The 72,089-nt window shown below is 36.1% G+C and overlaps 1 protein-coding gene across 1 annotated transcript; it reads right to left on the reverse strand.

Moving 5' to 3' along the window:
• Positions 1 to 15,322: 15,322 nt before the first annotated feature.
• Positions 15,323 to 47,320, reverse strand: LOC107795699 (MADS-box transcription factor 23-like). The gene is made up of 9 exons (XM_075231057.1): positions 47,180 to 47,320; positions 46,528 to 46,721; positions 28,330 to 28,408; positions 21,510 to 21,571; positions 16,119 to 16,218; positions 16,004 to 16,045; positions 15,837 to 15,920; positions 15,551 to 15,702; positions 15,323 to 15,461 (listed from the first exon to the last, which is right to left on the reverse strand). Exons 2-9 carry the CDS (start codon positions 46,701 to 46,703, stop codon positions 15,437 to 15,439), a joined length of 720 nt encoding a protein of 239 aa, XP_075087158.1. The 5' UTR covers positions 46,704 to 46,721; positions 47,180 to 47,320; the 3' UTR covers positions 15,323 to 15,436.
• Between the last annotated feature and the right edge of the window lie 24,769 nt (positions 47,321 to 72,089).

The following is a 72,089-nucleotide window of genomic DNA, read 5'->3' on the forward strand; positions in this document are numbered from 1 at the left end:
TTGGCCAAACGGAAGAGACAAAATTCGAATAGAATTGATTTCATATGAAAGGCATGTAGTTTTGGACCTGCGGTTCAAACACTTAAAAGTATAAAGTCAATGATGTATGCAATTAATTTTATCTATCTTATATGTCAAGAATGACATGAAAACTTGATATGCATCTAAAGTCTATTTATATGGCTTATACGACTTAACTTATATGACAATCCCTGAAAGATTTAAACCACTTAAAGTATATATAATTCTTAGTCCTGAAGTACCATATCATAAGTATAATTTGTGCACATATGTATCTTACTATAACTATAAGCATGATAATGTGATAACTGAAATTTTTACATCTATGGAGATATTGAAAAGACCACTCCACAACATTATATGAAGACATTACATATCTATCAAGAATAATGATTTCAAGGTGCAACATATTCATTCAAGTTAATATGGCTGATTTATTTATCAAATCTCTATCAATGATCTTTTGAAGATAGTATACAAGATTGGGATGCGAAAACTCAAAGATGTGAATTGATACTCTCGTCAGGGAGAGTGAATACGCGTTGTACTCTTTTTCCCTTACAAGATTTTGTCCCACTGGATTTTCCCTGCAAGGTTTTTAACGAGGCAACCAAAAGGGGTATTGTTAAATATGTGTACTCTTTTTCTTTCACTAGAATTTTTTCCCACTGGGTTGTATTTTAGTTAAGGTTTTAACGAGACACATTATCTGTTGAATAGACATTCAAGTGGGAGTGTTAGAAATGTATTTTACTTATGGTGAATGTCTATATTTTAAAAAGATTTTAGGGTTTGTTACTTGGTGGCTAAGTCACTTTTTCCCCTATAAATAGAGGGGTTCTATTCCATTGTAATTGATCCCAAAACAATAAGAATTCTCTCTCTACTTTTCTCTGCAATATTCTTCTTTATTGTTTAATTACATAATTACTAATGTTTCCATATTTTAGAAGTATATAGCTTTTGTTATTTTTTCCTGTTCTATAATCACTTGGCTTTATATAGAACTTCCGAAGTAGGCAACATGATGAACAGAAGTTGGAGAAATAATAGTACATGGAATTAGTTCTTTCTCGTTTATAAACCAGCATAATCAAATAAATTTTGTTAGTTAACAAAATCGTCAGTCAAAATCAATGTGAACCTTTTTCTATATAGTAATATTACAGGCAACAAATTTCAAGTTGGTAAAACTTTTGAGAAATATATATTATTAGCAGCTTCCAAAATTTTGTATTTTGCTCTAAAAGTTTTCATTATTGCTTCCTTAGGAACTTAAATAACTTATCAATAAGTTTTTAAATGGTCTAAGTTCTTCCATGTGAATGGATACAAATTGATTGTATTAGCATCAAACTAATATATGTAAGACGTGTATATTTTATACACATCTTTATTGCTTCTTCGGGGTAAAATGATATCTATTCTTACTTTATAATTGCTAAATATAAAATACCGTGAGTATGTGAGTCTTTAGCGAATGAATATCATTGTTCAGTTCGTCTTTTAAAATGTGTAAATGTGTGGAATTAACTATTTAAAGGATCCCTCACTGCCGCCTGTGGCAAACTTTTAGCAGCTCTTGAGGGATTATTTTGGTATTTTACTCCTTTAACTTCGGAAAAGATTCGTAAAAGAAAAAAATAATTAGATTTTTAAAATTTAATCTTCCTAAATTTGTCGGCAAGGTTTAGCAAGAGAAGACTGATAGCCTGTTTGGCTAAGCTTTTAAAATCAGCTTATTTTGAGAAGTGCTTTTTTCAAAGGTGTTTTTTTTTTAAAAAGTACTTTTGTGAGAAGTAGTTTGTGTTTGACTATTTAATTTGAAAAATACTTTTGAATAGCAATTAGTGTTTGGCCAAACTTTTAAAAAGTGCTTCTAAGTGTATTTTTTTCAAAAGTACTTTTTTAAAAAGTGCTTTTGGAGATAAGTTATTTTTTCTGTTTCTCAAAAACTACTTCTACTTCTCCTCAAAAGCACTTTTTTATCCTTTCAAAAACTTGGTCAAACATCTTAATTTTAGAAAAAGAACACTTTTGACCCAAAAAAAAAAAAAACTTTTGCCTCAAAAGAAGCTTGGCCAAACAGGCTATGAGTCATCATGTAACGACCCGACTTGTCGTTTTGAGAATTTACGTTCTGTTCAGTGACTTAAGGTCCCGAGCAGCTTTGTAATGTGCATTATGACTTGCGTGTGTGGTCGAGTTTGGTTTTCGGAAGATTCAGAATTTAATTGAAAGAGCAATTCTTATTTTTGAAGTTTAAATGAAAAGAGTTGACCGCAGTTTGACTTTTGAGCAAAATGACTTCGGAATGAAAATTTGATAATGTCAATAGTTTCGTATGGTGATTTAGGACTTAGGCGTATGTCCGGATTTGGATTTGGAAGTCAGTAGGACAATTCAACGTATTTTGGTGAAAGTTGGAAAATAGAAGATTTTTAGAAAGTTTGACCGGGGAGTTGACTTTTTGATATCGGGGTCGGAATCTAGTTTTAAAAATTTTGATAGGTCCGTTATGTCATTTATGACTTGTGTGAAAAATTTGAAGTCAATCGGACTCGATTTGATAGGTTTCAGCATCGAATGTAGAAGTTGGAATTTGTTAGTTTCATTAGGCTTGAATTGGGGGTATGGTTCGTGCTTTTAGCATTGTTTGATATGATTTGAGACCTCGACTAAGTCCGTAATAATTTTTGAGACTTGTTAGTATGTTCGGACAGGTTCCCGCGGGGCTCGGGTGAGTTCGAAGTGGTTTCGGACCATTATAGACCATTTTTAACTGCTGGTTTTTGGCTACAGCAGTGTACATCGCAGAAATTTTTGCTACACAGGACTGATTTTGGAATCTTATATCTCATAATCTGTAAGAAATTTGGAGATGATCCAAAAATAAAAGTTATAGCCCTTTGAATCTAGTTTTCAGAAATATAAACGACTAATTATTTGGACATTTATACAGAAAGTTATGATCGATTAACCGAAGCCTGGTACTGCAATTGTTTTGCCTGACAGTGTGCATCGCAGAAATTTCTGTTGCACATGGCTGACTTTGGAAGCTTATATCTCATAATCTATAAGGAATTTGACGATGATCTAAAAATAAAAGTTGTAGGGCTTTGTATCTAGTTTTCATAATATAAACCGTTTGACAGTTGGAGTTGGGTACAAAAAGTTATGGTTGATACACTATACGCTATCTGGAAAGAGTTTTTGGAAGAATTTGGTATTTTAAGCATAAGCATGTAATGATCCAAAGGTTCATTTTTTGTTCTAGAGATCGAAAATCGATTTCGAGACTTTCAGGAGTTTGCTAATGAACTATAGGAATGATCTGAAATGTTTGGTCTAATTTTATCAAGTCGCGATTGGGTTTTAGCGCGAAACGTGAGTTAATTATTTAACAAGCAAAATTGGTACATTGAGCAGATGAGCTCCGAATTGAGTTTCGATTGAACGAGTAAGTTCATATTATTATTATTATTGACTTATAGGAATAAGAATCTGTCATGCCCCAAACCTGAAGGGACGTGGCCGGTACCCGGTACCATACTCGACCCGAGCGTACCACTCTGTAATTGTGAACTCTAGAGGAATAACCCTCAACCTAGGCCGATGAGGCCATATTCTGAATCATCTGAAAATATCGTCTGTCTCATCTAAGGGGTAAATATCGTCTGCCGCCGTGAACATCTACTGTTATACAAACTATACAGGACTTGTCTACAAGCCTCTAGAGATAGTTGAACTGTATCATGGTCGGGACAAGGAGAGAGAGAGAGAGGCCGCCGTGAACATCTACTGTTATACAAACTATACAGGACTTGTCTACAAGCCTCTAGAGATAGTTGAATTGTATCATGGTCGGGACAGGGCCTCGACCTACCCATCAAACCTGTATATATAAAACAGACTCCAAGGTCTAGAAATGGTAACTCCGGGGAAGTGGAGCTTACCAACCAAGCTGATATTTGGATCTGTCTACTGGGAAGGTCTATCCAGCTGTCTATCAGGACCTGCAGGCATGAAATGCAGCATCCCCAGCAAAGGGACGTCAGTACAAATAATGTACTGAGTATGTAAGGCAACAAAATAACTGAAAGATGAAACTGAATTGATGATATAATAACGGAATGTAACTGGGAGTCAAAAATAATCTGAAGATATGCTTACCTGCTGTTACTGACTCAACTCTCTCCATATTGTATGTAAAATAGTTGTCCGGCCCTATAAGGCTCGGTATGTGTAACTGCCCTGCCGTAGTAGGCTCGCTCATAGGCGCTCGGCCATACTAGGCTCTCTATCTCGGCCATTCTGGGCTCGCTCATAGGCGCTCGGCCACAGTAGGCTTGGTATATAACTTACCATCTGATCAGAGGTTGCCCAATAGGGGCCTGCCCACCGATTATAGCTCGATGGTGGTAAAAAATACTGTAACAATGTATATATATACACTCTCTGCTCTCTTAGATGAAATAAGACAATACTAAACTGAATATGAAGTCCCGATAAGGGAGAATACTGTAACTTCTGAGACTAGGATAATGTGAATAAATTCAGGAATACGAACTTCTCTTTATGCCTCGTTATCAAACTCATGTAGTTACGGGATCATGCCAAAATGAAGAAAGGTTTAGCCTTAACATACCTTATCACAATCTTTCCAATCACCAACTTGAACTCGCCTCTTCTCACCTTAATCTACAACAACGATAATAATACTATCATTAAGTTACGAAAGGTACAACTAACGCACAACGAACGACAAGCTTATTTTGTATTAAAACGGACAGCATCTCCCCTATAATCCTTACTTCCTCCAAATTCAAGATAACACCACAACACCAAAAACAACAATAACAACATATGTACATTAGTTTCCAACCTTATGCATACCACACAATACTACAAAATAGCCCAACACACCCCAATCTCTTCATACACAAAACGACCACCGTAGTAGTATCAACAACCCGAAATTGTTACGATGAACGACCAGCCCAATATCCTGCATTTATGTGGTGTTTCTCCACACCCTTCCTCCTCCAAAACTCTCACACAACAGTAGTAAAACACGCTGCCCAACAGCAACACAAAATAGTCCATAAAACAGTCCACAAAACAGTCCGCTACAAGTGAATAACTCAAACTCACGGCTTCCGATCACCGTCCCGTGAGTTCTTACAAATATAGAACGACTTACTATGCATATACAGCAGAAAAAATGGATGAAAGAGAGCAGTAAACTTACCTTATTTGTTGGATAACTCAGCTCCTATCTTGGTTCTTCAAACTCTAGGCTTTACCTCCAATTAGAACTTGAAAGGGAGAAAAAATCAATTGGGGTTTGGGGGAAATTTTTGGGAGGAGTTTTGCAGAGATTAAGTATGGTTATTTTTCCATATTATCAACCTAATATATGAAGGGGATAAGACTTTAAAAATTCCTCTTTGAATGACCCGAACTGGCCTATTTTTGGACGACCCGAAGAGGCCCATTTTTGGATTTTCGTTTAAGCAAGTAGGTGACAGTCTGCGCAGTCTCGGAAAAACTCCCATATCTCTCTACTCCGATGTTGTATTGACAAACGGTTTAATGCGTTGGAAAATAGACTCATATATATTTAATTTGATGGGTGGAACACCCCATAACTCTACATATATTGGGAGAAAATGTCAGTTACATTGGACCCAAAGTTTCAGTAAAACTTATGAACGTAACTTGTGATGACTTTCATCGACTTTTGTTCCACCACTCGCTTGACTTCAAAATATAACACACGACTATCATACGACTAAAATAACTCATAACATAACCTACTTATCATGTTAAACACCCCAGTCTCACTCCAAAAGTACATGCTATAACATTCCCAATTTGTCGATTTTCGACGAAACATTATGTTTTTCAATTCCTTTAGCTTTTGAATCTTCCAACCATCTTTGTACTTGTTGTTCATGATCTTCAATATTTATAACCTCCGAGGTAATATGATTAACTTACTTTCTAAACTTTTCAAATATGATTTCATTTCTGAGCTTACATCAATAGACTTACGACGACTCGTACGTACGAAAACATGGGTTGTAACAGAATCATCGAATTTCGAGTTCGTATGAAGGAGTTAGAGCCTTTCTAGTAAAACATAAACTGATGGTGTAAACAGTTCTGGTGCGCACCTTTAGCGACCATATTTGGCACTTTTAGCGACGAGAATCGGACTTTTAGCCACCGAAATAGTGTTTTTATTGGGCAAAAACTTAAGGACAAAAAATGATCATTTTCTTCATTTCGTTTTCGATTTTTGGAGCACGGTTTTTGGGCGATTTTGAGGATTTTTCAAGACTTCAACTTGGGTAAGTGTGCTATATCTAAAAATTATTATATTTCATAAATCCATGGTTATATTCATCATTTAATTCGAATTTAAATGGAAGAAATTGGGATTTTTGCAAAATCTTTCAAAAATGGAAAATTTAGATTTGGAGGCCGAGTTATTATCGGAATTTGATAAAATTGGTATGGTTGAACTCGTATCGGAATGGGTGTTCGAATTTCGTAAAAATTCTATCGGGTTCCTAGATGCAAGCCTCGCGTTGACTTTGGTTGACTTTTTAAATGTGAAATTCTAAGTCGACATTTTAATATCCAGAATTATTTTCGATGAATTTTAATGAAGTTATAGAATTAATTTTTATAGATTTGAGTTGTCCGGAGGTCAATTCAAGCAAGAAGGCGATTTTGAAATATCGGCCTAACTTAAAAAAGGTAAGTATCTTGCCTAACCTTGAGTGGGGGAATTATCCCTTAGGCATTGAGTCTTATGTGGGTATTGTATGATTGGAAGCCGTGTACGCGAGGTGGCGAGTACGTACTTGGTTTATATGTATAAATTATATCGGTTGAAATTCGTAGACGCCCTTATGTATTAAATTGGAAAATTGTTGGAACTTAGTAAGTCCTTGAATTGTCATGCCCCATTCCTTGTTTGTCGAATTTGTATTTTATATGATAATTTGGTATTATTGTCACTTGAAGTTTTATGTGAATTTCGTGTGTTGTTGATTTGATATTTTTCTTGGAATTAAATTCATTATGGAATCCTTATCTGTAAATAATTATTAAATAAGTTTAAAATGAGGCATTAATTTATATTTATTAAAATTTGGATTAATGAAGGCGTTGTCCTATGCTGAGTTACTTTTCCATCTCTATTGTTGTTTTGAGGTTTTATATACGTTGTGTGGAGCCTTGGGCTATTTGTTGAGAAATTTATTGATTTGTTATATCTTTGGAATTGGTTGTGGTCATTGGACAAATTGTGATTTGAATTGATTGTGTTGTGTTGTCGTGATAATAGTTCATGTAAATTGTTGTGTGATTTGAGTTATTATTATGAGGATATAAGGGTGGCATTCCACTGTTAATATTATGTGGGTATAAGGGTGACATTTCACTGTGGTTATATGTGCTGGGATATTGTCTGGGCGGAGTGATAAGGCTGGCTATTATACAGAGCAATAAGGGCGACTATAGGAGAGATAAGGGTGACTATTGCCAGGGATGATATGTGATGATGTGAGATTATTGTGTTAGTGATTTTTATGTGATGTTGTGATTTTCCTTGTGTTTATCCTTATATCTTATGCAACTTGCCTTGTTGTTTCAGTGAACTTGATAATAGTCTGATCTATGTTGATCAAATCGTGAGCCTGTGGTTATGGCCGGGCAGATAATGTTATATGGGATTGGGTTGCACGCCGCAATAGATATGATTAATGTTATATGGGATCTGGTTGTACGCTACAATAAATATGAAATGTGGGCACGAGGTGTCAGGGGAAAATATGATGGTTTTTATTATTGGCACGTGAACTGTCCGTGCAGATGATGATTTAAATATGGGCACGAGGTGCCGTGGAAATATGAAAGTGGGATGAGACCCGTGTTACGAAAAATATGAAAGTGAGTTGAGGCCCGTATTTTATGATTATGAAATGAAGTGCCACATGGTAACTTTTATTTGAAAGAATGTTATATTCGAAAGATATTTATTTGAAAGAATTGTATTCGAAAGATATCTATTTGAAAGAATTATATTTGAAAGATATTTATTTGAAGGAAGTATATTCGAAATATATTTATTGGAAATGATTATATTCTAGAGATTTTTATTGAAAAACTTATAGATGAAAGGTGTATATTTTGAAGGGCTTGATTATTGGTTGTACTTATATTCATTATCTGTTTGAGCAATATTTATGGAGTTCTTGTTGCTTTGTTGTTTACATCACTAGTTGATTATTATTGCTATCACTGCTATTTGTTTTCTATTACTTTTATATACTATATTGCACAGGTTATTAGACTAGTGAGTGTCTTGATTGTACCTCGTCACTACTCCACCGAGGTTAGTCTTGATACTTACTGGGTACCGACTGTGGTGTACTCATACTACACTTTTGCACATTTTTGTGCAGAGCCAGATATTGAAGATATCGGACTCAGACAAAGTTAGAGTGTGATCGCAAGGACTTAAGGTAGAGCTACTTGTTCGTCGCAGTCCCTTAGAGTCTTTCCATTTTTATTGTACTGTTAATTTCTTATTAGAATAATATTGTATATTCGGTCCTCGAGATCATTCCATGTATTCAGTTAGAGTTCGTGACTCAGTATTACCAGTCTTGGGAGGTTGTTTGAATATTTTCGCTGTTGGTTTTGATACTTGTATTAAATTATATGTTTAAAAAAATGGCTTGAATTATTATTATAATCGGTTTATCTAATCTTAGAGATTAAGTGTGATCACGACACCTGTGGTGGGATTTTGACACATTAACCTCGAGCCGAGTAATAAAATGCTCAAAAACCTAACAAGCTAGCCAAGTTGTACAATTAGAATAAATCCCAAGTTGGCCAAGTTGCATGAAACAACAATCCTCAAGAAAATCAAAAGAAGCTGGTCTCCTCGAATCAAAGACCACAAGCATCCGAATATATAACCATCTTGGTACGTCCTAATCTCGTGGTTGTACTTGTGGCGGCAGTCCTAGCTAATTCTATGGAAAATTAGGTAGAACTGAGAACTAAATGCATGCATCAAACAAAATAAAATAAATAAATGGAGTATATATTAGTTAACAATAGATAAATAATGAAATTTATATAAAAGACAAATCATAATTCATACACTTAACGATGAATGCAGTGGGATGAAACTTTATGAAAGATCAGCATTTATATTTCAATGGAGATAGAAAGAATGGTAGGTGATAATTACTTCTAATCTTATTACATACTTATGTGTTAATAAAAATAATAAGTACTTATGAAATAATCGACCTCGAGGTACATATAAATTAATCCAAACATCAATTATAAAAAAGTAGAAAACAATATTAGAAAATACAGTTGACTCCATATTATAATCAAAAGTGGCCCATATTACCAAGCCTATATTGTACATACTTAGAAAATATTATCAAAAGCATACCAACAATCACTGTGAAAATTTAACTAAAATGGATTGCTTTTCTATTACTAGTAAGCCTAGAGGAATGAAATCTTTAAACAACCTACATTCATTTTAGACCTCGTGCTAATGACCATGTTAATTAAAGCTTGTGGCAGTTCATTACATCACTTAAAATAAATGCAAATGCTCCATATTTAGGATGAACTTTAATCTCTTGTTTCACATACGGAGATCGAAAGGCATTGTACAGAGTATCGTGATTGGGAGGTTAACAGATTCCCGTAAGATGACAATTGAAGTGAAAATTTGAACACTTGATTGTTGACGTTTTAAAAAGCTTGAAAACTCATAAATGGTTTGTGATTTGTTGAAATTTTTCACGAATTGATGATTGAGTTTCATTGAAATATTGTTTTTAAGTTGTGGTTAGAATTTAAAATTATTTGGTGATATTTTTTGTGAGTTGAAGTTTGTATCCATTTTCTGCGTTCAGACTTCAGCATTATACAACACAATACAAAATTTATGATATTATATAATAATATTATAATAAGTGTATAAATATTGTTACAAGAAAATAATGGACTATCGGCTATAAACTTAAAAAAAAAATATGACTAAATAGGTGCAAATGTGTTGGTATATGCACCAAACAATTTCCTGCATCCCCGACCCCACACCTACGCGCACTGGTACCCTCTCAGGTGTTCTTCCCTATATAAGCCCTTTCTCCAGATATTTATTAACGTCTCTCTCTCTCTATCTGCTCTGCTCTGATATAAGCCCGTTCAGTTGCGCTTCTCTGACCGCTCTCTCCATCTCTATCAAACCTCTTTTACTGTTAGGTATGAACTCAACTCTTCAAAATTCCTTTCAGAAGCAAAATGCAATCGAAATCCTTCTCTTTCTTCAAAATTCCGTACATCCTCTAATCAAATTGTTTGATTTTGGTACGCGATTGCAATTTTTGTTAAAAGTTTTTCTTTTTCCGTTCAATCGATCACTACATGAATCGTAATGCATGTTAATTGGCGTGATTCAATTCAGCTTTTGCTGTTTCTTTCCTGAGAAAGGCCGCAAGAGAACACTGACACGCGAAATTCAATATCTTTTTCTGTTTGATAACGGTCGGGTCCGGGCCAGCTAAATTCAATATCTTTATGCTTTTTACATTCTTTTGATAGTAACGTAATTTCTTTACCACTTGTTAGTTTGTATCCGTTTTAATTGTTTTAACGTTTTGCTTCTTTTTTGAACTTTTGAAGATCTTAAGTTGGCAATTATAATCATTTGTAATCACGATCTTAGCAATTATGGAAAAGCCATCGCTTCGTTTTTCAGGTCCGTTATGTCGCTTCTTTCATTGTATTGTAGTCGATCAAATAATTTTCTTTTGTAGCACGCATTACTTAGTTTTGTTACTTTTTGCTCGTATCTAGCTTAGTCGCATATGTTGGTTCAGGATTTAAAATCAATGAGTATACGGTCTAACATATACCCGAGGCAGTGTGTTTTCACTTCCCCTATGTTGGATCCACTTGTGCTCAGAGTTATTGGAATTTCATTTCTTTAAGGACGCTAAAAAGCATCCTTTTCGTATTTGATGTTAAGCTTTAGGAGTACTGGAGTACTAGTTTTGCTAGTGGTACTCCAGCTTGTTGAATATTTGGTGCCTGCGTATTTGTTGTCACATGTCAACTTTTCTTTTGTTTGTTTCTTTTCTGCTTTGTTTATTGCTATTGATTCATCATTCCAGTTCGAAGAACCATATCTTGATATTTAAAATGGTTATTGTACAGCTGGTGTACGTTAGACTAGGAGAGAATCATGCTTTATGCCTGTGTGGTATAATCTTAGTACTGTGTTATGGTTGTGCGCGTGGTGCGTTTTCCTTCCTTTAGACATTATCTGAAATAGTAATCCTTTGGAAATATGTGAACTCACGACCTCCATAAGTATGTATGAAAAAAAAGTAGAGGTGTATATAGGTCGGGTTGGTTCGGATTTTTCAATTATCAAACCAAACCAATGGTGTCGGGTTTTTAAATTTATAAACCAAACCAAACCAACAAAGTCAGGTTTTTCAATCTCGGGTTTCTTGGTTTTTTCGGGTTTTTGGATTTTTTTCCGGTAAAGTCTTCATAGCATAAAATATGTAACTTGTGCTCCAAATATTTCTTAAGTCTTAGTAAAATACAACTATATAATATATTTTCCAAGAAATTAACACAATAATATGAGATAAGTCATAGCATTATACTAAAATATTCAATAACAAAGATAAAATAATAAAATTACATAAAACAAATATTGTTAATTAATAAGTCATAATGAAAATTAACATAATCTAAAAATACTATATAGGTCATGCTAAAATAAGTATAGCTGATAAGTACTAATATTAATTACATAATTAAGTACTAAAGAAAAAGATAAACTAAGTTATGCATTTTCATTATAAACCAATGTAAAACTAAAATAATTATCCAACACTATCGTCATTCCTAGTATTGAATTGAATTTCTCTTGTTAGCATTATTATTGATTTGAACTTTGTTTGAATTACTACATTTATGGGCTATAAAATATTTTTACCATTCAAGAATGTTAAGTCTAAACTTGAAATAATACGTTAAAAGATAAAACTGTGAAAAAGTTTAAGAAATATTTAAAAATTATATTACAATAGATATTTAAATGTATAAAATATTTTTAAAAATTATATAAATGTACTATCGGGTTGGTTTGGTTTCGGTTTGATTTTTTTTAGTTAAAACCAAACCAAACCAATTATGGTCGGGTTTTATTTTCCAATACCAAACCACATCCCTTTTTTTTCCGGTTTGACTCGGATTATCGATTTGGTGGGGTTTATCGGTTTTCTTTGTACACCCCCTAAAAACAAGTATAGAGAGAAAATAAGTATAGATAGAGTTAGATATATATCTTTTAGAACTCACAACATGTACATCCAATCCACCGATGGTACGACCCCATGTAACTTCCAGCGGCTTCACATATTAAAAGAACATGGACGTCTTCACAACAATGGTCTGTACTAGACGATGGACTAGAATACCAACTCGCATCTAGTAAACTTGTCGACGCCAAGGTACCCTTGCTTAGGAGTCTTTGACATATTGCAAGGTTTTTCCCCTTCAAGTTAGTGATGTAGGATCTCATAATCCAATAGACTTTCCCTATTATTATATTAATTATATCATATCTTTGGTCTTTCTTTATTCTTGCGCTATAATGAAATAAGGCCTCTCTTGCTTCAAAGGGGAGTGGTCTTGCCGTCAAAGAGCTGCAGTGGCAAAATTGAGAACCAATGTATGACTCAAGCAAAGACGACTCTAGGTGAGTTCTTTGTGCGAATTATCTGATATCTATATTGGTGGGAGATAACAGAAACCCGGCGGACTAGTCAAGATAGCCTAAGTTGTTCCACAAACCACCATCATGAAAATAAATAAATAAATAAATTAGGCTTCTTCATTGCAAGTAAGAATTCATCTTGTTTAGTTAATTCATTTGTTTAAATACTTTCTTGCTCCACACAAAAAAGTCTAAAATTAAACCATGGAAAATTTTGGTTCTCAGCAACTAATTTGATGCCCAAAATTTGTGTTCTCATTCAATTTATGGGCCCATTTGTCATTTATTAGATAGAATTCCATAGAGACCAAACCTCGAATCAATCATTTTTCTTGAGTGGTATGAGGAGAAAACTTCTTATATGTTTCTAGAGAGGGGGGGGGGTTGTCATCTACATCATCCAAATAAGTCATCTATCAAATCGTTGCAATTAATGTTTGATTCACGAGAGAAGGATAAGATCTTCGGAAAGTGGGTTTAGTTTGGTTTTTCATTCAATTTGTGTTTCTCCCTATTCCAATCCATATTTAAGTTCTAGTTTACTATATGTTGTTAAAATTTTGATTTTGACCACACGATCACATGATCCTACTGTCTAAATTTGGGAAATTGATTCATATTGGTAGGTAGAAACAAAGAGGGCTGAGGTACCATTATTGTAGTAGATTTTGATGTTATCGGATCACATAAGATTGCAAAATCTTAGTGATCCTATTAGTATTACCTGTTTATGATTTCTCTCAGAAAATGTTGCTCCCATATTATTAAACTAAATGCATTTTACCTTATACTTAAGTATAAACCGCATGCACTAGGACAAGAAGCAACACCTAACCTTTGTGTTTGCTATACTTCCTTTTGGAAAGCTTTTTATAGATGTGGACTCTTGTGAAAAGGTGTGTGCATAGTTCATGATGCCATGAATTTTTTTGGACGTATTGTCATATTTTGACTAGATTATAAATTTAATTGCATCATACAATACTAATCGATAGTTATATCCTTTTAAAAAATTTGACTTTTTTTGTATTTAACATATTCTAACACCTTAAAGTTCAAACTTCTGTGAGCATATAATTCATTTTCACATAGTTTTAGAATATATTTGTCCTGTTTAAAATGTTTGAGATAACTGTTTTGTTTTTGCGTTTTTTTGCCTTAACCGAATATTCTTGATAAAAAAAAAAATTCATGTCGAATTATTTGAGGCAGAGGCAGTAACACATATTCAAGTCAATAAATAGTAGCTGTTTCATCAGTTTCTTGTAGTATCTTAGTACCCTTGAAACAATTCTTTGGTTTTTTCCTGAGATATGGATGTTAATCTTGTGTCCATCTCCATATCAACTTTCAGTTAATTTGTCACATGATGAAGTCACGCATCTTATGGGATTCCATTCTGGCCACTCATTATTTTGCATGGTTAAGTGATGAAACAATTAAAATGTAAAAAATGGCATGTGCTTCTCTATCCATGCCGCTTTTCATCCATCACTTTTGCTATCTCTCCCTGCCCCTGAAAGTTATTAGAAACGTGATTGTCTACTCTAGCTTTCCGGGAAAGTGGCTAGGGTAAAAATAGTTTTTGCGATATTGTTTAACTCTAGGTTGACATGCAATTTCACTTGAGTGGGGGATTATCTCAATAGACGGCATTTTGAACCAAAACTCAAAGTTGTGATACTAAACTGAAATTTCTATGATATCTTTGGCTTTTGTAGTACATTGAAATGGCATTTATTGTGCAAACTAGTCCGATAGTCTTTAGCATTGGGATCTTTGGAATCCAGAAATGACTTCATTTAAGCAAGATTTCAGCATATTTTTTAACTAGCTAAGAATGTGGTGATCACTTTACGGGGCATATCTCGTGTACTTTACTGAATTGATCTACTTCTCGCCGTGCATATTTCCCCATTATTTAGTCTTTCATGTTGTTCATTCTTTTTTCCTCTTTTTCAGTGACCTACCACTATAAGATTTCATTAACTGATGTTTTTTTATCATTGCTGGGTAAGACTTTACCAATATTACTGTTACATTTTCTTTTTTCTAGGTAGATGTTGAAAGTCGGCATGGATGTGAATATGAAGTTAGCATCTCATTGCTGATGCTTTTGCAATGCATATTGATACAGCTTTTAGGTATATCTTAGTGTACTCTTTGATCAGTTTTCTGGTCTGCTCTTATTCTGTTTGCTTCTGGTGCTTTTCTCGCGTAATTTATCTGAGATGCAACTGTTGTCTGCATAGTATTTCTATTTAGTTTTAATCTGTCAGATTAAGTGCATTCCTAACTAATAGGCATATGCATCACAAGCATGAAGTATCAAGACAGTTGAAGAACATTAGCTGTGCTAACATTTTCTTTATTCATAGTTAAACATGATTTGGGTGGCTGTTTTGTGGATACCTATTACATGCCAACTTGCTACATTTACCAGGTCAATTGGCCAATTTTCCCTGACATCTATGGGTTCTATACCAGTCTTTAATAATTTAAACATATATTCATGCGCATGGAGTACTTGATCGAGAAGAGAGCTTAATGGCACAGTCTGCATCAACTCCACTGCTGCAGTGATAGCCTGCAGCATTCCAGTAAGACAAGAATCAAGGATCCAGATAGTGGGGGAGTTTGTTTGGTGCTTTCAAATTATATGGACGTGAAAGTTACCCCAATTTTGTAGTTCCTGGTGTTTCATAGTGTTGTTGCTGAGGCTGGCTTAGCTGGAGATGAAGAGGTGCATGAGGGTCCTCATTGACGCGTAAACTGTTTGAATTCATGGCATTTCTGCTCACTGCATTTGCATCTCTAGTTCCATAAACCTGATTTCCGGCAGAACATGAAGAAAAATATTTGAAGCAGAATGACTAAAGTTTTTCGTCTTGATTTTTATTACACAAGGAAATTATTATCTACTAGCGTAAGTGAAATCTTTTCTAGTGATATACATCGATACCTTCTTATACAATTCTGTATTTTCTTGACGAACTAGGTCTAGCTTCTTATAAAGTTCCATGCTTTCTTGATGGCTGAGATTTCCCTGTAAATAAACAGATGGGAGTTTAGCTTCTCAGAGAAATTCATAGGATAATTACAAGAAGTGACTGCAGTTATGTGGTTGACCTTTTGGTTTAGTTCTTGCACCTCATCAATCAGAATTTGGTCCTACAGAAAGGAGTGGTTGTCAGTGCTATTTATACAAATAATATACGGCACATTTGGAGGTGAAAGTTCATACCTTTCTCATACGGATGCCACGAAGACTCATTTCGAGTTGCTTCTCCAAGTTTTGTAAATCTTTGACATTCAATCCAGATAGCTCTTCACCCTTCATTTTTCTGCAGGAGAAAAAATCTTTTAAGCCAATCTAGGCCTTTAACATAACATCCATGATTTAACTACAGACTAGTAGTGTTCGTTTCTCTTCTAGAAGTATCTATATTACTTATAAAAAAAGAACAAAAAAGCTATAGCTACACAATTCGTGGTGTTTTGGTATGACAATCTTGACAGTTTGAGCGCTCACAAAAATCCGCAATACCGTATGATATTACAAAAATCCAACTTTCACTGGTTTTGTAAGCTTATACTGGTGAGGCACATCATGTGCAGTCCTCCTAAATCTGCATCTGATTTACTATAGAGTAATTGTTATAATTAAGGTTACCGTGTACTATATTATATTAAGTATAAGGTAAGTCCATGCTAACAATTTATTAATATAAAGATTATGTGTTCATTGTGAGTTGTGCTTAATATAATTCTTGTCGAGGGAATATAGTGGCTAGTCATTTGAGTTTCCCTTGATCGGACTAATGGTAGTGAATGTATTTCAAGAAGTATATTTCCACGGGAATGCCTCATCCTTTTTTACTGTTATGCAACACTTGGTAGAATGTTAGTGTTAGTTTTATTGCACCATAGGTATGTGTATCCTCTTCTAAATATATCAATGCCTATTTAGAATATCTCTCATATTCTCGTATGTTATGAGAGCCTCCATGATCATAGTATAGACCTAAGTCACTTTCTCGTCCAGCTGTCTGTCCCTAACAACATCCACCTTACCAAAGTTTTTCCTTTAACTATTTTAAATTTTTCTCATCATCGTTCTTGGGGTAATCAGTGGCATGGCATCGCATCTCTTTCCTGCCACTATTTTGGGCTTGCATGCTACCAGAAATTTTCAGACATCTTCCTGCCAATATTCCGCAGGCACCATTTTGGTTACTGTTCAGCTGCCATTTAAGACTTGGTTGCCACACCGGTGATGTCTGGGAAAATTATCATAGCACCTTCCTTTCTTGTGTTTGAAGATAGGTTTCCTTCTGTGTGTGCTGCACATTAACCATAACTTTCTCTGGCTTTTGGTTTTGGGGGTGCAGTGGGGGTTATGGACTTATGGTGTCTCTTCCCATTCACTTTTTTGGCAATTATTCACCCACCACTCAGGAATCTATTCTTTGTTCAGGCAAATTTATTCTGTTCCAAGTTTTATTCAAAATAAGCGACTTAAGTTGGTTTTCCACCTTGAGTTTAAAGGGGCAGGCTAGAATGTTAAGCTATACTGTCCCATCACCCATGTTGGAGAAATATATTTCAACCCCATAAATAGGTGTTCCCAAAGTTAAAAAAGTTATTCTCCAGATCGCCTTTCATTTTCTAACACCACCTGCCTGGTGGGATCTTAAATGTCCTTTCTGTTAGCACTTATAGATTTGATACTTTCGGGAGAGTTTCGAGTGGACATTTGGGTTTTTGAGCCTTCTTATTTCAAAACTAAAATGTTTCAAGCTATCTATTCTGGTCGTTTCAGTGTTCAATATCCATGAAGATAATAGAGGGGCATCCCTACACATTGCACACCTACCTCTAGTAGAACCTTTGAAGTTTCCTTTCTTGGCACAAGTTTAGTTTGTGTGCTGTTATTTTTTCTCTCTTTGTGCTCGGAAATAAAATATCTTTAATTGCCTGAGCATGAGAGAAGTGCAGTATAGAGGAAAGAAATCCGTGTCTTAAGAAGTAACTAAACTAGGGTATACCTTAAGTTCAGAACTTCTTGTACTATAGTCAAGTAAAAGGGAAAAAGTTTTTTATCCCATGTTGATACTTTAAGGAAACAGGAAAGATTTCGTGACATAGTAGGTATTTTATTGATTCCAACACACCTATACTAGTAGATGAGTGTATATTACTTTCTGGCAACTGAGGAATTTTCTGGAAGCTGAGGTTTTCATCATATTTAGTTCCTGTAAATCCCCCCCCCCCCCCCCACACCCCCAAAAAAAAAGGACATAAAGAAAAAGATTCTCCCTTAAAGGTTATCGCAGGGTTCCTTCATTTTGCAGTGAACCCTATCTCAATGGTCATACACATGAATAATCTTTTATCTGTTCTGGCACCAGTGAATGCATTGAAGCGAACATTTATTATGTATGCATGTTCTCGAGCAGACAAGACAGATGTTGCACATCTTCTGTTGCTTCAATTTTGATGTGGAATTTTCTAATTATTCGTCTTTACATCTCCATTTGATATGATAGTGGTTTTCTCCATAATAATCTGGTATGAGCCCTAAGATTGTAATGATGGATTAAATATAACCACCAGTATCCCTATGTCCTTCTGGGATATATCTGTAGCAAAATGAGTGTATGAATCACCAAAATTGGTGCCTATTTTGGAGGTCCACTAGAACACAGGATTAGTAGGCCGCTCGATTGTAGGATAAGTGGAGATTACTTGGCTTTTTATGTGGCTGAAAGAGTGATAACGATGCCCCGGCTTGCAATAGCGAAGTTTGGAATAAATGGTATCTTTATTGATTCTGAAGGTGATGGGAGGAGAGTTATTAGATCTGGCTTCTAATGAAGAGGAGAATTTGATAGAAGATAGAGTGAGAGAATTACCACTTATAAATAACTGTAAGGCATGTAGTTTCCTTTAACTATCTAGTACTAGAACTTTCCCGAACATTACCTGCTCAACTTTTTACATGAGTTTTAGCCTTTTCTCATACAGTGAAGGAGACTTTTCCATTTTATATTCCTTCATGATAGTCTCTTTCTGGTTATTATCTTGGCTCATCTCTTCCCCGCTATTCTTCTCTTCTTCTTTTAACACTCTCCCGCTACCAGCAAACAATTCATCAAAGCTTTCCTTTTTCTTTTTCTTTATCTCTACATCTTTATTTGACACCAATATGTGAGGAAAATGAGAAGGAGAATAAGCTACGGACTGAGGGTGTTTGTTGGTGGTGCGGGAGGGGAGGAAGAAAGAAAAGAAAAAGGAGAGGAAAGGAGGCGATATTGATTGTGGAGGTTGGGAAATACAAGCAAAGGAAAACGAAAAACAAAGAAAACTTTTGCCCTTAGCCTACGGGATAATTCAATGGAATGGAGTTAGGGCCTGCATTTCATAGAAGGATGCTTAAAGTGCTCAAAAGATAGCTTAGGAGGTAAAGTACTTCAATATCTATCCTTAGGTGGGAGGCTCACTTTAATTAATGGTGTGCTGGATGTAATTCCTACATATTTGATGTCTCTTTTCCCCATCCCAGTCAGTGTGGAAAAGAAATTTAATCGTATGAGAAGTCAGTTTCTTTGGGAGGGGAAGGCTGAGAGGAAAAAGTATCATTTGGTAAAGTGGCAGGAACTTATTAAAGACAAGAAAGGTGGTGGTTTAGGAGTTAAAAATTTAAAGCCCCATAACAAGAGTCTGTCGTTCAAATGGTTGTGGAGATACAAGGAAGGCTGAGAGGAAAAAGTATCATTTGGTAAAGTGGCAGGAAGTTATTAAAGACAAGAAAGGTGGTGGTTTAGGAGTTAAAAATTTAAAGCCCCATAACAAGAGTCTGTCGTTCAAATGGTTGTGGAGATACAATGATGGTGGAGAGAAAATCTGGAAGCAGGTTATTGACATCATATATGGTAGAGAAGGCTTTTGGGCACCTCGTGCAGTATCTATACCATCAAAAACTGGAGTATGGAAGCAAATAAGTAGATTATGGCTCGAATTTCAGAAATTCATCTCATTCAAGCTCGGAAATGGAAGCAGAATCAGGTTCTGGACAGATGTCTGGCTAGGTGATGATAAACTGATGAACAAATTTCCTACATTGTATAGTTTAACCAGGAAATACACAGTGTACTACTTGATGCTAGTACATTGGACTCTCAGATTTGGCCAGCTGGGAAAGATGGCAAATTCTCAGTAAAGAGCTGTTATACTCTTTTGCAAAAACAAATAGGTCACTGGGATTTGACTTGGCCGTGGAAGATGTTGTGGAAATCACAAGCACCTCCTGAAGTAGCTTGCTTTGGCTGGACTGTAGTTAGAAATGCATGTTTAGCTCAAGATATGTTGCAGAGAAGGGGAACTCCTCCTTTGTGCAGTAGATGTTTTTTTTGTGAAAATTCCCAGGAATCTGCAGAACATCTTTTTTTGCACTGCAATTATACAAGCCAGATATGGAATCTGTTTCTCGCTCTGACTGTTGTGCAATGGGTGATGCCAAAGAAGGTGAAAGATCTATTGGTTTGTTGGCAGAATCAAAGAGTCGGGAAAAATCTAAAGCGAATCTGGAGGACCATACCTCTTTGCATCTTTGCACCATCTGGTTGGAAAGAAATAAGAGATGTTTTAAAAATCAGTAGAATCATTTAGCTAGTGTTAGAAATAGTTGTCTTCATAACTTATACTTTTGGTGTAGGGGAAGTTTGGCAGAAGACTTAGATCAGTACATGGATTTTATAGAAGTTTTGAGATTGTAATAGTTTTCGGCAGTGCTGAAATTTTGTATGCTTTCTGTACCTTCTTGGTACTTTTTTAATGAAATTTACATTACCTTATAAAAAAAAAGAACTTCAATAAAATTTTCAGATAAATTGCTAAGTGCTAAATAGCAAGTAGGTTTTCTTTGGATCGATTAAATAGCAAGTAGTTTAGTGAAGGAACAATTCATCTCTTCTGGAACAACAAAAGCTCTAATAGATAACTCAATGGAATAGAAGATTCTGAGGTGACATTTTGATTTGTTTTTGGTTTAATTCCTGGAAGTTAGGTTTTTGAGAAAGTTGTGTAATTTGGAGAAAGGTTATGTATTAGTATTACCTTTGAGCAATATGCTTTTAAGAATAGTTGTGCTAGTTTTGTGAAAAAACTACCTTAAATTGCTTTGTTTTTTGGAAACCATTTTTGTTTGATTTCAAGAAAACAATGTCTGTTTTGGGGACAGTTCTTTAAAAAACTTTCCATGTAAAATGGACTAGGTATTCAAACACTTCAAGAGTTCAAAGAAGGAAAGACTTCGGTTTGTTAAATGAGATGACTTCTGTGAGGAACACTATTCCAATATTAGATAATGGCTGCCTTCCAATTCCAATTCCAATCAAGAGGTTTGGAGATCGGGAGAGTGGAAAGTTCCATTGTTGGCCTCCGTGGAGGGTTTGGTTTGGGATTCACCAAATAAAATAAAACTACAACGAACATCAAGTTACCAAAATAAGTCCAACCTTATGGATTTAACAATATGGTCAACATGCCTTTGGATAAGTTTAGTCCAAAGGTAGTTGGATAAGTTATTCACTCACAACATGAAAAATTATGCTAATTAGAAAAAAGAGCTTACCGATGATTCTCTTGCAGGTTCTCTAGTTGTTGCCTCAGCAATGCAGCTTCCCTTTGCCAAAACTGCACAAAAAAGATATAAATTTGTAAATTTGTTCAATAAGAGAGAAATCAATAAATGTTTTTTTGTGTTATGACTACAGTAATGCAGAATTACTGGCAAACCAAGCTCAACTTTTGTTGCCACATTCAACTGGAAATGCTACTTAGGTTTGTTTTTCATGACCCATCTCTCTGGTGGCCCAAGTTTAGTGATAAGTTAATCTTCCAACACATATCTTTTACTCTTTTAATGATGGTACAGGACAAGGTTAATAAGATCGCTTCACATATCAAAAGCCATAACAAGCCTTTCAAAAATGGTTTAAAGAAAATAATGAGCTGTTGTTGCTTTCTAGAATTTGTATCATTAACCCAAATAAAAAACAAAATACCATTTCAAAAGCAAACAAAAATAAAATATGTCTATTTGTTTTTGTAAAAGTATTTAGTCCTTTTCACAGTCATTTTTGAATTTTATTTACTATATTATTTTAAATTTTTTATGACAATTGACGCTATTGGTTCGTCATCTAGTACTTTCATTCACCTCCCAATACAACTTAAGGTTGCAACCATATCTGTTGGTGCAAGATAGAACCCTTGTGGCTTGGAATGGATGACTATAAATTTCACTGCATTGGGATAGTATGACGAGGCAAAGGCCTCTTTTTGGTTTGTTAAATGAGTGTTTAGTTTATAAAATGTCCTAGTTCAAGTATACAAGGGCATCTATAGGTGTTTATAAAGGTTATGGGGTAATTCATATATTACTTTTAAGATTTTTGAGCTGGTACTCAAATTTTTTAACATAGTACCGAAGCGAATATTGAGAAATCCATTCTCTCACTAGTAAGTTCATATTAAAGTCCATGTGTGAATTCCAAAATCGGGTTATATGTGTGGGAAGGTGTTGAGTTATATAAAGCCTATGACATCCAAAATGGTTTATAAGGTCTCAAGTTACTCCACTCATTCCCTTGCTATTTTGGATTGGATGCTCAAATTCTTTTACGATGACTAGTTACAATTGTAGTATAGGTATTGCCGATGTGTTATTTTAAAAAGTTGTCCCTCATTGTGTGTAACTTAATTGGAAATGCACGTGTGCTTAGTTTTCTCACTAGGCTACGATTTCTTTATGGCTAGATACAGTTTAATAGGTCAGCAAATTTATAATGAATCTAAGGTTATAAATTGGACATCAGAGATAAGGAGGTAGACATGTAAAAATTGGACTAAGAATGGAGAATCTCGTCTGAACCCTCGATTTGATTGTTTTCCAAGAATGTTGAGCAGGTATGTAAGCCATGTACCTGGGAAGAGTACTAGAGTGATTCTTTGCATAATTTTTCTATTTTCTAATTACAGTAAAAACTTGTTCCTTCATATTCTGTTACACCTTGTAACTTTGAGGTTGTATTGAGAAGTTTTTATAAGTAGGTGGTTGCATTATATGTGATATCATGGTATCAAGGTGAAAAATGTACATAAAACCATTTATGTTCCAATCTCAGGCAGTTGAATTTTGAGGTGAAGATTTAATCTATGTCCAAATATGACTTGTGTTTGTCTTACTGTAGTTTACTAGCAAAATAAGATGAATTTTTCTCTCGACAGGAAAATATATTAGACTTATGGAGGACTGAAAGTAATTGGAAATGCAAGGGGTTGTTAAATTAGTTATTACCTGTTAAAGTGAATGAGATGGACGACTCTTGTGCATATGATAGTCCAAACCGGTCAACATTTATCATGCATGAAGATGTTGAGTTTGAGAAAAAGGGAATCTTTTAACTAATTGTGTATGCCTGTCTTTAGGGTTCTACACTAGCTCCTACCCATTACCCCTGTTTCTGAATGTGGGCGCTTCTATTCTATTCTTTGGTTTAAGCAAATAATTGTGGGAATTTAAGTGATTTGAGAATTTAAGTGATTTGAGTATAAGGTACATGATTAGCGTGCATCTAGGTGTGCAGCATGAGAGCTGGGATATCCATTGGCTAATTGTTTTTGCATCTCCGGAAGTTGTTGCATCTTCAGTGAGTTGACAGTACTTGACATTTGGTTCAAATGATGGTATGACTTATTATGGAAAAGGATATGCAGGATTATATCTCTTGGGTTCAGATGTAGCTCTAAATTGTGGCCAGTCAGTCTAGCCTCATCATTTTACTCAGGGTGTTTGCATTAGCTGAATCGCTTAGATTCCTATAATATAGTAAACCTTTTTTGCTTTTCTTCAAGTACAGGAAATTAGGACTTGGAATCCTGATTGGAACTTATGCTATAGTTCTAACGAGATGCTCGAGTATTTGTGTACTGTTTTAAGTAAGTGCCATAGACATGAGCAGTGGATGTCATGATGGTGGCATTAGCATCTGAGGACAAATCTCAGTATATGCTAAATCATGGCAGCACGGAGCAGTCATATTTGGGTTAAAAGGCACCTGATTAAGGGGGACCAAGAGCTGCTTTTGTGATCAATCTTACCAGAAAATACAGAACCACCATTTCCAGATCTCCTTGCTCTAACTGAACTATTATGGCACTCTGTCAGATAAAAATCCCCTGAACACAGGAAGAGTTTCTGTGCTATGCTGAGATCTAATGCAGCTATACAAGAGACTGGTACCTCACTTCAGTTTGGCAGTAGTATCAGGGCCATGTAACTTCTAAAAATGTGAAGGTCCAGAGTTTCTGTTATTTTCCCTTTAATCACATTTTCTTCACCTATGTTTTGACCTGCATCATTGAATACTAATCTGTAAAGCAGAACGAACTATATTTTGATGGAAATTTTTATTCTCTTGCAGCTTCTCATAGTCCAAAGAACACACACCTTCTGACTTCTGTTTCCCCTGCACCAATTGCAAAGAAGGATTAGATGATTAGTCTTGAAATAGTGGAAAGATGACATGACTAAGCTAAGATTCGTGACAGTCTTATAGAGCTGGATACTGTTGTTTGAACCAGAGACCTTCAACCAGTGCTATCCCAGAATGTCATTATGATAATGCAACGAGTGGCCAAGTTTGTAACAGCTCCATGTTTGTTGTCATCTTGGTATAAAGTTTAGCATCCTCAGTTTTACTATCTTCTGTTCTAGAAGATAATTCTTTAGAGACTTCAACTTGCAACATCAATAGTGCCACATTCAAAACTGATTAGCTGGGATATGATTAGAGGGTAAATATAAGAGTATAATTCCACTGTTAAGGAAATGGAGTGACCCTAATGGTCATAATCCAGGATAACTGCTGCGAAATATTGTCGGATGCCTTTTAGTTCCTAGAGGAAAAGTGCTAAGCGCCAGAATGACTTAAAAGCTCTTAAATTCTCGGACAGTCGTTTGATCCTTCGAACTATTAACTGTCAAGAACTTCCATGTTTCTAAAAGCAGTTTGAGCTTCTTTATCTTAGCATTTGTGTGTAGTCATCGCCAGGATTTGCAGTATGAAGACAGCAGATGGGTCTAAAAGAATAGACTTGTCAATATAAGAGTGTTGTTCCTCATTTGCTACTTTTTGTCGGGCACAGGTCATGAAATGATATTCCCATTGATTCCAAAATGCTATTGATAAATGCAGTCACTGCATAAGGTTCTTGATTGGCGCATCTAAAGTGTGTGTATCTCTTCTGTGGGAGGAAATTAATTTGTCCAGAGTCCTTGTTCCAATTGCTAGACCTGCATTAGTTCATCAAACTTCCTGCCCTGTGCTAGCATGAATATCTACTCCCTCTCTGAGGTGCCCTACAATGTATACCTAAATGACAAAGCCAAAGTCTTTCGCGCTAAAGATGAAATTATCTTGTTTTCAAACAGTTTAGAGCTTTTTTACAGGGAATGTCTTGACAACTCTTTTCACTTACCAGTTTATAGATGTCGCAAGCCTTTTTCATATGTGCTTTTTTGTTGTTGTTTCAGTTCCCATACCGAAATAAAGTGGAGTTGCAGAAGTAACCCTATAAAATATGCTTCCTTGATGAGCCATTAAGCCATTTGGGATGCTTTCTTCTTATTATTAAAAAGTCTTCCTACTTGGCACCACCTCTGTAGCTATGTTGTGCTTCCAGTAGTGGAAGATATGCATGTTCCCGCTCTTCTAGATCTTCTTCTGATTGCCACAACACTAATGGAATTATATTTGCCCTTTCCATTAATGGAATTCATCATAGGTTCCATCTTTAGTTCATTCCTCCATTTCTCCAAATAGCCGGGGTGGAATGGAGATGGTAGAACAGGTATCAGCTAATGAGGATCTCCATTCTCTCTGCCCATTTGGTTGTGGAATTGATTGACGCATCCTTTCATGCATGCATGTTCTTGTCCTCAATATTAGAATCATAATCCAATGATCCAGGGATCCAAGTTCATGGAATCAATCCAGATCACGGGTACAACTAAGAGAGGTTGAATTGGAATATTGTGTAGCTGCTGGCATCCAAGTTCTGTAGAATTGGGATCCAAGTTCATGGTATCATTCCATTTTTATTAATTTTGAAAGTATAAATTGTCCTTGAGAATTCTCTTGTCATGCTAGTGGTCTGCTGGCAGCATTACTATACTGCCTATAGATTCTAGACTTTCTGTGCTCCTGGGAGGGCTTCACACCGACGACCTATTATTTTGCTTAAGCTTGTTACTAACAATTCAAGTGTATTTTTCAAGTCTTGTTGAAGAACTTCTAATATTATTGTTATTACTATTATTATTTGTATTATTATTATTAGTGTTGTTCATATATATATATATATATATATATATATATATATATATATATATATATATATATATATATATATATATATATAACTTATTCAGGCTGTTTCCATGGCTTGAACCCGTGACTTCCTTGTTGACATGAGTTGTGCTTAAATGGAGAAGTGAGGATTCATATACTCGAGCTCAACTGCATTGGGATTGAGGCGTAGTTATTGCTTTTATTGTAAATTGCTAGAGTATCACTTAGAGTTCAGACGAACCTAGTAGCTTTTGGTTAGACCATGTATTTGTATTAGGAAATTCATTAAATGTGTATAAATATTTAATTGTGAATCCAGTAACTAAGACGAGTTATGGGCTCGATGGCAAGTGTAGAACCCATAAACTTCAAATTATGGTTGCGTCTCTGGTTGTAAGGTAAATGCAACTGTAATATGGCCAATATTTTGGCAAATGGAATCCATCTCACGTAAGCATAAGCATATTTGCAAAATGTAGACTTTGTTGGCAATATTCTTTGGGACCCAAAAATATTGCATTGTGTGGTGGATATCATTTGCACAAGTTGTATCTTTTCTTTTACAACTAAGAGGCCAAGACTTTTTTGCCTATAAAAGGAAAGGACATTAGTTCATTTTAATCACACCAACAAGACTTGAGTCTTCATTTCTTATTTCTCCTTTCCTCCTTTATTAAAAGTGTTTTGTATGAGAGTTGAGTGTTGGGAAGCACTTGTGTGAACCCTTTCTTTGAAGTGATCTTGTGAGGTTATTCTCTTAGAGTATTTGGGATTAATTAGAGTTTTTACTCTAATTTTGTACTCTCTTTTGTACTCTTATTGGTATAGTGAAATTGCTCCTCTCCGCTTGTAGACGTAGGTCACTTTGACCGAATCACGTTAAATTTGTGTCTTCTTTATATGCTTTAATTGCTGTATTGCATTGTCTTTGTTATTGTTATTATAACGTTGTTTGGCTAAATTCCGCACTACCCAGGTTCCCGATCCTAACAGTAACAGTAAGTATCTTAAACTTAGATGCTATAGAACGTCAAAATAAATTTAGATGTAGGTATATAGAAATATTTTGGCACTCAAGGAAGAAAAGGTTTCTATAGTAATAAGATGTATGCTTTAGTGCACAAAACAAATAAGTAAGCTGCAGATGCATGAAAGAATGTGCTGTAAAGTCCTGATTCTTTTACATTGTCAAAAAAGCTTGATACTAGTATAATATGCTGTGAAGGTTCAAATCCCAGTGAGGCAAAAACAGTTGGTGATTTTTCTCATCTGTACAAGCTTTGGTGGACAGAGTTACCCAGTAGCTGTGTTGGTAGGATATAGCATGTAGCTTGTGGAATTAGTCAAGGTACACGCAAGTTGGCCCAAACACTACGGATATAAAGTGCTGGAAAGTCATGTACTCTTTCCCTACAAGTCTGACGACTAGTAATCTTCTGAAAAGTCAAATGCCAAGTCTTATTCTTCTGCATTGCTGTCTGTATGTCTGTCTATTGTTTTCCCTAGCAGACCATATTATGACTGGTTTTGTTTCTGAGGTCATATCACTTCTTTCTTTTTAGAGTGTATCTAATTAAGATACTCCCTTCATTTTAATTTATGTGAACCTATTTGACTAGATACGGAATTTAAGAAAAAAGACAAGATTTTTGAACTTGTAGTGTAAAATAAGGCACATATATTTTGTGTGGCTATAAATCATTGCACAAAGATAAATTGTTTTCAAATATGGAAGTTTTTTTTTTTTTTAAACCCCTCCCAAATTACCAACTGAGCAAGCCTCACTTGTCGCTCTAAATATGGAAGATGGTCATTCTTTTTGACACGGACTAAAAAGGAAATAGGTTCACATAAATTGGAACGGAGGGAGTACTATACTTGGAGGAGAAGAGAACCCTAAGGATTTTAACATGAAAGGAAGTTCCTTTTGATATGTCATAAATTATAGACAGTTAATGGGAGAAAGTAAGTATGTAGGAAACTATTATGCATTTTGTCCTTTGACTAGTTGACCGCAAATTAGCTAGCAAAACCTACCTTGACCTCGGAACTTGGATCTCCCAATTTATGAGTCTCCTCCTTTGCTTTGTTGTATCTTTCAATCACTGATTTCATGCTGTCAAAATAGCAAACGGTTCAGATTCTGATTGATGTACTGACTTGAAAGGTATTCGTATACATTGATCATTGCAGTATCATAAAGTTTTTATGAACTACCCGTTGCTCTGTTTTCTTTATTATCTATCCTAGGCAGACACTCATCACATGAAAAAAGAGAGGGGGAAAATCTATTCTACATCTAGAAGTTTTACATCGCATCAGCTTCATCCATACTTGTCGTACTAATAATTATCTACTTTGTGAATTAGGACAGAAACAATTAAATCGGTCAATGTTCATGAAGCCTCTCACTAATGTATAATGGCTTAACTTGTAGTCTTTCTTCTTTTTTTCTCCTAGTTAATTGAGCTTGGAGTAATTGCATGAAAAAGCTTAACAAAGTGAATGGCTTCTGTTATTGAGTTCGCTCTGAAATTGGGACCTACATATAGGTTTTTTTCTTCCGCCGGTTATTCTAGCTTTCATTCATCAATCAGTATGGATCAAATTGGTGAGTCAATTTTGTTTAAAGAAAGCATGTTCTCATTGTTTATAAGAAAGCAAGTTATGTTAATATCATATTATTTTCTCTAGGAAAGTAGCCATTGTTCGTGCTTTTTTTCTAATCACTAGTAACAGGTGAATGGTCATGGAAGACATGGGAATACCTACTATCTGCCTTTCAAAAAGAGCAACAATGTTGCCATTGCAGAATGAAAACCACTAATGCATGGTATGCTTTAGAATGTTGTCCAAAGAATTTTTTCCCTCTAGAATTCCTTAAACTTTAACTGACGTAGCATCAACTGAATACTGAAGAGAAGACTGTTAAGAACACCCCCCCCCCTCCCCCCCTCCCAAACCAAATAGTATTATAAGATACCGGGTTGGGCTGTTTCGGGTACAATGTTTTCAAATCTTATTCATCAGTATAAGGAAATTAGAGTTGCTTTCGTCTTGAATTATTTTGTAGTAGCTATAATATCTAAAGGGAAAAGTCTTATACACACTTTCTATGTTGCTTTTTGACCTTTAGAAGAACAAATAGATGAAAGACTCAGGAAGACTAGACTAGTATTGCGTGTTGAAACAAATAAGGCATGGCATGGACCTCCTTGCAGAAGTAGGAAAAGAAATATCTTTATTTGATCTTGAGAGAGGATAGAACTTTTCAAACTCTCCCCTCTTTTGTGCCACAAACGTCTTATGTAGTTTCCTCTGCATTTCTAGCTTAGCGTAGTTATAGGCAGGTTCTAATAAATATAATGAGAACCAGAATGTGAAGAACATCAGAAAGGGTCCTTACTGTAAACTTTTATTTCTTTTTCTCTTATTTCACACTTCTTTTATAGTGTGTCTATTTCTTTTCACTTCTCTGTATGTCTCTGTGAAGAGATGTTTCTATAGACCCCATGCTTGCGAAAGCAATTACATTAGCAGTAGATTGGTACAAACTGTATAACTAGAAGTAGAACATGGGGTACACGTGTTTGTAACAGTACATGTATGTTATGAATTCTGTGACTAGATTTGTAATTGACCAAATGCACTATGCTTCATCTAATGTCAGAGAGAGGCGGAACGTTTATTCTGAACTACATACATCGCCAGCTAGGGACAAACAAAAGGTAGTAGCCAGATTGGAGAGCAAATAAGACAGAATCTGATATTACTGCACTTTATGTGGGATTTTTATTGTTGTAAATCTTAAATCTTTACAGTTCAAGTAATTGTTGAAGCAAGTGATGCTGAGAAATGGGTCTGGACGAGATCTAAAACTGTTCAAGAGGATTTGGGATTTGATTTTGAGTTACCAACCCTTCCATCCAATTGTAGTTATAGTGTCACGTCACAGTAACAGATTTGGTGACACAACCTACGCATGGCTTCAGATTACTGTTCAGTTCAGAACAAACTTTTGTTCTCTTATGCTGCCTGCAGTATAGGTGACATAGTGACTTTCTTCTGCTTTTGCATATAAGATGTTGTAAAAGTAACCCTTATGGTTACTGAGGACAACTAAGAAAGAATACTTGTCGCTGACTCTCTCCCCCTCTCTATCAAAGAGGTTCAGATAGAGAAACACATTAAGCATGATAGTAGCCTTATACGCAGGTGCAAATACATTCACTTAAAAATTGCATAACTACTGCCAATTTGGGAATATCATAGAAGTCAATAGCAAAATCTAGCAACATTTAGTAGAGTATATCATCTTCCTCCTTATAAATCATCCCATTATATTGTGGAGAATCCAATCTAATTTATACTCTTGAGAGATTGTTAAGGTCGTGGTTGAATTATTTGTTTGTTTAAGTTCTTCTAGCAATACTTTTTTGCAGACGAACTATGTTCATTCCTGTCTTAAACTATTCTTAATGGCTAGATGACAGGTCAAACTCTATAATCATTCAAGGAGAAACAGAAACCGATGAACAAGTATGTGATCCAATGTCATTTTTGGACATGCACAAATCATAATGTGGTGTAATAACAAGGAACAACATACAGTGCTAGGTATATATAATTCATATGTTGTTACAAAATGTAAAATCTGTAAATCGGCATGGAAATATATTCCTTACTTGTATAGCTAACAAAATCATATGAGTTTTGATTTGTTTACTTTGGTAGAGTCTCTTATATAGTTGTACAAATATCTGTTTTGATTTCTTTCATTTGCTAGAGTCTCTTACATAGTTGTATAAATATCTTGTATACGCACAGAAACACAGAAGACTGCATCAAGTCGGTACAAGAGTAGGACATATGACAATCCTAGACAACAAAAGACTCAAAACATATACAATGTTTCTAGCACGTTAGGTACAAACTTTTCTCCCAACCAGAGTACTAGATTCTGAATACATCTATATTTAGCACACGCAATGGAATTCCCTCTTCCTTTCACTGTACATGCAGTACAATTAGAAATAGTCTTCCATGTCTTCTTTAGCCTCTTTACATCTTGTGCTTTCCATTACATAATAAACCTCTTAAAGTTTGTGGAGTTGTCTAAGATACCCCAAATACATTTAAGATTAAACTCCACACCTTCCATGTATGATGGCTATGCAAGCGCAAATGGTCTACTGATTCTGATTCTGAGGACCTACAGAGAAAGAAACTGCTACACAAGTGCCTATCCTGAGTTAAACAACATTGTGAGGTGCTACCAACCAAAACATGTCATTTTAGGTGGTGCTTTGCTCTTCTAAATTATCTCCCATGATTCACCAGAATTTTCCTACAGCATTTTGTAACAAGAGCTGATAGGAAATTAGATCATTATTTTGCTTCTACACTAGAGAATCTTCCATAGATCCATATATCTCAATACTCTGCAGATTTTGTAGTAATGAATTAATTTCTTTAAATTCCCAATCAAAGAAAATTTCTCCTCAATCTTGTCAATCTGATTTACCACTTTATTAGGCATGAGAAACATGGACATTAGGTCTGTAAGGATGCCATCCAATACACTATTAATGAAAATTACTCTTTGTCCAAAGGAAAGATATTGGGGTTAAGTTAGCCACACCCATATATCCTTCTCTTTTGCATCCAAAGGAAGTCCCAAATGTTGTAGGAAAAGTTTCTATTTTACAGCCAACAATCCCATCTAATTCAGCAATAGAATCTTCTGCATTAACAGGAAAAAAAAAAAGAAAGAACTACTTCTTCACAGATTGATCTTCAGCCTGGAAAGAGCTTCAAAAGCCAGCGTAATCACCCTTACCAGGCTGAAGATCGTCAGCATGTAGTGCACGTGAAATCTCCGCCTTGTTGCCTCATTATAGTTAATGCATGCAAAACTCCTTTATCCACCCCAAACGAGTAGTTATTCTCAGCATCCAGCTTACTACTTAAAAACTACTAGAAATTCATCCAAAACCGGCTGCGGCCGGCCGACCGACTTCGGTCGGTCAAAACATCGGTTTCATGAAACACTATTGCGTCCCGCGAAATTTATTTTTCAAGAAATCGACCAACTTTGATCAATTTTTCATTTAAAATAAATTAAAATAAATATTCAAAAAATAGACCTAAATCGGTCGGTCATTTTAAAAGACCAACCGATTTCGGTCGGTACTTTTATTTTTTTAATAAAATCGACTGAAATTGGTCGATTATTTTTACACGAAAATATAATTAAAGAGTATAAATAAAATAAAATAAATTCTTAAATCAAAATGCATCAATGGTGTAGTGGTAGAATAGTATTCTGCCACGTTATAGACCCCGGTTCGATTTTCAGATGGTGCATTTTTTTATTACATAATTAAAAATACTGACCGACTTCAATCGGTTTTTGCGGCAGATTTTTTTTTCGTTTGTAAAAATTAATTCACACGATTACTGACCGCCACGAATCGGTTGGTTTTCAATCGATTTTTGACAGCCGATTTCCCCCCTTTTTTGGTAGTGCCATAACCAGTACAAATAAATAAGGGGATAGTGGGTCACCTTGCTATAAGCCCCTTCGAGCTTTAAAAAAGCCTATGGAAGTCTAGAAAATCTAACAACAGATATTCAAGCTTTAGAGCCTGTTTGGATTAGCTGATTTGAAGCAGCTGATAAGCATTAGGTGCTAAAAAGCACTTTTAAGTGCTGAAACTGATTTAATAAATAAGCAGTTACGTGTTTGGATACAAGTGCTGAAATTAATAATAAGTTATTGTAGTATTTGATAAAAAAATGCTGATAAGATCTTTTTTTGTTAAAATGACTTAAATAACCTTATAACTGTTTACACTAATAAGGGCGTAATGTCTTCAAAATTTTAGATTCCAAATCGATTCAAATACAAAATATTCTATTTGTCATTTTATTTTAAATACAAATGTGCTTAGATAAGATAGTTTTTATGATAAATATAATTTATTTTATGATAAGCATATAATTATAAGTTATAATAGTTAATACATTGACCAAAGTTTCTCAGTAAAAAAAAATCTAAATAGGACAAAATATTTGAAGAGAAACAAATATTGTCTTCATCACCACAACACTTAGAATGTAATACACCAAAATTTTTAATATGTCCTCATTTATTACATACAGTTCAAAGATTAATACATAATCACAAAGATACAAATATGCAAAGGAATAGAGAATTTGCTTATCTTAAATAGTCAATGAGAATTCAATACTTTAAGAGGCGGGGTTTAGGTTGAAACAATACTTGAGGCAGTGAGTATCGATACAAGTATTTTTTTTCTAAAGAAGAATATTTTAAGGATAAAATAGTAAAAAATCTTGGTCAAACTTAAATTGCTTATAAGCTAAAAATTCATAAGTTGGGGGTGACCAACTTATGGCTTTTGGCTTATTTTTGACTTATAAGTACGTGACTTATAAGCACTTTTAACTTTACCAAACGCGTAGATAAGCCGAAAAGTGCTTATAAGCTAGTTTGACCAGCTTATAAGCTTAGCCAAACACCCTCTTAGTCCATTGAATCCGCTTACTCTCAAGTTTCATTAGCTTGAAAATGTCTAGCAAGAAAAACCAATTCGCTTGAGCATACGCCTTCTCTAAATCCAATTGACATATCATCCCTTGTTTGCCTTTCTTTAGGTATTATTGATCTAAACATTCATTCGCCACCAATGCTGCATCACTAATCCGTTTTCCCATAATGAAAGCATTTTGACTAATTGATAAGAACTTGTTCATGACTTCCTTTAATCTCTTAGTATGACCTTAGCTATGATCTTATATATGTTTCCCAATAAGGTTATAGTCCTGAAATTTACTGCACCCTTTTTTTGGGGCGAGGGCAATGAATGAAGCATTAAAACTATTTCAAATAGGGGTGGCAAAACTAACCCAAATCCATTTGACCTACCCAACCCGCCCAAGCTTTAATGGGTTTGGGCTAGAATAATTTTGTAAATGGGCTATTTGGAGCTAGCCCAAGTTAACCCATAAAAAATTATCAGCCCAAATGGACCCAAGATGATGTCCAACCTTGACCCATGAAAATGTTCAATCTTAGAGTTCTACCTTGACCCATGTTCTGGAAAATATTTTCTTTTCATGTTGTAGAAAAAATATTTTCTTTCATTTGAATAAAATGAGTACTTTCTTTCTGAGGATATATATATATCAACGTAAAGAAAATATTTTTTTTACATCATGAAAAGAAATTACTCTTTTTGTTGAAACAAAAGAAAATACTTTTTTTACAACATGAAAAGAAAGTACTCATTTTATGAAAAAAATACTTTTTCTACATCATAAAAAGTTGTTGGAACAAAAAAAATATATTTTCTACATTATGAAAAGAAAATACTCTTTAGTTGAAACAAAAGAAAATACTTTTTCTAACATGAAAAGAAAATACGCATTTTATGAATTTTTGTTTTTCTATATCATGAAAAGAAAGTACTCTTTTTGTTGAAACAAAAAGAAAATAGTTTTTCTACAACATAAAAAGAAAGTACTCATTGTGAAAAATAAAATATATTTTCTACATCATAAAAATAAAGTACTTATTTTTTTGAAATGAAAGAACTTTCTACATCATAAAAAGAAAATATTCATTTTGTTGAAATGAAAAAGAAAATACTATCTCTACAAAATTAAAAGAAAGTATTCTAAATAATATTTCTATGTAGGGTGGGGTTGGGGGTGGGGGGTTGGGGTGGTGGGAGGTGGGTTGGGGGGAGGGGGCTGGGAAGGTCTAATTTTACTACTTTTTTTATTATTCTAATCTTTGTTAGTACTATAAGACGAATAATTATCAAATAAAATTCTAAATTCAAATTGAGGAAAGAAATCATTTAGCATGAATTGATATTTATTCCAAAACATAAGTTAATATTTATATATGCTTGTTTTAAAGATTGAGAATATTGCAAAGATTTGGGTCAATTTGGGCAAGTTGGGTTACAACCCATTTTTTAGCTCACCCAACACATCTTAACCCAAGTGAATTTTGGTCAGGGTTGGGCAATGACCCATTTAATGAGGCAGTCCATCTTGATCAGCCCAAATATAGGCCAAACAACCCATTTGCCACCCCTACAGTTTCAAATATACTTTCATGATGAAAGAATCCAGTCTCTTCTGGATATATCCCCTAATTATATAGAAGAATTAACCCAAATAGCCGTTCACCCTACCACTTAAACTAAAAATAGTCGATGTATGTATAATATATGTATAATTTATGTATTATATATGTATAATTGTGTATAATCAATGTATAATCTATATATATGGTTAGAAAAAGTAAACTATTAATATGGTCGACTATATGCGTAAAAATCCCAATTATATATGAACTTATTTGAGAAAAATGTGCCATCCAAACCTGGTGATGTGTCCCATCAAAGAGCCCCAAAGTTTCCTTCACTTTTTAATCAGTGGAAGGCCTCTACAATCTTTCATTTTCTTCATCCGCGATCACTGTTAGGTTATCCCCAAACTACTCTAGCCTCCAAATCTCCTAGTTAGCAAACAACCTTTGGTAGAAATTGAGACAGACTACATATTTTTATCTCTTTCTGATTTTCTGTAACTTCTCCATTTACTTCAAGTCCATCAATGTTATTAAATCTATTATGCACATTTGCAAGCTTATGCAAAAAGTTTGTAATCTTATCCCTTTTGTTAAATCACAAACATAGACTTTGTTGGACATTTTGAGTTTTTATTTGACAATGACTAGTAAAATTATCCGTGACTAAAGTAGTTGCAGCACTACACAAAGTAGTAGCAGCACTACTAATAAGTCCAATTATTTAGACTAGAAAAAAAAGTAGGGACTATTTGCATACCGTTGGAAAAGATCAAAACTTATTCAAGACCCCTTTACGTCTCGACAGATAAAACTAGACAAGCCTGAATGAGGGATGATGCTAGATTATATTACTCTTACGAACCATAAACTCCATTGATAATAAAGTTGTTGGTTTGGGTTATGAGTTTGAGTTTGTTAAGGAGTTAATGGATTATTTAGAGTTCATATATTTTGGAAAAGGCAATGTATCTCAAGTTTTATGTAGTGTATGAGGATTTCTGTCGTGCCGAGAAAGAAGTTAATTAGTCATCACAACATACTTTATGGAGCTCAAGAAAACAACTGACGTTTTCGTTGTTCAATATTGATATCAAGGTGCAACAGGCTTACAGATAAACATGGTAATAATTAGTCTTTTAACTAGACTCTCCTCTGAATTTGAGTGTGTTAAATCTTAGAGATCACCTCTCTCTAAGATGTTTTCAGTCGGGTGTTAGGCATAGAGGATACTCCATCCAATCAGCAGACGCCAGACAGTACGTGTTGTCAAAGGAAGGGAAATGGAGGAAGAACAATAATAAAGGAAGAAACAATGATCATGTTTGCTACTACTACTATTACTACAAGGAGCTTGGCACTAAAATCGATACTATAAGAAATTGCAGACTCGCAACAAAAGAAATCTGGTTGCCACTGTTGTTTTTGCGTCTAGTTCATCCTATGAGAATATTGTCACAATCTCAGCTGACGAGTATGCCAAACTCTCTTAGTACTAGGAATCAGTCAAAGAATCTGCTCTAGTTACTGTTCCTGTTGAGTCAGGTGACAAATGTCTCATTTCCTTCTCAAACAAATGGGTTATTATTCTGGTTTCACAGGCCACATAGACATGTAATCCAATATCTTTTCTGTTTTACGGTCATAGAAAGCATCACATCTGATGGGTCAAACTACATCTATTACATTGTCCTCTATGCTAAGCCTACCTAACCTTGCCTTATGTGATGACCCGATAGGTCATTTATAGTTTTAACCCTAAATTATGTGTTTCGAAATCTCGAATAGCTCCGTTTTAGCTTTTTTCGATTTGCGTGCGCAACCCTTGTCTTTCTCCGGAAGATTTTTATGTGAAAAATTGACGAAAATATGAAACCGTGCCTTAAAATTTATTTGAATTGACTTAGGTCAACGTTTTGAGCAAAGGGACCCGGATCAGTGTTTGACAGTCCCGATGGGTCCGTATCGTGATTTGGGACTTGGGCGTATGCCCGGAATCAAATTCGAAAGTCCATAGCTCGAATTATCACAATTTATTAAAAACTAGAAGCTTAAAGGTTTAAAGAATTAATAAGTTTGACCGAAGTTTGACTTTGTTGCTACTGGGTTCGGATTTTGGTTCCGTAACATGGTATAGTTTCATTACTATATTTATAACTTGTATGCAAATTTTGGTGCAAAACGGAGTTGATTTGACGTAATTCGAACGTTCGGTTGAAATATTGAAAGTTCTTAAGTTTCATTGAAAATTTCATCCATTTTGGTGTCCGATTCGTAGTTCTAGGTATTATTTTGGTATTTTGATCGCGCAAGCGAGTTCATATGATATTTTTGGACTTGTGTGCATGTTTGGTTTGGAGCCCCGAGGGCTCGGGTGAGTTTCGGATAGGCTTCAGAGTGGTTTTGGACTTAGAATCATAGCTGGTGCAAGTTTCATCTGGTGCTCAGCTGCAGACTTCGCAAATGCGAGCCTCGCTTTTGCGAAGGAAACTTAGCATTTGTGAGCATGGGCTGGGACTGTGGTTCTCGCATTTGCGAGATTTCTGTCGCTTTTGCGATAGTATCATGTTCGCAATTCCGAACTAATTGTTCACATTTGTAATGGCAACAGAGGTGTGAAAACTTCGCATTTGCGAAGATTTTTTCGCATTTGCGGAGTTCGCAACTGCGAACCCCAGGTCGCAATTGCGACATCTGCGCCTGGTCAAAAGCTGAGAAAGACGGAATTTTAGCTCATTCTTTCAAATTCTCAACCCTAAACACCTTAGAGACGATTTGCCCAAGAGTTTTTCTTCCTAAATTCATTGGTAAGTGACTCTAATCTACTTTCTTTCAATTACCCATTATATTTCACAAGATTTCAACATCAAATCTAGAATTTCCAAGGTAGGAATTTAGAGATTTGGCTAGAATTAGAGATTTTTGTAAAATTGGGATTTAGACCTTGAATTGAGGACGGATTTCGAATTGAATTACATAACCGGGCTCGGGGGTGAATGGGTGATCGAGTTTTGGTTTGAACCTCAGGTTTTGACCAAGCAAGCCCGGGGTTAACTTTTGTTGACTTGTTCAATAATGATCTAAATTGAACATCTTTCATTCGTGGGTAGTTTCTAATGCTTATTTTAAATCGTTTGGTTGATAATTTGCTAGATTTTGTTGGTTTGAAGGCTTGTTCGAAAGGCAAGTTCGTAGTTGAGCTTTGAATTGGTTGCGGAGTGAGGTAAGTATCATGGTTAACCTTTACTTGAGTGATTAGGACTTATTTGCCTATTTGCTACGTGTTTAAATATGTGGGTACAACGTATATGTGAAGTGACGAGTACTTATGCGTTGTTGTTGGGGTTAAAACATGCGGGTAGAACTTGTTTTCTTGCGATGTTTAACCACCATACTACCAACCATCTTCAAAGTAATGGAAACTTGAAAGGTTTAATAAGTTTTTGGACTCTTATTTGAGCTGCATGGCTAATCACCTTTCCAAGGACTGGCACTAATAATTGTCATTTCTTGAGCTCGATTAATAGAATAGTAACTTATGGAGTCCTTATTAAAATAAAATAAAATAATTAAATAAGATTATTAGGAAATTGAAAATGGTGGGCGCCTACAATGTGCAAATGCCAAATCGATGGACTTGCAAGCAGATTTGTAAGTTGCAATCTGCTAGTTGCAAAACCAACCATTGTGATTGGTTTGAATTGCGGCAAAAGCTCCTATAAATAGCACCCTTTGGCTTCTCATTTAGCACACCAAAATGAGAGAAGCAGAAAACAGTGAGAGTAATCCAGAGATCGTTGTCTATGAGATAAATAGTGAGTGGTAGTAATATCATAGTGAGTTGTTTAAAATAAAAAGTGTTATTTCTTTCAAAGTTGTAGTAGTCTCTTGATACTACCAAATTATAATATTATAGTGAAATTATATTACTCCGCTTTGGTATTGTATATTACTCCGTTAAAAGATTTAAAATTATTATTTATCGTGGATATTATTCCTGGGTGGGATATTATTTTTTTCAATAACGTGGTATCAGAACCATGGCGAATAATGGTACGCTGTCTTTTCAGCACCCCCGTCTCACAAAAGATAATTATGAGAAATGATATCTACGTATGGAAGCCATTCTTGGCTCCCATGATGTGTGAGAAATCGTAGATAGAGGATATGCAAAACTCGATAATGAGGAAACTCTGCCTCAAAATGAAAAATATGTCTTGGCAAAGACAAGAAATAAGGATCAAAAAGCCCTCACGCTCGTCCACCAATGTTTGAATGATGCCATGTTTGAGAAGGTGGCAGATGCTACCACCTCAAAAAAGCTTGGGGAATTTTACAAAATTCTCTTCAAGGAGTTTACAAGGTGAGGAAGGTAAAACTTCAAACTCTAAGGGCTGATTTTGAAGTTTTAAAAATAAAAGAATCCGAATGTATTTCGGATTATTGTTCAAAAGTGAAGGCTGTTGTAAATCAATTAAGAAGATACGGGGAGGACATAGAATATGTCCGTGTGGTAGAAAAGATCCTTCGCACTTTAACACCTAAATTTGATTTTGTGGTGTGTACTATTGAGGAGTCTAAAGATTGAGACTCAATGATGGTGGAGCAATTGGAGGGTTCTTTACAGGCCCATAAAGAAAAGATCAAGAGGAGACAAGAAGTGCCATTAGAGCAACTTCTTAAAACTGAGGCATCCTTTAAGGATTATGGAGGTGAAAAAAGCTATCGAGGAAATGGACGAGGACGAGGCCGTGGCAGTCATGAAAGAGGAAGAAGTAATGATAACAACTTCAACAATGAAGTTAAAATCCACCAAACATTCAGAGGTCGTGGTCGTGGACAAAGAGGAGGAAGAAGACGTGGCTACTACCAAGAAAATAATGGACGAGTGTTATAATTGTCATAAATTTGGCCATTACTCTTGGGAATGTCATAGCAATATTGAAGAAAAAGTTAACCTTGTTGACGACAAGAAAGAAGAAGATGAGTCAACATTGTTAAGGGCACTCAAAGAAGAAAACAGGGATGATTGTAGCTCGTAGTATTTGGACAATGGAGCAAGTAACCATATGTGTGGATGCAAAGAGAAGTTTATGGAGATCAATAAAACGGTGAGAGGTAATGTGTCCTTTGGAGATACCTCAAAGATTCAAATCAAAGGGATAGGTACGATTCTGATCTCCTGTAAAAATGGTGGCCATAAGTTAATTCAAGATGTTTATTATGTGCCAAAATTAAAAAGTAATATTCTAAGTCTGGGCCAACTTCTTGAAAAGGGATATGATATCCACATGAAAAATATGCATCTTTGGCTTAGAGATTCAAGTGGAATTCTAATTGCTAAAGTGCATATGGCAAAGAATAGATTATTTTCTCTGAATCTTAAGACAATTGATGCAAAGTGTTTGAAGGCTAATATGAAAGATGAATCATGGTATTGGCACATGCCATTTGGGCACTTGAATTTAAAGCGCTTAAATCAATGGGTGAAAAGAATATGGTGCATGGGATATCATCAATCAACCATCCCAATCAATTATGTGAAGCTTGTCTTCTTGGAAAACATGCAAGGAGGAGTTTTTCGAAGGAATCCATGTCAAGATCAACCAAGCCACTCCAACCCGTTCACAATGATGTGTGTGGACCAATCAATCCACATTCCTTTGGTAATGGTAAATACTTTCTGCTTTCATTGATGAATTTAGCAGAAAGACTTGGGTTTATTTCTTGAACCAAAAATCTGAAGTTTGCTGCTTTTAAAAATTTCAAAATACTTATGAAAAAAGAAAGTGACTATGAAATAAAAGCTTTAAGGTCCGATAGAGGAGTCGAATTAACTTCAAAAGAATTTAATGACTTTTGTCAATCTCATAGAATTCGTCGCCCTCTAACGGTACCTTACTCACCCCAACAAAATAGAGTTGCAGAGAGAAAGAATCAAACGATTCTTTGGCTAGATGTATGTTGAAAGCTAAAAATATACCCAAGGAATTTTGGGCCGAAGCTGTTTCTTGTGCAGTTTATTTGAACAATGGGTCTCCAACAAAAAATGTTAGAGATCAAACCCCTCAAGAAGCATGGAGTGGAAGAAAGCCAAGTGTCAAACACTTGAGAATCTTTGGGAGCATAGCCTATGCTCATGTGCCACAACAAGGAAGAGCAAAGCTTGACGATCAAAGTGTCAAGCATGTGTTTGTTGGCTAAGATATGAGTTCAAAAGGCTACGAGTTATACAACCCAAGCAGCGGCAGGGTAGTGGTAAGTCACGATGTTGAATTTGATAAAGAATTGACATTGAATTAGAAAGCTCAGGAAGAAACTTCATATGATTTTCTTCCTTACTTTGGTCATGAAGAAGAACTAGAGATCGTGGAACCTGTGCAGGATACAAATCCACCTTATTCTGCATCCAATGTTGCATCTCCCTCTTCTCAGGAAAGTCAAACGAACAACCGAAAGGACGAGGAGCATTCATGAGCTCTATGAGGGCACAAAAGAAGCTACTAATTTTAATTTTTTTATATTATCTCTTTACTGATAGTGAACTAATGAACTTTGATGATGTTGTTACAGACAAAAGGTGGAGACAAGCCATGGAGGAGGAGATAGAGTCAATAGAGAAGAAGAACACTTGGGAGTTAACAACTCTTCCTAAGGATCATCGAGCAATTGGAGTAAAATGGGTATACAAGACAAAGAAGAATGTTGATGGAGATGTTAAGACATACAAGGCACGACTTGTGGCTAAAGGATACAAGCAAAGGCAGGGCATTGACTATGAAGAAGTCTATGCACCTGTTGCCCGCATGGAGACGATTCCTTTGCTCATCTCTTTGGCGACGCAAATGAAGTAGAAGATCCATCAACTAGATGTCAAGTCAGCCTTTTTGAATGGCTATCTTGAGAAAGAAATCTATGTTGAACAACCATTGGGCTTTGTGGTCAAAAACCATGAAGATAAAGTGTTGCGATTGAAGAAAGCTTTATATGGATTAAAGCAAGCCCCACGAGCATGGAATAGTTGTATCGACAAGTATTTTCAAGACAATGAGTTTACTCGTTGTCTTCATGAATATGCTCTTTATCTTAAAGTTCATACTAATGGAGATATCTTGCTTGTTTGTCTATTAAGAAATCTATACAAAAGAGATATTGAAGAAGTTCAACATGCTCGATTGCAACCCCGTGAACACACCGATGGAGAGAGGGACAAAATTGTCCAAGTTTAATGAAGGAGAAAAAGTGAATCCCACATTTTTCAAAAGTTTTGTGAGAAGTTTGAGGTACTTGACCTGTACCAGGCCAGATATATTCTTTGTAGTTAGAGTAATAAGCCGCTTCATGGAAGCTCCTACCTCCACTCATTTGAAAGTCACTAGAAGAATTCTTCGTTACCTAAAAGGTACGATTAACTTTGGGCTATTTTATTCTTCTTCTAGTGATTTCAACCTTATGAAATTTTGTGATAGTGATTATGCGGGAGATATTGATGATAGAAAAAGCACAATTAGTTTTGTATTTTTCTTGGGTGATTCTGTTATTTCTTAGAGTTCAAAGAAATAATCAATTGTTACTCTCTCGACTGATTAAACTGAATATATAGCAGCAACTTGTACATGTCATGCTATTTGGCTGAGAAGATTATTGAAAGAGCTCAATTTGCCACAAATTGAAGCTACATAGATTTGTATTGACAAATAATCCCCACAGGCACTCGCAAAGAATCCAGTATATCATGATCGAAGCAAGCATATAGACACAAGGTATCACTTCATCAGAGAATGCATTGCCAAGAGGGAAGTTGAGCTCAAATATGTGAAGTCTCATGATCAAGCTGCGGATATTTTTACCAAACCTCTTAAGTTTGAAGATTTTATGAGATTGAGATCAAATCTTGGAATGAAGAAGAAAAATTAAAATTAAGGGAAGATTTGTGGGGTCCTTATTAAAATAAAAATAAAAAATAAAAAAATTATTAGGAAATTGAAAATGGTGGGCGCCTACAATTTGCAAATGCCAAATCGATGGACTTGCGAGCAGATTTGCAAGTTGCAATCTGCTAGTTGCAAAACCAACCATTGTGATTGGTTTGAATTACGACAAGAACTCCTGTAAATAGCACCCTTCCGCTTCTCATTTAGCACACCAAAATGAGAGAAACAAAAAGCAGTGAGAGTAATCCACATATCATTGTCTGTGAAATAAATAGTAAGTGGTGGTAATATCATAGTGAAGTATTTTAAAATAAAGAGTGTAATTTCTTTTGAAGTTGTAGTAGTCTCAAGTTGTAATATTATAGTGAAATTATATTATTCCGCTCTGGTATTGTATTTTACCCCGTTAAAAAATTTGATGTCTTTGTTACTCTCTTATGTTATTGTTATTTGTCGTGGATATTATTTTTTCCAACGTAACTTTCATGCATTGAACATGACACCCTTGTCACTTTTCATTTGGTGGTTCAGAAAAAGATAAAAGTAGTGTATCAGCTACTCAGGCGGAGGCTACTGTTTTCAAATAAGCCATAAAAAATGTTAAAGCAAGCTCAGGTAGGATGAAGACCTAGAATACTGCCAGAGATTTGAGAGAGAGAGTTCCAAGCAGAAGACTTGGCCTTTCTAAAGTGGTAACCTTACAAGGCGGAACGCTTCCCTATCATTGTATTTTTACATTCGACAACTTCGGCAAATCGCTTATCCCATTCATCTTCGGTGTAAGAGCGCTGGTAAGCTATTATGCACTCTGTCAAGGGTGGTTACTTCTAGACAAACCTCTTGATTGTCTGTGCTTCCCTACCTCCTTTATGACTAGGCGATCATATAGGGGATTAAAGATGGTGATCCGGACTGTTTCCCTCGTGATGAAGCTTATCCCCATCGTCTCACTAGTGGACCTTGACCTTACCGATTAATTAATTTTTTTTGCTGTAAAAGTATGTTGTTTGACTCTTAAAAAGTAACTAAAAGGGTTGCTTCAATAGCTTATGAGCTGAACGTAACTCCTTCAGTTAAAATTCACAACGTATTTTATCTCAAGAAGAAAGTTGGATCCGAAGTGTCCCCTTCATTGATTTCTACAGTTAGTACAACTCGTGATTGAACTCATTGCAATAATGGTCTACAAAGAACATACTAGTGCTATCCAAATACTTGTTCAGTGACAAATCCATTACTAGAAGAAGCTATCTGAGAGGATGTAGGATTCATTTGAGTGCCAAATTTTAGTATTGGAATGCACTACTAAAATTGTAGTTTAGTGGTGCGCAGAGCTACCTGAGTTACACTTACCCTCGTTTGGCCATTAATTTTGGCTTTATTTTTTCAAAAACAAATTGAAAACGTTGTTTGTTTATGAAATATAATCATGTTTTGGGGAAAAAATTCAAAAATTTCCAAGTTCCCAAAAACTAGTTTAGGGTAGATTTTGTGTGAACAATTTTCTTCCACTCAGAAAACTTCTACGTTTCTTTAAATAAAATGAATGTCCAAACACAACTTCAACTTTCAAAAATAATTTTTCAACACAACTTCAAATACTCTCTTTTCAAGTTTCAATCAAATCTATGTCCAAATGTTAGCTTAGTCGTGCTTATGGATTTGTGAAATGGAAGGGGTGAACTGTAGTTTTAGTATTTGCTGTTAAGTTCCTTAATTTGTATTAATTACAATTTGACCTTATCATTACTATTTCATTTGCTCGAAGGTAGTTAGAGAGGGGATGGTAACATCTAACATCACTGATCTTGCAATCTGAATATGAAGTGTGATCCCGGTGATATGATTATATAACTTGATCAGTTGCATTTTTTTCTTTCTTCTCCATTATTACTTAGCTTTAAAATTCCTAATAATTCTAGTTAGAGGGGGGGATAATGAAGTACATAATCTAGTTAATTATTAGCGCTTTGAAATTCAAATTCTCTTTGAAATTCAAATTCTAAGGCACCCTCTAATTTGGTTGTGAATTTCAAGTCCGTATGTGTTCGTATATGGATTCCATTTGGAAAATAAAAAAGAGAAGAAGTTGAAATTAGTGAGTGAAAACCATTGTCCCTTGACATACTCCTCAGACCTGTTTTTGAAATTTCAAATTCTCTATCTCAAGTTGAAGTTGAACTTATGGATAAAACTGTAGAACAAACATTGATTTGCAAATAATATTTTATTATATGCGAATAACATCTATGTCTAAATGCCTACAAACTTGAGATCGATATCCGAAAGAATTGGCTGACAACATTTTATTAACACTAGTCAAATCAACATTGACAACAACTTTATTGGCCTACACTATGACTAGCCAAATACAAAGCTCCCCGAAACATATAACGTACAGCAAATACTAGCTGCATTAGTACTCTACCAAAGCACTAATAACTAGATTACTTTCTTTATTATCAGCATTAATTAGTCGCAATCTTTTAGCTATCACGATTTAGGTTATTTTTTACATTCAATAAATTAACAAGAAACAGCTCAAGCTTACCGCAACTATCCACACATGGGAAAAACTTACGAATTTACCATGGCTAAGCATAAATTAAGGTGAGAATACATATTACTAATTAACAGTGATAAAAGTGTACGTGAAGACATGTGTCAAGTATTCATTCAGTTGGTACAAACACCATGAGGCGCCGAATAAGTTATTACCATCTACACAATTCCACAATATTGCTTGTGAGTTTATAGTATTGTTCTTCACTTATTCAAATTTAAAAGAGGTAAGCTATCAACTAAAACATTGAAGGCAAAATATCATCAAAACAGCAAAAAACGAGACAATCCTTAGCACATTATATATCAGCTACACCTAAATCTCAAATAGTCCTTGGACATTAAGCTACAAATATCGAACAGAAAAAGTGCAATGAAACAACATCAAATTTGAAAATGTTAATCACAAGATTTTTCGAATTATATGTACTTCATCTTAATTAGTAGTTCCAGTTGAACTTGAGTGACTACTTCAATTAATTTTTATAACAAACATAATGACCTGGTAATTTTTATAAAACAGCTGATTAATTAAGCAGGAAGATCCTATCGATCTACACAAACAAAACACGAAATTAAAGTATGCAAAAAGTGAAGAGATGGAGAAATGACCTTGAGTATTCATAAAGTTTGCTAGTACTGGAGAAGACGATAACACCGACCTCCGCGTCGCAGAGGATCGCTAGCTCCTTCGCCTTCTTTAACAATCCATTCCTCCTCTTCGAGAACGTCACTTGCCTGCTCGTTGAATTGTCGATCCTTCTTATCATTATCTTTCCTCTCCCCATTTCGATTTCTTTCTCTCTCTACATATACACCCAATCAGAAACACATATTCCTGCACTTATTGTGCAAGTGTGTGTATATATATATATATATATATATATATATATATATATATATATATATATATATATATATACCAATAAAGCAAGATGTTCTTTATATATACCAATATATATATATATATATATATATATATATATATATATATATATATATATAATTCTTCAATGAATGTATTATTATATGTATAAAAGTTTTCTATGGCAAAAGTCTACTTAATTTGCACCAAAAAGTAGTAAAAATTAATATTCTGAATCAAAATTTTAAATACAGCTCTAATGTACGGATTTAGGAGGAGGAGGAGGAGGAAAAAGCAATTAGCGTTTGGTAATGAGAAAACCGAGGGAATTTGACTACTTTATTTTTCGAGAAAAATGTAACAGAAAATGGAAAAAAAGGGAGAAAAGAGAAAACTTACTTGTGAATCTATTTGTAGGGATGGAGACAAAAATGAGGGTTTTGGCAGTCGTCGTTTTTGGGTAAGTCTTCTGATCGAAAAGAATAGCCTATATAAGGAAAGTGTACAATGTAAAGGCGAAAGAAAGAAGGATGTTTTTTGGATGGGTGAGTGGAAAGGGTTTTCAAAAAACCGCTGATGGTTTTGTGTGCGTGAAAGCCACGTGTTCCAATGAAATGCTTCATTTAGTAATTTGCTGGGAAAAGTGCCGCCGTCAATAGATTGCTGACGCGTGGTTTGGTAGTATTACAATACTACTCTTTTTTGTCAGAGATTTTGGATAACGGGTTTTTCTTCTCTTTTTTTTCAAAAATTTATTATATATAGGGAGTAGGGGAAGGGAAATGGAGGAGGAAATTATAAGATGGGGAACTGAAGTTAAAATAGTAACAAATTGAGCTAATAAGATTCCTCAAATTTATTTCTTTTCGGGTGGTATCTGATAATTTATTACTCCCTCAAGTCTACAATAAGTGATTTTTTGATCTTTTTGTGGTCCAAAATAAGTGATTTTTTGATCTTTTTATGGTCCAAAATAAGTGATTTTTTCATATTTCAAGAATGAATTAATTATTTTTTCCTACATTGCCATCGGAGTAATTAGTGTTGGAGTATGTGTTAGGAGTGTTTATATGAAGATATAGTAAAGGTTAATATGGTCAATTTTATTACTAATTAATGTTAAAAGGTGAATTTCTTAATCTGTGTGAAAATAGCCAAAAAAATCACTTATTGTGGACCGAAGAGAGTAATACTTTTGAAATACTTGGTGGGCGTTTGCACATAAGAATTGTAAAATTCCAAAATAGGGGGAAAAAAAATTCAAGTGAAAATGTTATTTGAAATTCAGAGTTGTGTTTGGACATGAATATAATTTTGGGTTGTTTTTGAAGTTTTGTGAGTGAAAATTTTAAAAAATAATTTTTTGGAGTTTTTAAAATTTTTGAAATTTTCTAAAATGCATCTTAAAGTGAAAACTGAAAATTTTATGAGCAAACGCTGATTTCGAAAAAAGTAAATTTTTTGATAAAAAAAAAAAAAAATTTTATGTCCAAACGGGCTCGAACTTTATTCAATCTTTACATTTTGGGGATATTAAGAGCAATTAATTAACAAGTTTTACTAATGAAATGTAATTTATCCAATGGGACAGGGGTATAAAAGTAAACATAGATCACAGTTGAGAAGGTCATTGACTAGTATTCGAGACAATAAAGTGTGGTCCACATGTCAAAAGGGCAGACGAATAATGGCTTATTTGTTTGAATTTTAAGGTTACCGTTTAAGGAAGTCTTGCACCGTGCCTTAAAAAACTCTCATTTCCATGCCAAATATCTTTTGTTTGTCTCCATTTTTCTTCTTCTCTCTCTTTCCCCAAATAAAAGTGGAAATAAAGAAAAAGGAAGATAATATAAAATGATTTGTGTTGTCTCTCAATTGGTGTATGTCGCATAAGGTCAAATTAAGGGAAACGTTCTCAATCATAATTTTTTTGTTCTTAATATTCATACCTAAAACATCTTGTTAGAGGTCAAAAAAAAATTTATATCTATTTCACCATAATTCTTTGCGATAAACAACATGTTATTGCAGTGCAAATATGTAGGTAGATGCAATACAGAGTTAACCTCACTAACTCTACAAGACATTAGAAGTATCGCACTAACTCCTATAAATGCCGGCATATAATGACTTAAGACATTAAATGTCAGAAATTTAGTGTTGAGATTACAATAGAATCTTTCTAAATTAATATTCCGTAAATACTCTCTAATATACTTCATTCAAGAGAAGATAAATTTTTTATTCATGTTTTACCTTTATTTTATTAACCAACATTTCTTGAATAAATAATAATCAATTGTAGCTTTTCAATATTCAATATTGGAATTCACAAAGAACTCTTCATTATCCCCGTTTGTTAAACACAAAAGTCCACTAAATAACTAAAGTTCAAGCTAGCAAGAACGTGAGTGTTGTAGTACCGGTTAACAACGCAAGAAACTAAAGTTCTTTTATCTCTAAAATTAGTAGGAAACATGGTTAACAACTTACGTAAAATTCAAAAGTTATTGTAGTAAAGGTATGGTAATTAAAATAAAAAATTAAAATTTTTGAAAAGAAAATATTGTATGCGTACAGCTGTTTATATTTGATTCTTCATGTGTCCTTTGTGATCCTGCTTCGAATGGTGTATTGTCTTTTCCAGGTGGTTCTGTTTTTAGATCAAACAAAATTTGATTTACCGAAGAAAGCTCATCTATTGAACCACTTGAATTAAAAGTGAGATCAGGAAATGAGTCTACAACAATATTAAGATCAGGTATATATTGTGTAACACCATAAGAATTATCAGGCTCAACAGGAATATTTAGATCTATTTGGTCCAATGAGATTTGATTATTATGTCGTGTATCCATTGTTGTTTGAACTCTCATTACAGTGAAGCATGTTTTATAGTGTAATGTTTTGGTGGGAAAATTTTAATTTCATATACTCCAAAAATTAAAATAATGTTTGCTTCCAAAAAATTGGGTGAAGGATTTTCTGAATGGTTTGGCTCCTAAATTTACTCAATTATTTGGCTCAAAAAAAATAATCAGGTTTTTAAACTAAAGAGATGGTCAGATGGATGTGTAAAATGTTGATATCTATAAAAATTAAATGTACTTGGAACTTCATAGTGGCTCTTATAAATACGTATGGGAATTTAGGTTCAATTATTGAGTATCAATTAATAGGGTTATTGTGATAAAATTATCATGTAAATCATTATTTCTTAAGGAGCGTGAAAGTCGAAACGTACCAAGTAAAAGTGAACGGAGGGAGTAATATTTTTCTCCGGTCCTGACTTGGGCCAGTAAAAAAAATCACCGATTTCGATAAGATAATATATTTTCGGAAGACCCCTATATAAATATATGGTCTCATTAATATTATAAATTAATAATTATTTAAAATTACAAAAATATCTAAGACAATTTAGTGAAATATGATTCTAGTATTTTTTTTTGTTTTTTCTTAAATTTAAATCTAGTTGAAGCTCATCTCTAACTTTTCTTATTGCATCCAAAAGTTCTTGTGTTGTCTTCTCGAACTGCACTAAACAATTGTGAAGAGTGTTAGACACGATAAGTGCTTTCTTATGCGTAACTGGCTCCAAAGGTATTGTATCGTATTCAACTTTATCATCAACATTGTTTTCTCCGATGGTATCCACAATTTCTTCTAAACTCTAGACCTCTGAACATGTATCATTTTAACCCGGATAATCCAATAGGCTATTGACATTCATTTTTATTGCGGTAACCGAGATCAATAATCATGACCTCAAGTTCATGAATTTCATTTTCACAAGTGGGTTCATTTAAATTCCTTGAGGCTTCATCCCCCGAACAAATTTTGCAGTGTCGAAAGCAATTTGCTATTGTGTCTTGCTGAACATTTGTCGTCCCAGCCGCAATCGCAAGATTGATAGCATCTGAAATATTAATCTTTTCCTGGATCAGTTTGTCCTAGCTTATAGCCTTCTAATATCCTACGATAAAATCTACTGCGATAATGCATCTTGAAAGATCTTATTATCCCAGCATGACAAGGTTAAATTTTTGATGTCATATTGGGTGGCAAGAAAAGAAATTCAATATTTTGTAGTCCTTCAATATTTCTTGGATGTGCTGGACGATTATCTACCACAAGAAAAATTCGTCTACCATGCATTTTGTGGTCAAACCAACGAATATATTCATAAAAAAAGCACACTTGTCATCCATGCTCTTTTGTTTGCACGATAGTGATAATTCAAGTTGTTCATGTTGACATTCTTGAAGCAACGTGACTTTGCATGTTTTTCAATAATCCATAATGGATTTTTTTAGATCCGTTCTCATTGCAACAAATAACAATCGTGAGCCTTTCTTTGTCCCGTTTTATTCCTTCAAGTGGTTTCGTAGAAAAAGAATGATCAGCTTGTAACTTGTAAAAAAAAATCAGTTTCATCCACATTAAAAATATCTCACTACTAAAAAATGGCATATTTGCGACTGAAAATTCCAGACCGAAAAAATTAATCGGATCTTTCCAACCGAATCAGTCGATAATTTCAAAAATAATATTTGTTATATTTTTTAAAATTCTTTCGACTACGTTTCCGGCAATATTGGTAGCAATATTTGGCGCAAAAATCCGGGATAAAAAATTCCGACAGATTAAGTCGGAAATTAAAAGTCAAACTTTTTGGTTTGACCATTTGCGATCGAAATGGACGCAAACTGGATTAAAAATTTGGTCAATTTATTTTATAAATTTGCGACTGAAACAATCGCTTCTTTTAAAACCCTAGCCCCGCCCCCATTTCTTTCTTCTCTCTTCTTCCTCCATTGAGATCCCCAAGTCCCCCCACCCCCACCTCCACCCCCACCCCAGCCGCTACTCGCCGGAAAAGGTACGTCGCTCTCTTCTCTCTTCTTCCCCAACCCTCCTTTTTGTTAAACCCATCCCCTATTCGCCTCCTCCCCTCACCATTACATTTTTCCCCTCTCCCCCTAACTGTCCCGACCCCCCTTCCCTCACCCCTACATTTCCCCCTTCTCCCCCTAACTGTCCCCACCCCCCTTCCCTCACTCGTACCCCTTCCCCTTAATTATTTTATTATTTTTTAATTTTATTTTTAAATAGTTTGATATGTGTATTATTTTAGATACTTTAGTATGTTACCTAATTGAATTAGTTCCCTAAGTTGTTTGACTTGTATTATTTTTTAAAATTATTTGATTGTATTTTAGAATCTTGTCTCTAGGTTTTAGATTCTTTTTAGTTCCTAATTGAATTAAATTTGAAACTATTTTAGATTTTTCATAGATGTTTATTTAGAATTGTCATAGATTTATTTTTAGAATTTCCATAGATGTATTAATATTTAAGCTTGAAACTAAATTCTCTTTTGAAATTGAGGTTAGTACCTATATGTGGTTTTAACAACTGTGAAGTTTATGTATATGTGGAATTGTTAACTTTAGAAAAGAATGATTTGAAATTGTATTAAGTAGTTATAATTTAAAGCCTTAGCTTTAAGTTTAAGAAGCTAAGCTTATTATTGCTTCCTAATTTAATAAATGGACTAATATTAAATTTAAAACTTAATAATTACTACATTAAAAAAATATAGATTTGATAAATTATTGGCCATGTGTGGACTTTAAGAACATATAAGAAGCTATTTAAATTTAATCTATATTTTGAGAGATTTATATAACATAGAATAGGGATAAATGTAAGATTTCGAGTGTTAATGAATTTTAATTTAAAAGAATATAATACTTTAAAAAATGAACCTTCGAATTGGTGTAACCTATTAATTACTTTAAATAAACTAAATAATTATAAATATCTTATAAATTTCAAGTTTTTTTGTTTGTGTAGCTGGAATTTATGCATAATAGGTGAATGTATAATAGAAATTATCCTAATCGTGCGGGGTTAAGGGATGAATTTAAAGAAGGGGTTGCTGGATTTATTGCTAAGGCAAGGACACTTGATGATTTTCGTATTGAAGGAACGATTATGTACCCTTGTGTGAAATGCAAAGTGTGTTAAGTTATTGGGAGAAGATGTTGTTATAGTCATCTTTTAAAAAGGGATTTATAAAAAAATATTTTGTGTGGACTGCTCATGGGGAGAATCTTGATAGTGTAAATGATGTTGATTTTTATAATTCTTTTGGTGGTGATGAGGGTAGTCCCGTAGTGGAGAATAATGTTAAAAATTCTAGATTCAATGACATGATGAGGGATACCTTTGAGATATTCCCTGGGGCTCAAGCTGAATCAAATGATGAGGTTAAGAAGTGTTACGACCCAAAATCTAACTAGTCGTGATGGCACCTAACCTCACCCGCTAGTTAAGCCAAATAACAACAATCTGATTCAATTAATATTTAACTGACTTTAATACACTCCCCAAGGACTGGTAGTACAAGTCATGAGCTTCTAAGATTAGAATTTACAAAAACTGGTGTGAAATAAAAATACGTCATTTGTCTGAAATATACATGAACAAATTTAAAAATTCAAAAGCTACCTAGAATAAGAGGCAGATGTGACTAGATCGTAGGTACATCTTCAGATCCACCTCCCGCCGTACGCAGCAACATCAAGGGAAATGTCACGACCCGAAATTCCCACCTTCGGACCGTGATGTCGCCTAACATTTCACTTGCTAGGCAAGCCAATGTTAGAATAATATTAACAAATTTTTAAATTATTAATAATCAAAGAAACAAATGCGGAAGCAAAGTTTGAAATATAGTGAATAATCCATAAAAATAACGGTGTCTAAATACCATCCCAAAATTGATGTCACAAGTGCACGAGCTTCTAGAATAAATACGAATAAAGGTCTGAATAAAATAAAGTTGTCTGGAAATAAATACACAGCTAAAGTAAAATAGACGGGGACTTTAGAACTGCGGATGCCATGCAGTTATACCTAAAGTCTCCTCTGGTAGCTGAAATCCGAGCAAGTCTATGGTACGCCATTGGGACCAACTCCGAAATTTGCACAAGAAGTGCATAGTGTAGTATCAGTACAACCGACCCAATGTACTGGTAAGTGATGAGCCTAACCTCGATGAAGTAGTGACGAGGCTAAGGTGGGTCACTTACATTAACCTGTACGCAATATTAGTAACAACAACAATAATAGAAATAATTCAGGTAACTCATTTATAATAATTGAAGCCAACTCAGCAGTCATAACCAATTATCATTTCCATCAATTCTGTTGCAGCGTGCAACTCGCTCTCATAATATATTCACATTCAATTCTGTTGCAGCATGCAACCCGCTCTCACAATATATTCACATTCAGTTCTGTTGCGGCGTGCAACCCGTTCCTCCAATATTTTCATTTTAATTAAGTATGTCATATATTTATTTCAATCAAGTATATATAGACTTTTTAATAAGTCTGTTGCGGCGTGCAATTTGATCCCCCAATATTGACTTTTAATAAGTCTGTTGCGACGTGCAACCCGATCCTCCAATATGGACTTTTTAATAAGTCTGTTGCGGCGCGCAACCCGATCCTCCAATATTGACTTTTTAATAAGTCTGTTGCGGCGTGCATCCCGTTCCTCCAATATGGACTTTTTATAAGTCTGTTGCGGCGTGCAACCCGATCCTCCAATATATCCATTTACCAATTCTTATAGAAGAAATTTCCCCAATAAATACAACAATTGATATAAAATTATAAGACAACAAGCATACAATAATTATGATTTAATTATGAAAAAAATAATGACATATAGCAAATTATTATGGAAATCAAGGAGAAAATAGGCAGTTTAATATTTAATATGCTAAATGTCAAATAACAATTAAAACAGATAATTCAAATAGCATGTAACAATTAATGCAGGAATTCAAGAATTAATATTTGACAAAGAATATGAGAGAAATAATTATTATAATAATTAATTTATGATTTAAAATAATTTATGATTTTTTTCAAGTAAGCAGGCAAACAATTAATTTGACGACGTATAGACACTCGTCACCTCGCCTATACGTCGTTCACATGCATTTCACATAACAAATAATTTAAGGGTTCTATTCCCTCAAGTCAAGGTTAACCACGACACTTACCTCGTTTTGCAAATTTCAATCAATTATTCAACCATAACTTTTCCTTTTAAATTTGTCTCTGAAAGCTTCAAATCTATTTACAAACAATTTGATATATTCAATACTAATCATAGGAATTAATTCCATATGAATTTACAAATTTTTCGGATAAAAATCCGAAATTCATTTAAATATTCGACAGTGGGATCCACTTCTCAAATCCTGGAAAAACTCGCGAAATCCGAATACCCGTTCCGATACGAGTTCAACCATACAAAAATTGTCCAATTCCGATATCAAATGGACCTTCGAATCTAAATTTCTCGTTTTTGGAAGATTTTAGAAAATTCTGATTTTTTTTCCATAAATTCACGGATTCATGATATAAACGAGTATGGAATTATGAAATATAATCAATATAGGATAAGGAACACTTACTCCAATATTTCCCGTAAAAATCGCCCAAACATTCGCATTAACCGAGCTCAAAATGACCAAAATGAGTAAACATGTCGGACTCTTCGATATATACACTGCCCAGGCATTTTCGCACCTGCGGTGCCTTGGCTCGCACATGTGAGCTCGCATCTGCGAGAAAAATCTCGCATCTGCAAAATAGGGCTGCCAGGCGAGGCCTCGCAGCTGCGGAGGAAAAATGCGCACCTGCGCTGCCTTCGCTTCTGCGATCATTTGATCCTCTTCTGCGGATGCGTGCAGGTTTCCGCACCTGCGGACTTTTGCCCAGACACACTCGAGTGCATCTGCGTTCGAAGGCTCCCTTCTGCGAGCTCGCACGTGCGAGAAAAATCCACAGGTGCGATTACTGCAGAAGGAAAAATACAGATTTTGCTTAAGTCCAGTTCTTGATCCGATTTCAATCCGTATCACTCTCGGGGTACTCGGGACCCCGTACGAATATACCAACAAGTCCAATAACATAATACGGACTTACTCAGGGTCTCGTATCACGTCAAACAACGCTGAAATTACAATTCACACCCCGATTCAAACTTTGAGTTTTAAACTTTCAATTTGCAAATCTCGTGCCAAAACATATTAAATGAATCCGGAATGACTTCAAATTTGGCACACAAGTCATAAATGACATAATAGAGCTGTTCAAATTTCCAGAATCGGATTCCGTCTCCGATATCAAAAAGTCAACCCCGTGGTCAAACTTGGAAATCTTTAGCCTTTAAATTGCTAGTTCCATTAAATGGTCATAACTTGAGCTAGGGACCTCCAAATTAAATTTCGGGCATACGCCCAAGTCCCAAATCACGATACGGAACTACCGAAACTGTTAAAATACTGATCCGGGTCCGTTTGCTAAAAATATTGACCAAAATTGACTCACTTGAGTTTTAAAACTCTATTTCATATTTTAATTCATTTTTCACTTGAAAACTTTTCAAGAATTTTTACGGACTGTGCACGCAAGTCGAGGAATGATAAATGGTGCTTTTCGAGGTCTTAAAGCATAAAATTACTTATTAAATTTAAAGATGACATTTTGGGTCATCACATTCTCCACCTCTAAAATAAACGTTCTTCCTCGAATGGAGTTAGAAAAAGTACTTGAGCTGGAGAAAAGGTGTGGATATTTACTCCGCATATCCGACTAGGACTCCCAGGTAGATGCCTCTACTAGCTAACCTCTCCATTGCACCCGGACTGAAGGATAACTCTTAGACCTCAACTGTCGGACCTTCCGGGCTAGAATAGCCACCGGCTCTTCCTCATAAGTCAAATCTTTGTCCAATTGGACTGAGCTGAAATCTAACACATGGGACAGATCACCATGATATTTCAGGAGCATAGACACATGGAACACCGGATGAACCGCTGATAAACTAGGTGGTAATGCAAGCCTGTAGGCTACTTCACCCACCCTTTCAAGAATTTCAAAGGGTCTGATATACCTAGGGCTCAACTTGCCCTTCTTTCCGAACCTCATTACACCTTTCATAGGTGAAACCCGGAGCAATATTTTTTCTCCAACCATGAATGCAATATCACGAACTTTACGGTCGGCATAACTCTTTTTCCTAGACTGAGCTGTGCGAAGTCGATCCTGAATAATCTTGACCTTATACAAGGCATCCTGTACTAAATCGGTACCCAACAACCAAGCCTCTCCCGATTCAAACCAACCAACTGCGATCGGCATCGCCTTCCGTATAATGCCTTATATGGAGCCATCTGAATGCTCGACTGGTAGCTATTATTATAAGCAAACTCCACAAGTGGCAAGAAATGATCCCAAGAACCTCCAAAGTCTATAACACAAGCGCAGAGTATATCTTCCAATATCTGAATAGTGCGCTCTGACTGTCCGTCTGTATGTGGATGAAAGGTTGTGCTCAACTCCATCCGCGTGCCTAACTCACGCTGTACAGCCCTCCAGAAATGTGAGGTAAACTGCATATCTCGATCTGAAATAATAGACACGGGCACACCGTGAAGGCGGACAATCTCACGAATGTAAATTTTAGCTAACCTCTCTGAAGAATAGGTAACTACCACTGGAATGAAATGTGCTGACTTGGTCAACCTGTCCACAATGACCCAAACTGCGTCAAATTTTCTCTGCATCCTTGGGAGCCCAACAACAAAATCCATAGTGATACACTCCCACTTTCACTCGGGACTTTCTAACTTCTGAAGCAAACTACCAGGTCTCTGATGCTCGTACTTAACTTGCTGACAATTCAGACACCGAGCTACATATGCAACTATATCCTTTTTCATTCTCCTCCACCAATAATGTTGCCGCAAATCTTGATACATTTTAGCGGTACCCTGATGAATAGAATACCTGGAACTATGTGCCTCTTCAAGAATTAATTCACGAAGCCCATCCACATTAGGCACACAAATATGGCCCTGGATTCGCAGAACTCCATCTTCCCCTACAGTAACCTGTTTGGCATCACCGTGCCACACCGTGTCCTTAAGGACATGTAAATGAGGATCATCATACTGCCTCTCTCTGATGCGCTCATATAAAGAAGTCCGAGCGGCTCTGCAAGCTAGAACCTGACTGGGTTCTGAAACATCTAACCTCATGAACTGATTAGCCAAAGTCTGAACATCTGCAACTAATGGCCTCTCACCAACCGGAATATATGCAAGACTGCCCATACTCACAGCCTTTCTACTCAAAGAATCGGTCGCCACATTGGCCTTTCCGGGGTGATACAAAATGGTGATATCATAGTCTTTCAACAACTCCAACCATCTTATCTGCCTCAAATTAAGATCCTTTTGCTTGAACAGATACCGAAGGCTATGATCATCAGTAAATATCTCACACGAGACACCGTAGAGGTAATGCCTCCAAATCTTCAGCGCATGAACAATGGCTGCCAATTCTAAGTCATGAACATGATAATTCTTCTCGTGAACTTTCAACTGTCGCGACACATATGCAATTACCTTGCCATCTTGCATTAATACCGCACTAAGCCCAATGTGAGATGCGTCACAATATACCGTATACGATCCTGAACCTGTGGGTAATACCAACACTGGCGTCGTAGTCAAAGCGGGCTTGAGCTTCTAAAAGCTCATCTCACACTCGTCTGACCATCTAAATGGGATACCTTTTTGGGTCAATCTGGTCAATGGGCTTACTATAGATGAAAACCCTTCCACGAACCGATGATAATAACCTGCTAAACCCAGAAAACTCCGGATCTCTGTAACTGAAGTAGGTCTAGGCCAATTCTGAACAGCCTCAATCTTCTTAGGATCCACCTTTATGCCTTCTGCCAATACAACATGCCCCCCAAAAAAGCAACTGAGTCTAACCAAAACTCACATTTTGAAAACTTGGCATATAATTGATTATTCGTCAAGGTGTGAAGCACACTTCAAAGATGTTGCTCATGTTCCTCTCGACTGCTGGAGTAAATCAATATATCATCAATGAATACAACCATAAAAGAATCCAAATAAGGCTTGAACACTCGATTCATCAAATCCATGAATGTTGCTGGGGCATTTGTCAACCCAAATGACATCACTAGGAATTCGTAATGCCCATATCGAGTTCGAAAAGCTATTTTAGGGACATCAGATGCCCTAATCTTCAACTGATGGTAACCAGACCTCAAATCGATCTTCGAAAATACCTTGGCACCCTGAAGCTGATCAAATAAGTCATCAATTCTTGGCAGCGGATATTTGTTTTTGATAGTGGCTTTGTTCAACTGTCGATAATCTATACATATCCGCATAGAGCCATCTTTTTTCTTTACAAATAATACTGGTGCACCCCAGGGCGAGACACTGGGTCTAATGAATCCCTGATCAAGCAAGTCTTGTAACTGCTCTTTTAATTCTTTCAACTCTGGCGGGGCCATACGGTATGGTGGAATAGAAATGGGCTGAGTGCCCGGAGCCAAATCAATACAGAAGTCAATATCTCTGTCGGGTGGAATCCCTGGCAAATTTGTAGGAAATACTTCTGGAAAGTCACGAACAACTGGTACTGAGTCCATAGAAGGAACATCCGTACTGGGATCGCGAATATAGGCCAAATAGGCTAGACACCCTTTCTCTACCATACGCCGAGCTTTCATATAAGAAATAACCCTGCTGGAAGAATGACCAGGAGTTCCTTTCCACTCTAACTGAGTTAACCCCGGCATAGCTAGGGTCACTATCTTGGCATGACAATCCAATATACCATGGTAAGGGGACATCCAATCCATACACAAGAGGACATCAAAATCTACCATATCAAGAAGTAGAATGTCGACACTAGTCTCAAGAATACCAATAGTAACCACACACGAATGATAGACATGATCTACTACAGCAGAGTATCCCACCGGTGTAGATACACATAGAGGCACTCAGAGAATCATAAGGCACAACCGAATATGAAGCAAAATATGAGGACACATAGGAATAAGTAGATCCTGGATCAAATAGAACTGAAGCATCTCTATGGCAAACTGGAATAATACCTGTGATCACAGCATCAGATGACTTGGCCTTAGGCCTAGCTAGAAAAGCATAAAATTGTGGTTGGGCCCCACCACTCTGAACTGCGTCCCTAGGACGGCCTCTGACTGGTTGGCCTCCACCTCTAACGATCTGACCTCCACCTCTAATGGCCTGACCTCTGCCTCTAGCTGCTTGACCCCTACCTCTAGCTGGCTGAGCAGGCGGTGAAGCAACCAGTGCTGGTATGATAACACAAGAATCTTGCTGAGATTTGTTACTCGCCAATCTAGGGCAATACCTCCTGATATGACCAATGTTCCCACACTCATAACACCTATCCTGATGCCGTGGCTGCTGAAGCTGAAGCTGGCCCAAATGGGTCGGATAACCGCTGTAGTAACTCTGGAGTGGTGCTGCACTGATAGGAGCTGAATGTGCACTGAATATTGGCTGCCCAGAGTAAGGCATAATAGGACCGTGACTCCCTGAAGCACCGAGAGATACATGAAGTGCTGAATGAAACGGTCTGGGAGGATGACCCCTACCAAAATTACCTCTGCCTCTAGACGAGGTACCACTGAAACCACCGAACTGACGAGGCCTCTTATCGGACCTCTACCCTCTCTCTTGTGCAAGAACCATCTCGATCCTCCTTGCGACATTTGCAGCCACCTGAAAAGAAATCTCACTTTCGGTCTCCTTGGCCATCCTCACTCTCTCTCCCTCCATAGGTAGTAAAAAGAGAGCATGACGGGCCAAATCCACAAAACGGAACTCATACTAAGTAACAGTCATACTGCCCTATTGTAGACGCTCAAATTGCTTGCGGAATTCCTCTCTTAGTGTGATAGGGAGGAACTTCTCCAGAAATAGCTGAGAGAACTGCTCCTAGGTAAGTGCAATGTATAATCTCTCCACCACCTCTTGGCGAAACCCGTCATCTGAAATACAACAAAATCAACCCCATTGGTCTCAACTATACCCATGTTCCGCAGCACCTCGTGGCAGCGTTCAAGATAATACTGTGGGTCCTCAAAAGGTGTACCACTGAAGTGAATTGGAAAGAGCTTGGTGAACTTATCCAGTCTCAATAAGGCCTCAAAAGACATGGCGGGCCTATCATCGGTCTGTGCCGCAATAACTGGCTGAACTACCCCAACTGGCAAGGCTGCTGGAGCCTGATTCTGGGGAGCCATCTGCTCCGGAGCAGGAGTAGTGGGAGTTTGTGCTCCTCCCCCAGCCTGTGAGACGGCTGGTGCCACTGGAAATGTACCATTCTGGGCCACACCCTCCATAAGACTCATCAATCGGACTAGAACGTCCTGAAGCACTGGAGTGGCTATGAATCCTTCCGAGACCTGAACTAGTCCAGCTGGTACATTCTGAACTGGAACCTCCTCCTGAAGGTCCACTTGAGGTTCTATAACAGGTGCAGCTACTCGAGCTCTGAACTGAGCTCTACCTTGGCCCCTGCCTCGGCCTCTAGCACGACCTCGACCTCGACCTCTACCCCTGGCCATAGTTGCCACCGGGGGTTCTGGTCCCAGCTAATCGTTAGATGTATTACGTGTTCTCACCATCTACGAGAAAATAAGAGTAGAATGGTTCAATCATCGATGATAGAATAAAAACGCATGACAGATTAAGAAAGAAGTGATTTTGTTCCTAAACTTCATAGCCTCTGAGAGATAAGTACAGACGTCTCCGTACCAATCCTTCAGACTCTACTAAGCTTGCTCGTGACTCGTGAGACCTATGTAACCTAGTGCTCTGATACCAACTGTCACGACCCGAAATTCTCACCTTCGGACCGTGATGGCACCTAATATTTCACTTGCTAGGCAAGTCAACGTTAGAATAATATTAACTAATTTTTAAATTATTAATCATCAAAGAAACAAATGCGGAAGCAAAGTTTGAAATATAGTGAATAATCCATAAAAATAACGGTGTCTAAATACCGTTCCAGAATTGGTGTCACAAGTGCACGAGCTTCTAGAATAAATACGAATAAAGGTTTGAATAAAATAAAGCTGTCTGGAAATAAACACACAGCTAAAGTAAAATAGATGGGGACTTCAGAACTGCGGACGCCATGCAGTTATACCTCAAGTCTCCTCTGGTAGCTGAAATCCGAGTAAGTCTATGGTACGCCGCTGGGACCAACTCCGATATCTGCACAAGAAGTGCAGAGTGTAGTATCAGTACATCCGACCCCATGTACTGATAAGTGCTGAGCCTAACCTCGACGAAGTAGTGATGAGGCTAAGGCGAGTCACTTATATTAACCTGTACGCAATATTAGTAACAATAACAATAATAGAAATAATTTAGGTAACTCATTTATAATAATTGAAGCCAACTCAGCAGTCATAACCAATTATCATTTCCATCAATTCTGTTGCAGCGTGTAACCCGCTCTCATAATATATTCACATTCAATTCTGTTGCAGCGTCTCCAATATATTCATTTTAATCAAGTCTGTCATATATTTATTTCAATCAAGTATATATAGACTTTTTAATAAGTCTGTTGCAGCGTACAATCCGATCCCCCAATATTGACTTTTAATAAGTTTGTTGCGGCGTGCAACCCGATACTCCAATATGGACTTTTTAATAAGTATGTTGCGGTGTGTAACCCGATCCTCTAATATTAAATTTTCAATAAGTCTGTTGCGGCGTGCAACCCGTTCCTCCAATATGGACTTTTAATAAGTCTGTTGCGGCGTGCAACCCGATCCTCCAATATTGACTTTTTAATAAGTCTGTTGCGGCGTGCAACCCGTTCCTCCAATATGGACTTTTAATAAGTCTATTACGGCGTGCAACCCGATCCTCCAATATATCCATTTACCAATTCTCATAGAAGAAATTTTCCCAATAAATGCAACAATTGATATAAAATTATAAGACAACAAGCATACAATAATTATGATTTAATTATGAAACAAACAATGGCAAATAGCAAATTATTATGGAAATCAGGGAGAAAATAGGCAGTTTAATATTTAATATGCTAAATGTCAAATAATAATTAAAATACATAATTCAAATAACATGTAAAAATTAATGCAGGAATTCAAGAATTAATATTTGACAAAGAATATGAGAGAAATAATTATTATAATAGTTAATTTATGATTTAAAATAATTTATGATTTTTTTCAAGTAAGCAGAGAAATAATTAATTTGACGACGTATAGACACTCGTCACCTCGCCTATACATCGTTCACATGCATTTCACATAACAAATAATTTAAGGGTTCTATTCCCTCAAGTCAAGGTTAACCACGACACTTACCTCGCTTTGCAAATTCCAATCAATTATTCATCCACAACTTTTCCTTTTAAATTTGTCTCTGAAAGTTTCAAATCTATTCACAAACAATTTGATATATTCAATACTAATCATAGGAATTAATTCCATATGAATTTACAATTTTTTCGAATAAAAATCCAAAATTCATTTAAATTTTTGATAGTGGGACCCACGTCTCAAATCCTGGCAAAATCGTGAAATCTGAACACTCATTCCGATACGAGTTCAACCATACAAAAATTGTCCAATTCCGATATCAAATGGACCTTCAAATCTAAATTTCTCGTTTTTGGAAGATTTTAGAAAATTCTGATTTTTCTTTCATAAATTCACGGATTCATGATATAAATGAGTATGGAATTATGAAATATAATCAATATAGGATAAGTAACACTTACTCCAATGTTTCCCGTGAAAATCGCCCAAAGATTCGCATTAACCGAGCTCAAAATGACCAAAATGAGTAAAACTGTTAGACTCTTCAATATATACACTGCCCAGGCATTTTCGCACCTGCGGTGCCAGGGCACGCACATGCGAGCTCGCATCTGCGAAATGGGGCTGCCAGGCGAGGCCTTGCACCTGCGGAGGAACAATGCGCACCTGCATTGCCTTCGCTTCTTCGATCATTTGGTCCGCACCTGCGGACTTTTGCCCAGCCACGCCCGGGCGCATCTGCGATCGAAGGCTCGCTTTTGCGAGCTCGTACCTGCGAGAAAAATCCGCAGGTGCGATTACAGCAAAAGGAAAAATACAGATTTTGCTTAAGTCTAGTTCTTGATCCGATTTCAATCCGTATCACTCTCGGGGTACTCGGGACCCCGTACGAATATACCAACAAGTCCAATAACATAATACGGACTTACTCGGGGTCTCGTATCATGCCAAACAACGCTGAAATTACAATTCACACCCCGATTCATACTTTGAGTTTTAAACTTTCAATTTGCAAATCTCATGCCAAAACATATTAAATGAATCCGGAATGACTTCAAATTTGGCACATAAGTCATAAATGACATAACGGAGATGTTCAAATTTCCAGAATCGGATTCCGTCTCTGATATCAAAAAGTCAACCCCGTGGTCAAACTTGGAAATCTTTAGCCTTTAAATTGCTAGTTCCGTTAAATGGTCATAACTTGAGCTAGGGACCTCCAAATTAAATTCCGGGAATACACCCAAGTTCCAAATTACGATATGGAGCTACCAGAACGTTCAAAACACTAATTCGGGTCCGTTTAGTAAATGTGTTGACCAAAGTCAACTCACTTGAGTTTTAAAGCTCTATTTCACATTTTAATTCATTTTTCACATGAAAACTTTCCGAAAAATTTTACGGACTGTGCACGCAAGTTGGGGAATGATAAATAGTGCTTTTCGAGGTCTTAGAGCACAGAATTACTTATTACATTTAAAGATGACATTTTGGATCATCACAGGAAAGTGCACAGTTAGCCACTAATTAGAGATGTCTTTACTGTTTAGCCATTGTTTAAAATGTATTTACTCTTTAGCCAGTGCTTAGTAAATTTTTACCCGCCCGAACGAAAATACCAGTGTGCTAGACATGAGTGCTGTATAAATATAAGGAAATAGTGTCCTTAACTTCATGAATGATATGTAAATATTAAGGACAAAGTGTCCTGTATTTGCACCTTTCTTTGTTAAACTTTAGGACATCATGTTTTTAACTTCATACGTGCAGTGTAAATGTTAAGGACATGGCGTCCTTAACTTGTATTTGCACCTTCTATTGTTAAAATTTAGGACCTCATGCCCTTAACTTCGTATGTGCAGTGTAAATATTAAGGACATGGTGTCCTTAACTTCATGTGTGCAGTGTAAATGTTAAGGACATAGTATCCTTAAATTTATGAGTGTTGTGCAAATATTAAGGACATGGTGTCCTTAACTTCATGAATGTTGTGTAAATATTGAGGACAAAATATCCTGTATTTGCACCTTTCATTGTTAAACTTTAGGACTCATGTCCTTATCTTCATATGTGCAGTATAAATGTTAAGGACATGGCGTCCTTAACTTCATGTGTGCAGTATAAATGTTAAGGACACCATGTCCTTAATATTTACACAGCACTCATGAAGAAATGGTAAAAACATCTTTTCGTATTAATTTTAATAGAGTAGTGGCTATTTTTGCTCAACATTAAAAATACTGGATAAAAACTAAATACCATATTAAAAAGTGGCTATCCCACGCCATTTCAACGCAACATCATCATCAGAAATCTGCACGCAAGGTGCAGAAGTATAGTAAGAGTACAACCGACCCCATGTACTCAATAAGGAATAATCCTAACCTTAGGTTGAAAGTAGTGACGAGCTTGTAACAAGGTCAAAATTCACGCCAATAAGCAATGACATCTCATACAATACAATTTAAAGCAGCACAAGTAATAACTCAACAATAAAATTCTCAACTCGTATACAATTCCGGAAAATAAACATTTTCTTTTCAAGTATGACAGTAAAACTCAACTCCTTTGCCGAAAATCACCGAAAATATGAGCAAGTCTGAAATCTGTGATTTTTTTTAAAAAAACTTTAACGACAAATAAGAAGTCTCATTATCATATGGCATGAGGAAAATTACTTCTCTATGCCTACATATCAAATATGCATGTCTAATGCAATGCAGCACAATGATGAACTCATGTATTCACACTCATAGAGTACTCAATCTTACTGTCTCACATTTCCACCCATCACGCTCACTATTCAGTACACTCAGTCACTCGACACTGTACCGGGGCAGATCCATCCCAAATATAATAACAACTAGCGCACAATCAGTCAGTACTGTATATGGCCAATCCAGCCCAGGGAAGATCCATCCCAAATATATATACATAATAACTGACATTCAGTCACTCAGTACTATATGGGGCCAATCTAGCCCAGGGACAATCCATCCCTCAATATAGATAATTAGGCAAGTTTGATGCCAGGGGAAAATCCATCCCAAAAACTATAAATGATTCGGGCAAGATCCATGCCCAGGGAAGATCCATCCCAAATATAAATAAATAAGGCAACTCCATGCCCTTTGAAGTCAATCCCAAACATAAATAAATAAGTCAACTCCATACCTTGGAAAATCCATCCCAAATATAATATCATTTACGCTCACTGTGGGGGGTGCAGACTCCGGAGGGGCTCCTTTAGCCCAAGCGCTATAATAAGCCATTTAGGCCTGCTGCGGCATGCAACCCGACCCCATAACAATAAAGCCTATAAGGCCTGTTGCGACGTGCAACCCCGATCCATATATTAATAACATATATAAAGCCAATATGGCCTGCTGCGGTGTGCAGGAAGATCCCATAAATATCCTCACAATCAGACCCTCGGCCTCACTCAGTCACCAATCTCTCCAGTCTCTCAGGCTCACAATGTCATGAAACTAGCCCAAAATGATGATATGATGAATCAATAAATAGCAACAGAGACTGAGAGATGATATGAAGTGAATGAACATGTCTGAGTATGAAATTACTATTTAAACAAATAATTCAACAACAATACGACCTTTGTGGGTCTCAATAACACCGGCATATAGCCTCAGCATGATTTTTAACATGATTCTCAGCTCAATTTCTCTAACACATGAAAGTACATGGGAAATGATAAGATTATTTGACTACACAATTTCACGAAATCAATTACGTCATAATTTCTACGGTGCACGCCCACTCCCATCACCTAGCATGTGCGTCACCTCCAAATAAATCACATAACACGTATATTCAGGGTTCATACCCTCAGCTCCAAGTTTAGAAATGTTACTTACCTCAAACTGTGCAATTCTCTATTCCAATATGCCCTTGTCTCACTAATCGGCCTCCGAACGCCTCGAATCTAGTCACAAACAATTCGATACAGTCAACACAAATTATAGGAATCAATTCCATATGAAAATACTAAATTTCCCCATTAAATCCGAAAATCCACCCAAATATCGGCAGTGGGGACCACGTCTCAGAATTCGACAAAATTATAAAATTCGAACCCCCATTCAACCACGAGTCCAACCATACCAAAATTACTCAAATTCGACCACAACTCGGCCTTCAAATCCTCAATTAAAGTCTATTAAATCTTCTATCATTTTCAACCCAAAACACTAATTTGTCGATAAAAACAACAATAGATTCGTGTAATTTAACCAAAATCGAGTTAGAATCACTTACCCAATCTATATGGTAGAAATCGTCTCAAAAATCGCTTCAATCCGAGCTCCCTAGCTCCAAATGTGTTAAAAATAACTGAAACCCCCATTTTAAAATCTATCCAGGCAAGTCGTATTTGACACCTGAGACTTAGAAATCGCATTTGATACCTGCGATTTGCCTCTGCCCCAGAAAAATCTTTCTTGACACGAAAATGAGCAAAACTCTCTCATACGATGTCTGAATTCGACGATTCTTTTTGGTATGGCTCCATAATTTCAATACGGATCTAATGCTTCAAGAAAAACTGAATTTGGAGCTCATTTGCTTAATGTTGTACCATTTATGCTTGAAGAAACGACGTAGAAACATTCTAGAAATATCCAAATTAAATTTCGGGCAAACGCCCAAGTCCAAAATCACCATCCGGATCAAACAGAATCATCAAAACTCCGATTCAAGGTCGAATACTAAAAAGTCAAATTTGGTCAACTCTTTTAACTTAAGGCTTCCAACATGGAATTCATTGTGCCGAACATATTCCGAAACACCTGAAAATAAAACTGACGATTCACACCCGTCATAATTCATCATATGAAGTTATTAAAGACTTTAAATAGTTGAAAGGAGCATAAATGTTCAAGACGACAAGTCAGGTCGTAACATTCTCCCCCACTTAAACATACGTTCATCCTAGAATGTGCCAAGAGTTATTCCTAAGCCTTCATATCACTATGACATCTTACCACGCACGTACCCGAGGGTGATCTCACTCCACCCTATTCCATACAAGCCTAACAACATAACATAATTGAGGATTATTAATTCAACCTTAGCTCATAAACCTTAGAATTCAATTTCCAACATGCAGAATTTCTTTTCAAGACCCGAATCTCACATCTACACACTGTATAAGTCTGAACAAACTGTATCATACTATAGCCATAACCCAAGATGTAATCACAAGATATACTGTAACGACCCGACCCGTCGTTTTGAGTAATTGCACTTCGCTCAGTAGTTTTCATGTGTGAGTAGCTCCGTATGATTTATTATGACTTATGTGAATCGTCGGTTTTGGTTTTCAGGTTATTCGGAATCGAATTGGAAGAATGGATTTCATGGTTGAAGCTTTAAATTGGGAGAGTTGATTAAGTTTGACTTTTTAGCATGTGAACTCAGATTGGAATTTTGACGGTTTCGTTAGCTCCGTTAGGTGATTTTAGACTTAGGAACGCATCTGGATTGTGATTCGGAGGTCCGTAGTTGAATTTGGCTCGAAATGGCGAAAGTTGAAATTTTGGAAAAGTTTGACCGGAGTGGACTTTTTGATATCAAGGTCAGATTTTGATTCTAGAAGTGGGAGTAGGTCTGTAATGTCAAATGTGACTTGTGTGCAAAATTTGAGGTCAATTGGACGTGATTTAATGGGTTTCGGCATCAGTTACGGAAGTTTGAAGTTTCAAAGTTTATTGAATTCAAATTGAATTGTGATTCGTCATTCCGATGTTGTTGTATGTGTTTTGAGGCCTCGAGTAGGTCCGTGTTATGTTATGGGACTTTTTGGTATATTTTGACGGGGTCCCAAGGGGCTCAGGTGAGTTTCTGGCGAGGCTCAGATCATTTCATTGCATTTTTGGATTTTTGCTAGCTGCTAGTTCTGGTGTAATCGCACCTGCGACTGGTTTGCGCAGGTGTGATGGTTACAGAAGAGATAGATGCGTCGCAAAAGCATGAAGGGAAGTTGGGCATGAGAATCACAGGTGCGGTGCTTGGACGCACATGCGCAACCGTATATGCGGTTCAAGTGCGCAGAAGCGCTATCGTAGAGGCGACTTCAATACCATAGGTGCGGGGGTTGCTGGGCAAGGCCATTTCTTCGCAGATGCGATATTTTTTTCCGCAAAAGCGGTGGTCACATGTGCAACGAATTGTCCGCAAATGCGGAAATCGCTGGGCAGAACCTATAAATCGAGGTTTTTGGTTCTTTTATCATATTTTGAGATATGGGACTCGGATTGAGGCGATTTTTGGAGAAAATTTTATCACAAGGATTGGGGTAAGTATTATACACCTGTTTTTTTAATCTTACTCCAGGAATCTATCTTCATTCTTAGCAATCAGTTGATGAAAAGAGAAAATTGGGGGTTTTGGCCTAAAGTTTCATAATATGAATTTTTGAGTTTTGAAGATCGAGTTGGAGTCGGATTTGAGTGAAAGTAGTATGGTTGGACTTGTAATTGAATGGGTTATTGGATTTTGTAAATTTTGTCGGGTTCCGAGATGCGGGCCCGGGTTGGACTTTTGGCCAATTTTGAGCTTTTGATTCAAGATTTGATCTTTTCGATCAAGATTGGTTCCTTTAGCATTGTTTGATATATTTGAGTTGTTTTTGGTTAGTTTTTGAGACGTTCAGAGGTCGGAACGCGCGAGATGGTATTTTGTAGCATCGCTTGGCTTGCTCGGTGTTGGAATTAACTTGTTTGAGGTAAGTAACTCTTCTAATCTTAGTGCTGAGGGTATGAAACCCCGAAATACGTGTTATGTGATTGGTATTGAGGTTACACACATGCTAGGTGAAGGGCGTGTGGGCGTGCACCATGTGAATTGGGACTCTATTGTTTCTATTGCACTGTATAGTGGTCCTACATTTTTGATAGCCATATTTTCACCATGTGATAAAGTAATTGAGCTGTCAATCATGCTAGATATCCTATTTAGGCCTTATGCCGATACTGTTGGGACCCATAGTGGTCGTTTCTTGTTGTCATTTCGTTGATTTCATTGGTATTTCGTATTCAGTCATATTCATGCATTCATATCATATCTCAGTCTCAGTTGTTATTTATTGATTCATCATATCATTGTTGTAGGGCTAGTTTCATGACATTGTGAGCCCGTGAGTGAGACTGAAGAGATTGATGACTGAGTGAGCCCGAGACCCTGATTATGAGTGACAACTATGGGATCGGGCTGCATGCTGAATCATGCTATATTGATTTATTCCTGGATCTGGCTTATGATAGCGCTTGGACTATAGGAGCCCTTCCGGAGTCTATACACACCCCCAATGAGCGCAGTTGATTATATTGAGGGATGGATCTTGTCCGAAGCATTTATATACCTGGAGATGGATCTTCTCCATGGACCCGGATTGGTCTTCCTCGGTACTGGGTGACTGATGGTCAGTGATGTATATATTCTGGGATGGATCTTCCCTGGGCCGTATGGGCCATATACATTATCGAGTGGTTAAGCATGATGAGTGGAAAGTATGAGACAGTGAGATTGAGTACTCTGAAAGTGTGAGTACTGTAACGATACGACTTGTCGTTTTAAGAATTTAAGCCTCGTCTGGAGGCATAAGGCCCTGAGCAGCTTCTTATTATGTGTATTGACTTGTGTGCGTGGTTGAATTCAGTTACCGGATGATTTGAGTGATTTGGGATACTTGGTCCCCAAAACGGAAGCTTAAGTCTTAGCATTTTTACCGTAGTCGCAAATGTGTGAAGACGACTCTGGAATGGAATTTTGATGATGTCAATAGCTCTGTATGGTAATTATGGACTTAGGAGCGTATCCGTAAAATTATTTGGAGGTCTGTAGAGGAATTTGGCTTGAAATGGAGAAAGATGAATTTTTGGGAAGTTTGACCGGGGGGTTAACTTTTTGATATCGGGGCCGGAATCCGATTCTAGAAATTGGAATAGCTTCGTTATGTCAATTATGACTTGTGTGCAAAATTTGAAGTCATTCCAAATTGAGTTGATGTGTTTCGGCACAAGATATAGAATTTAAAATTTCAAAGTTCATTAGGCTTGATTTGGGGTATGATTCATGGGTTTGATGTTGTTTGATGTGATTTGAGGCCTCGAGCAGGTTCGTGTTATGTATTGGGACAGGTTGGTACGATTGGACGGGGTCCTGGGGGCCTTTGGTTTGATTCGGGGTGGTTCTGGACCAAGTTTGGGTGTTTTGATACTGCTGGTTACTGGTTCTGGTGTTGTTCTTCGCGTTCGTGAGGAGCCTCTCGCGTTCGCGAAGAATGATTTTGCTGTTGGGACTTTGTTCTTCGCATTCGCACCTAGTTTTATCATTTCTGAGCAGCCTAAGCTAAGTTTAGAAACCATCCAAAATAAAGGTCCAAACGCCTCCTGGGCCATAGGTATGGGACGGGTAGTGCAAGCATAGGGCACGGTTTAGAACCAACTAGTGCGCTTTAGGTAAAAACTTAAAGATAGTAATCGGGTAGCAGGAGATGATAGTCTATGCCCGCTGAATAATATGACTAACACCCCATCTCGAGGGAGTTACGAAGTATTATTTATGTTGCACGGGGTGATCCTTTAGGCTAATAAACTTAGGACCCCCCATCTTATATTTAAACCAATTATCTATGTTTACTCAAGGACTTTCTAATAATGAATTTTTTTTAAACTTTTTGTTTTTCTCTCTGACTATTTGACTAATTTATATAATTCAAGTTTGGCCGGGACCCACAGTTGTGGACTTCGAAGAGTTCCTAACACCTTCTCTTCAACGTAATTTCAGCCCTTACCCGATCTTTGGTGACGCAAACTGGTTAAACCAGAGTTATTTGCAAATAGGTGCCCTAACGTACCTCAAACCCATTAGATGGCGACTCTCTCTTTTAACACCTTCCTTTAAAAGAGTTGTCATGTGTCGAAACCCGATTTCGCGAGAAAGAGGGGCGCGACGGCATGGCAACTGTGCAGGGGACATTTTTAGGCTCTTACCATAGCAAACTTGGTCTAT

Source organism: Nicotiana tabacum, chromosome 15 (assembly GCF_000715075.1).
Source record: "Nicotiana tabacum cultivar K326 chromosome 15, ASM71507v2, whole genome shotgun sequence".
Classification (NCBI taxonomy): domain Eukaryota; kingdom Viridiplantae; phylum Streptophyta; class Magnoliopsida; order Solanales; family Solanaceae; genus Nicotiana; species Nicotiana tabacum.

Coding starts and splice junctions, on each gene's coding strand:
- LOC107795699 (XM_075231057.1), bottom strand. CDS start 46,703: ATGGGGAGAGGAAAGATAATGATAAGAAGGATCGACAATTCAACGAGC. Junction 28,409..46,527: donor AAACTTTATGAATACTCAAG/GTCATTTCTCCA, acceptor CTATTTTGACAG/CATGAAATCAGTGATTGAAA. Junction 15,921..16,003: donor TGCAAGAACTAAACCAAAAG/GTCAACCACATA, acceptor GTTTATTTACAG/GGAAATCTCAGCCATCAAGA.